At 32.1% G+C, this 56637-nt stretch overlaps 9 non-coding genes across 9 annotated transcripts; all 9 read left to right on the top strand.

The window, feature by feature from the left end:
• Nucleotides 1–13318: 13318 nt before the first annotated feature.
• On the top strand, nt 13319–13391 carry TRNAP-UGG (transfer RNA proline (anticodon UGG)). Its single transcript has one exon. It is a non-coding gene; the product is annotated as a tRNA-Pro (tRNA).
• Nucleotides 13392–14614: 1223 nt separating this feature from the next.
• On the top strand, nt 14615–14686 carry TRNAP-UGG (transfer RNA proline (anticodon UGG)). The gene has a single exon. It is a non-coding gene; the product is annotated as a tRNA-Pro (tRNA).
• Nucleotides 14687–22731: 8045 nt separating this feature from the next.
• TRNAP-UGG (transfer RNA proline (anticodon UGG)) lies at nt 22732–22803 on the top strand. The gene has a single exon. It is a non-coding gene; the product is annotated as a tRNA-Pro (tRNA).
• A 6749-nt stretch (nt 22804–29552) lies between these two features.
• Nucleotides 29553–29625, top strand: TRNAP-UGG (transfer RNA proline (anticodon UGG)). The gene has a single exon. It is a non-coding gene; the product is annotated as a tRNA-Pro (tRNA).
• Nucleotides 29626–38814: 9189 nt separating this feature from the next.
• Nucleotides 38815–38886, top strand: TRNAP-UGG (transfer RNA proline (anticodon UGG)). Its single transcript has one exon. It is a non-coding gene; the product is annotated as a tRNA-Pro (tRNA).
• Nucleotides 38887–41045: 2159 nt separating this feature from the next.
• TRNAP-UGG (transfer RNA proline (anticodon UGG)) lies at nt 41046–41117 on the top strand. Its single transcript has one exon. It is a non-coding gene; the product is annotated as a tRNA-Pro (tRNA).
• A 2622-nt stretch (nt 41118–43739) lies between these two features.
• Nucleotides 43740–43811, top strand: TRNAP-UGG (transfer RNA proline (anticodon UGG)). The gene has a single exon. It is a non-coding gene; the product is annotated as a tRNA-Pro (tRNA).
• A 2158-nt stretch (nt 43812–45969) lies between these two features.
• TRNAP-UGG (transfer RNA proline (anticodon UGG)) lies at nt 45970–46041 on the top strand. The gene has a single exon. It is a non-coding gene; the product is annotated as a tRNA-Pro (tRNA).
• A 2157-nt stretch (nt 46042–48198) lies between these two features.
• Nucleotides 48199–48270, top strand: TRNAP-UGG (transfer RNA proline (anticodon UGG)). The gene has a single exon. It is a non-coding gene; the product is annotated as a tRNA-Pro (tRNA).
• Nucleotides 48271–56637: the final 8367 nt, after the last annotated feature.

Raw genomic sequence — 56637 nt, forward strand, 5'->3', positions numbered from 1 at the left:
TATGAGAAAAGTCCAAACTCTGTAGGCACTCACAAATCTTGTCCCTGCACTTTTCCTATATGCATACTTAGAAAACTATCTACTGGACCATAAGGAAATATTTTATTTATTCTACAAATTCATTTTTACATAAATGTGTATGGTGTTTTTAAAAACAAAAAGCTATTTTCTTTAAATCAATTGAAAAACCAATAGAAAAATGTTCTGGTAGGTGGCTTGTTGGTCTAGGGTTATGATTCTCGCTTAGGATGCGAGAGGTCCCAGGTTCAAATCGTGGACGAGCCCAAATTTTCAGATTCTTTGACATGGACTTATTGAAGTGAATTTCAACTGAATGCTGTTTTTCAAAACTCTCAAAATATATTGGATATACTTATTTGCAGAATTGAATTTTGTTTTTTGTCAAACTGCTAATATTATTTGTATGTACTTATCTGCACATAGCATGTGACATGTCTTGGGTTTTATCCTTCAGAAAAACTCTGCTAGGCATCATAAAACTTTGCAGAGCAATTTCCAAGCAAGTATACTTAGAAAATATTGACTATTAGGAAATATTTTATTTATGCTAATATTTCCTCCTTGTATACATTAGTGACTACTTTAAAATAATACAATTTTCACATAAAAACAGTTAAGAAATCAAATTAAACATGCTTACTTGATGACTCTATGATTCTCACTTTGGGTGCGAGAGGTCCCTGGATCAAATCCTGGACGAGCCCAACTTTTCAGATTTTTTGACATGGTTCCATTATCTTATTGAAGTCAATTTCCTGAGTGAATTTCAACTGAATGTTGTTTTTTCAAAACTCTCAATATAGATTGGATTTACTTATTTGCAGAATTGAATTTTGTTTTTTGTCAGACTGCTAAAATTATTTGTAAGTACTTATCTGAATAAAGCATGTGACATGTCTTGGGTTTTATCCATCAGAAAAACTCTGCTGGGCATCATAAAACTTTGCACAGCAATTTCCAAGTAAGTATACTAAGAAAAATATTGACTATTAGGAAATATATTACTTATGCTAATATTTCTACCTTGTATACATTAGTGACTGCTTTAAAATAATACAATTTTCACATAAAAACAGTTAAGAAATCATATAAAACATGCTTACTTGAAGATTTTATGACTCTCACTTTGGGTGCGAGAGGTCCCGGGTTCAAATCCCGGACAAGCCCAAATTTTTAGATTCTTTGACATGGTTCCATTATCTTATTGAAGTCAATTTCCAGAGTGAATTTCAACTGAATGTTGTTTTTTCAAAACTCTCAAAATAGATTGGATTTACTTATTTGCAGAATTGAATTTTGTTTTTTGTCAAACTGCTAAAATTATTTGCAAGCACTTATCTGCACATAGCATGTGACATGTCTTGGGTTTCATCCATCAGAAAAACTCTGCTGGGCATCATAAAACTTTGCACAGCAGTTTCCAAGCAAGTATACTTGACTATTAGGAAATATTTTATTTATTCTAATATTTCCACCTTGTATACATTAGTGACTGCTTTAAAATAATACAATTTTCACATAAAAACAGTTAAGAAATCAAATAAAACATGCTTACTTGATGACTCTATGATTCTCACTTTGGGTGCGAGAGGTCACGGGTTCAAATCCCGGATGAGCCCAAATTTTTAGATTCTTTGACATGGTTCCATTATCTTATTGAAGTCAATTTCCAGAGTGAATTTCAACTGAATGTTGTTTTTTCAAAACTCTCAAAATAGATTGGATTTACTTATTTGCAGAATTGAATTTTGTTTTTTGTCAAACTGCTAAAATTATTTGTAAGTACTTATCTGCACATAGCATGTGACATGTCTTGGGTTTTATCCATCAGAAAAATTCTGCTGGGCATTATAAAACTTTGCACAGCAATTTCCAAGCAAGTATACTTAGAAAAATATTGACTATTAGGAAATATTTTATTTATGCTAATATTTCCTCCTTGTATACATTAGTGACTGCTTTAAAAGAATACCATTTTCATATAAAATAGTTAAGAAATCAAATAAAACAGACTTATTTCAGTTGGCACATTGGTCTAGGGGTATGATTCTCGCTTTGGGTGCGAGAGGTCCCGGGTTCAAATCACAGACGAGCCCTCTATTTCTTATTTACGGTGCATCTCATGGTTTATATATATCTGATTTTCTCAATTGGCTAAGTCAATAGGATCAACTGAGTTTTGTTTTTGCCATACTCCCAATAGAATTTGTACATACTTATGAATCTTGCCTTCATCATTTTTCAATTGCCTTTCTTCTATTTATGCATGATTTACACATAGCTTTTGACATGTCTTGGGTTTTATCGATCAGACAAGTCCAAACTCTGTAGCCATATTTTAATCTTGTCACTGCACTTTCCAAATAAGCACACAAAGAAAACTATCAATAGAATCCTACGGAAACATTTTAGTTGTTCTAAAAATAAGAGCATACTTGTTCAAGTTTCAACTGTATTGTGGTATATTAGGAAAACTGCAGGTTCCCTACTGTCTAGATAGCTTTGAATGTTTTAAAAGAATAGTATCACTTTGAAACACAAAAAGTTCAAAAATGAAATTGCAAGGTTTTCTTTTGCCTTTCTTCTGTGTCTGGAAGCATGATTTGTACATTGCATATGACAAGTCTTTAGCTTCGTCTATGAGAAAAGTCCAAACTCTGTAGGCACTCACAAATCTTGTCCCTGCACTTTTCCTATATGCATACTTAGAAAACTATCTACTGGACCATAAGGAAATATTTTATTTATTCTACAAATTCATTTTTACATAAATGTGTATGGTGTTTTTAAAAACAAAAAGCTATTTTCTTTAAATCAATTGAAAAACCAATAGAAAAATGTTCTGGTAGGTGGCTTGTTGGTCTAGGGTTATGATTCTCGCTTAGGATGTGAGAGGTCCCAGGTTCAAATTGTGGACGAGCCCAAATTTTCAGATTCTTTGACATGGACTTATTGAAGTGAATTTCAACTGAATGCTGTTTTTTCAAAACTCTCAAAATAGATTGGATATACTTATTTGCAGAATTGAATTTTGTTTTTTGTCAAACTGCTAATATTATTTGTAAGTACTTATCTGCACATAGCATGTGACATGTCTTGGGTTTTATCCATCAGAAAAACTCTGCTAGGCATCATAAAACTTTGCAGAGCAATTTCCAAGCAAGTATACTTAGAAAATATTGACTATTAGGAAATATTTTATTTATGCTAATATTTCCTCCTTGTATACATTAGTGACTACTTTAAAATAATACAATTTTCACATAAAAAACAGTTAAGAAATCAAATTAAACATGCTTACTTGATGACTCTATGATTCTCACTTTGGGTGCGAGAGGTCCCTGGATCAAATCCTGGACGAGCCCAACTTTTCAGATTTTTTTGACATGGTTCCATTATCTTATTGAAGTCAATTTCCTGAGTGAATTTCAACTGAATGTTGTTTTTTCAAAACTCTCAATATAGATTGGATTTACTTATTTGCAGAATTGAATTTTGTTTTTTGTCAGACTGCTAAAATTATTTGTAAGTACTTATCTGAATAAAGCATGTGACATGTCTTGGGTTTTATCCATCAGAAAAACTCTGCTGGGCATCATAAAACTTTGCACAGCAATTTCCAAGTAAGTATACTAAGAAAAATATTGACTATTAGGAAATATATTACTTATGCTAATATTTCTACCTTGTATACATTAGTGACTGCTTTAAAATAATACAATTTTTACATAAAAACAGTTAAGAAATCATATAAAACATGCTTACTTGAAGATTCTATGACTCTCACTTTGGGTGCGAGAGGTCCCGGGTTCAAATCCCGGACAAGCCCAAATTTTTAGATTCTTTGACATGGTTCCATTATCTTATTGAAGGCAATTTCCAGAGTGAATTTCAACTGAATGTTGTTTTTTCAAAACTCTCAAAATAGATTGGATTTTACTTATTTGCAGAATTGAATTTTGTTTTTTGTCAAACTGCTAAAATTATTTGCAAGCACTTATTTGCACATAGCATGTGACATGTCTTGGGTTTCATCCATCAGAAAAACTCTGCTGGGCATCATAAAACTTTGCACAGCAGTTTCCAAGCAAGTATACTTGACTATTAGGAAATATTTTATTTATTCTAATATTTGCACCTTGTATACATTAGTGACTGCTTTAAAATAATACAATTTTCACATAAAAACAGTTAAGAAATCAAATAAAACATGCTTACTTGATGACTCTATGATTCTCACTTTGGGTGCGAGAGGTCACGGGTTCAAATCCCGGATGAGCCCAAATTTTTAGATTCTTTGACATGGTTCCATTATCTTATTGAAGTCAATTTCCAGAGTGAATTTCAACTGAATGTTGTTTTTTCAAAACTCTCAAAATAGATTGGATTTACTTATTTGCAGAATTGAATTTTGTTTTTTGTCAAACTGCTAAAATTATTTGTAAGTACTTATCTGCACATAGCATGTGACATGTCTTGGGTTTTATCCATCAGAAAAATTCTGCTGGGCATTATAAAACTTTGCACAGCAATTTCCAAGCAAGTATACTTAGAAAAATATTGACTATTAGGAAATATTTTATTTATTCTAATATTTCCACCTTGTATACATTAGTGACTGCTTTAAAATAAAACAGTTAAGAAATCAAATAAAACATGCTTACTTGATGACTCTATGATTCTCACTTTGGGTGCGAGAGGTCACGGGTTCAAATCCCGGATGAGCCCCAAATTTTTAGATTCTTTGACATGGTTCCATTATCTTATTGAAGTCAATTTCCAGAGTGAATTTCAACTGACTATTAGGAAATATTTTATTTATGATAATATTTCCTCCTTGTATAAATTAGTGACTGCTTTAAAAGAATACCATTTTCATATAAAATAGTTAAGAAATCAAATAAAACAGACTTATTTCAGTTGGCACATTGGTCTAGGGGTATGATTCTCGCTTTGGGTGCGAGAGGTCCCGGGTTCAAATGACGGACGAGCCCTCTATTTCTTATGTACGGTGCATCTCATGGTTTATATATATCTGATTTTCTGAATTGGCTAAGTCAATAGCATCTACTGAGTTTTGTTTTTGCCATACTCCCAATAGAATTTGTACATACTTATGAATCTTGCCTTCATCATTTTTCAATTGCCTTTCTTCTATTTATGCATGATTTACACATAGCTTTTGACAAGTCTTGGGTTTTATCTATCAGACAAGTCCAAACTCTGTAGCCATTTTTAAATCTTGTCACTGCACTTTCCAAATAAGCACACAAAGAAAACTATCAATAGAATCCTACGGAAACATTTTAGTTGTTCTAAAAATAAGAGCATACTTGTTCAAATTTCAACTGTATTGTGGTATATTAGGAAAACTGCAGGTTCCCTACTGTCTAGATAGCTTTGAATGTTTTAAAAGAATAGTCTCATTTTGAAACACAAAAAGTTCAAAAATGAAATTGCAAGGTTTTCTTTTGCCTTTCTTCTGTGTCTGGAAGCATGATTTGTACATTGCATATGACAAGTCTTTAGCTTCGTCCATGAGAGAAGTCCAAACTCTGTAGGCACTCACAAATCTTGTCCCTGCACTTTTCCTATATGCATACTTAGAAAACTATCTACTGGACCATAAGGAAATATTTTATTTATTTTACAAATTCATTTTTACATAAATGTGTATGGTGTTTTTAAAAACAAAAAGCTATTTTCTTTAAATCAATTGAAAAATCAATAGAAAAAATGTTCTGGTAGGTGGCTTGTTGGTCTAGGGTTATGATTCTCGCTTAGGGTGCGAGAGGTCCCAGGTTCAAATCGTGATCGAACCCAAATTTTCTGATCCTTTGACATGCTTCCATTATCTTATTGAAGTCAATTTCCTGAGTAAAATCTTCAACTGAATATTATTTTTTAAAAACTCACAAAATAGATTGGATTTGCTTATTTGCACAATTGAATTTTGTTTTTTGTCAAACTGCTAAAATTATTTGTAATTACTTACCTGCACATAGCATGTGACATGTCTTGGGTTTTATCCATCAGAAAAACTCTGCTGGGCATCATAAAACTTTGCACAGCAATTTCCAAGCAAGTGTACTTAGAAAAATATTGACTATTAGGAAATATTTTATTTATGATAATATTTCCTCCTTGTATAAATTAGTGACTGCTTTAAAAGAATACCATTTTCATATAAAAACAGTTAAGAAATCAAATAAAACATGCTTACTTGATGATTCTATGACTCTCACTATGGGTGCGAGAGGTCCCGGGTTCAAATCCTGGATGAGCCCAACTTTTCAGATTTTTTGACATGGTTCCATTATCTTATTGAAGTCAATTTCCTGAGTGAATTTCAACTGAATGTTGTTTTTTTCAAAACTCTCAAAATAGATTGGATTTACTTATTTGCAGAATTGAATTTTGATTTTTGTCAAACTGCTAAAATTATTTGTAAGTACTTATCTGCACATAGCATGTGACATGTCTTGGGTTTTATCCATCAGAAAAACTCTGCTGGGCATCATAAAACTTTGTACAGCAATTTCCAAGCAAGTATACTTAGAAAAATATTGACTATTAGGAAATATTTTATTTATGCTAATATTTCCTCCTTGTATACATTAGTGACTGCTTTAAAAGAATACCATTTTCACATAAAATAGTTAAGAAATCAAATTAAACAGGCTTATTTCAGTTGGCTCGTTGGTCTAGGGGTATGATTCTCGCTTTGGGTGCGAGAGGTCCCTGGTTCATATCCCGGACGAGCCCTCTATTTCTTTTGTACGGTGCATCTCATGGTTTATATATATCTTCTTTTCTCAATTGGCTAAGTCAATAGTATCAACTGAGTTTTGTTTTTGCCATACTCCCAATAGAATTTGTACATACTTATGAATCTTGCCTTCATCATTTTTCAATTGCCTTTCTTCTATTTATGCATGATTTACACATAGCTTTTGACAAGTCTTGGGTTTTATCGATCAGACAAGTCCAAACTCTGTAGCCATTTTTTAATCTTGTCACTGCACTTTCCAAATAAGCACACAAAGAAAACTATCAATAGAATCCTACGGAAACATTTTAGTTGTTCTAAAAATAAGAGCACACTTGTTCAAATTTCAACTGTATTGTGGTATATTAGGAAAACTGCAGGTTCCCTACTGTTTAGATAGCTTTGAATGTTTTAAAAGAATAGTCTCATTTTGAAACACAAAAAGTTCAAAAATGAAATTGCAAGGTTTTCTTTTGCCTTTCTTCTGTGTCTGGAAGCATGATTTGTACATTGCATATGACAAGTCTTTAGCTTCGTCCATGAGAGAAGTCCAAACTCTGTAGGCACTCACAAATCTTGTCCCTGCACTTTTCCTATATGCATACTTAGAAAACTATCTACTGGACCATAAGGAAATATTTTATTTATTTTACAAATTCATTTTTACATAAATGTGTATGGTGTTTTTTAAAAACAAAAAGCTATTTTCTTTAAATCAATTGAAAAATCAATAGAAAAATGTTCAGGTAGGTGGCTTGTTGGTCTAGGGTTATGATTCTCGCTTAGGATGCGAGAGATCCCAGGTTCAAATCGTGGACGAGCCCAAATTTTCAGATTCTTTGACATGGACTTATTGAAGTCAATTTCCAGAGTGAATTTCAACTGAATGTTGTTTTTTCAAAACTCTCAAAATATATTGGATTTACTTATTTGCAGAATTGAATTTTGTTTTTTGTCAAACTTCTAATATTATTTGTAAGTACTTATCTGCACATAGCATGTGACATGTCTTGGGTTTTATCCATCAGAAAAACTCTGCTAGGCATCATAAAACTTTGCAGAGCAATTTCCAAGCAAGTATACTTAGAAAAATATTGACTATTAGGAAATATTTTATTTATGCTAATATTTCCTCCTTGTATACATTAGTGACTGCTTTAAAAGAATACCATTTTCATATAAAATAGTTAAGAAATCAAATAAAACAGGCTTATTTCAGTTGGCACATTGGTCTAGGGGTATGATTCTTGCTTTCGGTGCGAGAGGTCCCTGGTTCAAATCCCGGACGAGCCCTCTATTTCTTTTGTACGGTGCATCTCATGGTTTATATATATCTTCTTTTCTCAATTGGCTAAGTCAATAGTATCAACTGAGTTTTGTTTTTGCCATACTCCCAATAGAATTTGTACATACTTATGAATCTTGCCTTCATCATTTTTCAATTGCCTTTCTTCTATTTATGCATGATTTACACATAGCTTTTGACAAGTCTTGGGTTTTATCTATCAGACAAGTCCAAACTCTGTAGCCATTTTTAAATCTTGTCACTGCACTTTCCAAATAAGCACACAAAGAAAACTATCAATAGAATCCTACGGAAACATTTTAGTTGTTCTAAAAATAAGAGCATACTTATTCAAATTTCAACTGTATTGTGGTATATTAGGAAAACTGCAGGTTCCCTACTGTCTAGATAGCTTTGAATGTTTTAAAAGAATAGTCTCATTTTGAAACACAAAAAATTCAAAAATGAAATTGCAAGGTTTTCTTTTGCCTTTCTTCTGTGTCTGGAAGCATGATTTGTACATTGCATATGACAAGTCTTTAGCTTCGTCCATGAGAGAAGTCCAAACTCTGTAGGCACTCACAAATCTTGTCCCTGCACTTTTCCTATATGCATACTTAGAAAACTATCTACTGGACCATAAGGAAATATTTTATTTATTTTACAAATTCATTTTTACATAAATGTGTATGGTGTTTTTAAAAACAAAAAGCTATTTTCTTTAAATCAATTGAAAAATCAATAGAAAAATGTTCTGGTAGGTGGCTTGTTGGTCTAGGGTTATGATTCTCGCTTAGGGTGCGAGAGGTCCCAGGTTCAAATCTTGATCGAACCCAAATTTTCTGATTCTTTGACATGGTTCCATTATCTTATTGAAGTCAATTTCCTGAGAAAAATCTTCAACTGAATATTATTTTTTAAAAACTCACAAAATAGATTGGATTTGCTTATTTGCACAATTGAATTTTGTTTTTTGTCAAACTGCTAAAATTATTTGTAATTACTTACCTGCACATAGCATGTGACATGTCTTGGGTTTTATCCATCAGAAAAACTCTGCTGGGCATCATAAAACTTTGCACAGCAATTTCCGAACAAGTGTACTTAGAAAAATATTGACTATTAGGAAATATTTTATTTATGATAATATTTCCTCCTTGTATAAATTAGTGACTGCTTTAAAAGATTACCATTTTCATATAAAAACAGTTAAGAAATCAAATAAAACATGCTTACTTGATGATTCTATGACTCTCACTATGGGTGCGAGAGGTCCCGGGTTCAAATCCTGGATGAGCCCAACTTTTCAGATTTTTTGACATGGTTCCATTATCTTATTGAAGTCAATTTCCTGAGTGAATTTCAACTGAATGTTGTTTTTTCAAAACTCTCAAAATAGATTGGATTTACTTATTTGCAGAATTGAATTTTGATTTTTGTCAAACTGCTAAAATTATTTGTAAGTACTTATCTGCACATAGCATGTGACATGTCTTGGGTTTTATCCATCAGAAAAACTCTGCTGGGCATCATAAAACTTTGTACAGCAATTTCCAAGCAAGTATACTTAGAAAAATATTGACTATTAGGAAATATTTTATTTATGCTAATATTTCCTCCTTGTATACATTAGTGACTGCTTTAAAAGAATACCATTTTCACATAAAATAGTTAAGAAATCAAATTAAACAGGCTTATTTCAGTTGGCTCGTTGGTCTAGGGGTATGATTCTCTCTTTGGGTGCGAGAGGTCCCTGGTTCAAATCCCGGACGAGCCCTCTATTTCTTTTGTACGGTGCATCTCATGGTTTATATATATCTTCTTTTCTCAATTGGCTAAGTCAATAGTATCAACTGAGTTTTGTTTTTGCCATACTCCCAATAGAATTTGTACATACTTATGAATCTTGCCTTCATCATTTTTCAATTGCCTTTCTTCTATTTATGCATGATTTACACATAGCTTTTGACAAGTCTTGGGTTTTATCGATCAGACAAGTCCAAACTCTGTAGCCATTTTTTAATCTTGTCACTGCACTTTCCAAATAAGCACACAAAGAAAACTATCAATAGAATCCTACGGAAACATTTTAGTTGTTCTAAAAATAAGAGCATACTTGTTCAAATTTCAACTGTATTGTGGTATATTAGGAAAACTGCAGGTTCCCTACTGTCTAGATAGCTTTGAATGTTTTAAAAGAATAGTCTCATTTTGAAACACAAAAAGTTCAAAAATGAAATTGCAAGGTTTTCTTTTGCCTTTCTTCTGTGTCTGGAAGCATGATTTGTACATTGCATATGACAAGTCTTTAGCTTCGTCCATGAGAGAAGTCCAAACTCTGTAGGCACTCACAAATCTTGTCCCTGCACTTTTCCTATATGCATACTTAGAAAACTATCTACTGGACCATAAGGAAATATTTTATTTATTTTACAAATTCATTTTTACATAAATGTGTATGGTGTTTTTAAAAACAAAAAGCTATTTTCTTTAAATCAATTGAAAAATCAATAGAAAAATGTTCAGGTAGGTGGCTTGTTGGTCTAGGGTTATGATTCTCGCTTAGGGTGCGAGAGGTCCCAGGTTCAAATCGTGATCGAACCCAAATTTTCAGATTCTTTGACATGGTTCCATTATCTTATTGAAGTCAATTTCCTGAGTAAATTCTTCAACTGAATATTATTTGTTAAAAACTCACAAAATAGATTGGATTTGCTTATTTGCACAATTGAATTTTGTTTTTTGTCAAACTGCTAAAATTATTTGTTATTACTTACCTGCACATAGCATGTGACATGTCTTGGGTTTTATCCATCAGAATAACTCTGCTGGGCATCATAAAACTTTGCACAGCAATTTCCAAGCAAGTGTACTTAGAAAAATATTGACTATTAGGAAATATTTTATTTATGATAATATTTCCTCCTTGTATACATTAGTGACTGCTTTAAAAGAATACCATTTTCACATAAAAACAGTTAAGAAATCAAATAAAACATGCTTACTTGATGATTCTATGACTCTCACTTTGGTTGCGAGAGGTCCCTGGTTCAAATCCTGGACGAGCCCAACTTTTCAGATTTTTTGACATGGTTCCATTATCTTATTGAAGTCAATTTCCTGAGTGAATTTCAACTGAATGTTGTTTTTTAAAAACTCTCAAAATAGATTGGATTTACTTATTTGCACAATTGAATTTCGTTTTTTGTCAAACTGCTAAAATTATTTGTAAGTACTTATCTGCACATAGCATGTGACATGTCTTGGGTTTTATCCATCAGAAAAACTCTGCTGGGCATCATAAAACTTTGTACAGCAATTTCCAAGCAAGTATACTTAGAAAAATATTGACTATTAGGAAATATTTTATTTATGCTAATATTTCCTCCTTGTATACATTAGTGACTGCTTTAAAAGAATACCATTTTCACATAAAATAGTTAAGAAATCAAATAAAACAGGCTTATTTCAGTTGGCTCGTTGGTCTAGGGGTATGATTCTCGCTTTGGGTGCGAGAGGTCCCGGGTTCAAATCCTAAATGAGCCCTCTATTTCTTTTGTACGGTGCATCTCATGGTTTATACATATCTGATTTTCTGAATTGGCTAAGTCAATAGCATCAACTGAGTTTTGTTTTTGCCATATTCCCAATAGAATTTGTACATACTTATGAATCTTGCCTTCATCATTTTTCAATTGCCTTTCTTCTATTTATGCATGATTTACACATAGCTTTTGACAAGTCTTGGGTTTTATCGATCAGACAAGTCCAAACTCTGTAGCCATTTTTTAATCTTGTCACTGCACTTTCCAAATAAGCACACAAAGAAAACTATCAATAGAATCCTACGGAAACATTTTAGTTGTTCTAAAAATAAGAGCATACTTGTTCAAATTTCAACTGTATTGTGGTATATTAGGAAAACTGCAGGTTCCCTACTGTCTAGATAGCTTTGAATGTTTTAAAAGAATAGTCTCATTTTGAAACACAAAAAGTTCAAAAATGAAATTGCAAGGTTTTCTTTTGCCTTTCTTCTGTGTCTGGAAGCATGATTTGTACATTGCATATGACAAGTCTTTAGCTTCGTCCATGAGAGAAGTCCAAACTCTGTAGGCACTCACAAATCTTGTCCCTGCACTTTTCCTATATGCATACTTAGAAAACTATCTACTGGACCATAAGGAAATATTTTATTTATTTTACAAATTCATTTTTACATAAATGTGTATGGTGTTTTTAAAAACAAAAAGCTATTTTCTTTAAATCAATTGAAAAATCAATAGAAAAATGTTCAGGTAGGTGGCTTGTTGGTCTAGGGTTATGATTCTCGCTTAGGGTGCGAGAGGTCCCAGGTTCAAATCGTGATCGAACCCAAATTTTCAGATTCTTTGACATGGTTCCATTATCTTATTGAAGTCAATTTCCTGAGTAAATTCTTCAACTGAATATTATTTGTTAAAAACTCACAAAATAGATTGGATTTGCTTATTTGCACAATTGAATTTTGTTTTTTGTCAAACTGCTAAAATTATTTGTAATTACTTACCTGCACATAGCATGTGACATGTCTTGGGTTTTATCCATCAAAATAACTCTGCTGGGCATCATAAAACTTTGCAAAGCAATTTCCAAGCAAGTGTACTTAGAAAAATATTGACTATTAGGAAATATTTTATTTATGATAATATTTCCTCCTTGTATACATTAGTGACTGCTTTAAAAGAATACCATTTTCACATAAAAACAGTTAAGAAATCAAATAAAACATGCTTACTTGATGATTCTATGACTCTCACTTTGGGTGCGAGAGGTCCCTGGTTCAAATCCTGGACGAGCCCAACTTTTCAGATTTTTTGACATGGTTCCATTATCTTATTGAAGTCAATTTCCTGAGTGAATTTCAACTGAATGTTGTTTTTTAAAAACTCTCAAAATAGATTGGATTTACTTATTTGCACAATTGAATTTCGTTTTTTGTCAAACTGCTAAAATTATTTGTAAGTACTTATCTGCACATAGCATGTGACATGTCTTGGGTTTTATCCATCAGAGAAACTCTGCTGGGCATCATAAAACTTTGTACAGCAATTTCCAAGCAAGTATACTTAGAAAAATATTGACTATTAGGAAATATTTTATTTATGCTAATATTTCCTCCTTGTATACATTAGTGACTGCTTTAAAAGAATACCATTTTCACATAAAATAGTTAAGAAATCAAATAAAACAGGCTTATTTCAGTTGTCTCGTTGGTCTAGGGGTATGATTCTCGCTTTGGGTGCGAGAGGTCCCGGGTTCAAATCCTGGATGAGCACTCTATTTCTTTTGTACGGTGCATCTCATGGTTTATACATATCTGATTTTCTGAATTGGCTAAGTCAATAGCATCAACTGAGTTTTGTTTTTGCCATACTCCCAATAGAATTTGTACATACTTATGAATCTTGCCTTCATCATTTTTCAATTGCCTTTCTTCTATTTATGCATGATTTACACATAGCTTTTGACAAGTCTTGGATTTTATCGATCAGACAAGTCCAAACTCTGTAGCCATTTTTAAATCTTGTCACTGCACTTTCCAAATAAGCACACAAAGAAAACTATCAATAGAATCCTACGGAAACATTTTAGTTGTTCTAAAAATAAGAGCATACTTATTCAAATTTCAAATGTATTGTGGTATATTAGGAAAACTGCAGGTTCCCTACTGTCTAGATAGCTTTGAATGTTTTAAAAGAATAGTCTCATTTTGAAACACAAAAAGTTCAAAAATGAAATTGCAAGGTTTTCTTTTGCCTTTCTTCTGTGTCTGGAAGCATGATTTGTACATTGCATATGACAAGTCTTTAGCTTAGTCTATGAGAAAAGTCCAAACTCTGTAGGCACTCACAAATCTTGTCCCTGCACTTTTCCTATATGCATACTTAGAAAACTATCTACTGGACCATAAGGAAATATTTTATTTATTCTACAAATTCATTTTTACATAAATGTGTATGGTGTTTTTAAAAACAAAAAGCTATTTTCTTTAAATCAATTGAAAAACCAATAGAAAAATGTTCTGGTAGGTGGCTTGTTGGTCTAGGGTTATGATTCTCGCTGAGGATGCGAGAGGTCCCAGGTTCAAATCGTGGACGAGCCCAAATTTTCAGATTCTTTGACAAGGACTTATTGAAGTCACTTTCCAGAGTGAATTTCAACTGAATGTTGTTTTTTGAAAACTCTCAAAATAGATTGGATTTACTTATTTGCACAATTGAATTTCGTTTTTTGTCAAACTGCTAAAATTATTTGTAAGTACTTATGTGCACATAGCATGTGACATGTCTTGGGTTTTATCCATCAGAAAAACTCTGCTGGGCATCATAAAACTTTATACAGCAATTTCCAAGCAAGTATACTTAGAAAAATATTGACTATTAGGAAATATTTTACTTATGCTAATATTTCCTCCTTGTATACATTAGTGACTGCTTTAAAAGAATACCATTTTCACATAAAATAGTTAAGAAATCAAATAAAACAGGATTATTTCAGTTGGCTCGTTAGTCTAGGGGTATGATTCTCGCTTTGGGTGCAAGAGGTCCCGGGTTCAAATCCTGGATGAGCCCTCTATTTCTTTTGTACGGTGCATCTCATGGTTTATATATATCTGATTTTCTCAATTGGCTAAGTCAATAGCATCAACTGAGTTTTGTTTTTGCCATACTCCCAATAGAATTTGTACATACTTATGAATCTTGCCTTCATCATTTTTCAATTGCCTTTCTTCTATTTATGCATGATTTACACATAGCTTTTGACAAGTCTTGGGTTTTATCGATCAGACAAGTCCAAACTCTGTAGCCATTTTTAAATCTTGTCACTGCACTTTCCAAATAAGCACACAAAGAAAACTATCAATAGAATCCTACGGAAACATTTTAGTTGATCTAAAAATAAGAGCATATTTATTCAAATTTCAAATGTATTGTGGTATATTAGGAAAACTGCAGGTTCCCTACTGTCTAGATAGCTTTGAATGTTTTAAAAGAATAGTCTCATTTTGAAACACAAAAAGTTCAAAAATGAAATTGCAAGGTTTTCTTTTGCCTTTCTTCTGTGTCTGGAAGCATGATTTGTACATTGCATATGACAAGTATTTAGCTTCGTCTATGAGAAAAGTCCAAACTCTGTAGGCACTCACAAATCTTGTCCCTGCACTTTTCCTATATGCATACTTAGAAAACTATCTACTGGACCATAAGGAAATATTTTATTTATTCTACAAATTCATTTTTACATAAATGTGTATGGTGTTTTTAAAAACAAAAAGCTATTTTCTTTAAATCAATTGAAAAACCAATAGAAAAATGTTCTGGTAGGTGGCTTGTTGGTCTAGGGTTATGATTCTCACTTAGGATGCGAGAGGTCCCAGGTTCAAATCGTGGACGAGCCCAAATTTTCAGATTCTTTGACATGGACTTATTGAAGTGAATTTCAACTGAATGCTGTTTTTTCAAAACTCTCAAAATAGATTGGATATACTTATTTGCAGAATTGAATTTTGTTTTTTGTCAAACTGCTAATATTATTTGTAAGTACTTATCTGCACATAGCATGTGACATGTCTTGGGTTTTATCCATCAGAAAAACTCTGCTAGGCATCATAAAACTTTGCAGAGCAATTTCCAAGCAAGTATACTTAGAAAATATTGACTATTAGGAAATATTTTATTTATGATAATATTTCCTCCTTGTATACATTAGTGACTACTTTAAAATAATACAATTTTCACATAAAATCAGTTAAGAAATCAAATTAAACATGCTTACTTGATGACTCTATGATTCTCACTTTGGGTGCGAGAGGTCCCTGGATCAAATCCTGGACGAGCCCAACTTTTCAGATTTTTTGACATGGTTCCATTATCTTATTGAAGTCAATTTCCTGAGTGAATTTCAACTGAATGTTGTTTTTTCAAAACTCTCAATATAGATTGGATTTACTTATTTGCAGAATTGAATTTTGTTTTTTGTCAGACTGCTAAAATTATTTGTAAGTACTTATCTGAATAAAGCATGTGACATGTCTTGGGTTTTATCCATCAGAAAAACTCTGCTGGGCATCATAAAACTTTGCACAGCAATTTCCAAGTAAGTATACTAAGAAAAATATTGACTATTAGGAAATATATTACTTATGCTAATATTTCTACCTTGTATACATTAGTGACTGCTTTAAAACAATACAATTTTCACATAAAAACAGTTAAGAAATCATATAAAACATGCTTACTTGAAGATTCTATGACTCTCACTTTGGGTGCGAGAGGTCCCGGGTTCAAATCCCGGACAAGCCCAAATTTTTAGATTCTTTGACATGGTTCCATTATCTTATTGAAGTCAATTTCCAGAGTGAATTTCAACTGAATGTTGTTTTTTCAAAACTCTCAAAATAGATTGGATTTACTTATTTGCAGAATTGAATTTTGTTTTTTGTCAAACTGCTAAAATTATTTGCAAGCACTTATCTGCACATAGCATGTGACATGTCTTGGGTTTCATCCATCAGAAAAACTCTGCTGGGCATCATAAAACTTTGCACAGCAGTTTCCAAGCAAGTATACTTGACTATTAGGAAATATTTTATTTATTCTAATATTTCCACCTTGTATACATTAGTGACTGCTTTAAAATAATACAATTTTCACATAAAAACAGTTAAGAAATCAAATAAAACATGCTTACTTGATGACTCTATGATTCTCACTTTGGGTGCGAGAGGTCACGGGTTCAAATCCCGGATGAGCCCAAATTTTTAGATACTTTGACATGGTTCCATTATCTTATTGAAGTCAATTTCCAGAGTGAATTTCAACTGAATGTTGTTTTTTCAAAACTCTCAAAATAGATTGGATTTACTTATTTGCAGAATTGAATTTTGTTTTTTGTCAAACTGCTAAAATTATTTGTAAGTACTTATCTGCACATAGCATGTGACATGTCTTGGGTTTTATCCATCAGAAAAATTCTGCTGGGCATTATAAAACTTTGCACAGCAATTTCCAAGCAAGTATACTTAGAAAAATATTGACTATTAGGAAATATTTTATTTATGCTAATATTTCCTCCTTGTATACATTAGTGACTGCTTTAAAAGAATACCATTTTCATATAAAATAGTTAAGAAATCAAATAAAACAGACTTATTTCAGTTGGCACATTGGTCTAGGGGTATGATTCTCGCTTTGGGTGCAAGAGGTCCCGGGTTCTTTTGTTTGGTACATCTCATGGTTTATATATATCTGATTTTCTCAATTGGCTAAGTCAATAGCATCAATTGAGTTTTGTTTTTGCCATACTCCCAATAGAATTTGTACATACTTATGAATCTTGCCTTCATCATTTTCAATTGCCTTTCTTCTATTTATGCATGATTTACACATAGCTTTTGACAAGTCTTGGGTTTTATCGATCAGACAAGTCCAAACTCTGTAGCCATTTTTAAATCTTGTCACTGCACTTTCCAAATAAGCACACAAAGAAAACTATCAATAGAATCTTACGGAAACATTTTAGTTGTTCTAAAAATAAGAGCATACTTATTCAAATTTCAACTGTATTGTGGTATATTAGGAAAACTGCAGGTTCCCTACTGTCTAGATAGCTTTGAATGTTTTAAAAGAATAGTCTCATTTTGAAACACAAAAAGTTCAAAAATGAAAGTGCAAGGTTTTTTTTGCCTTTCTTCTGTGTCTGGAAGCATGATTTGTACATTGCATATGACAAGTCTTTAGCTTCGTCCATGAGAGAAGTCCAAACTCTGTAGGCACTCACAAATCTTGTCCCTGCACTTTTCCTATATGCATACTTAGAAAACTATCTACTGGACCATAAAGAAATATTTTATTTATTCTACAAATTCATTTTTACATAAATGTATATGGTGTTTTTAAAAACAAAAAGCTATTTTCTTTAAATCAATTGAAAAATCAATAGAAAAATGTTCAGGTAGGTGGCTTGTTGGTCTAGGGTTATGATTCTCGCTTAGGGTGTGAGAGGTCCCGGGTTCAAATCATGGACGAGGCCAAATTTTCAGATTCTTTGACATAGTTCCATTATCTTATTGAAGTCAATTTCCTGAGTAAAATCTTCAACTGAATATTATTTTTTAAAAACTCACAAAATAGATTGGTTTACTTATTTGCACAATTGACTTTTGTTTTTTGTCAAACTGCTAAAATTATTTGTAATTACTTACCTGCACATAGCATGTGACATGTCTTGGGTTTTATCCATCAGAAAAACTCTGCTGGGCATCATAAAACTTTGCACAGCAATTTCCAAGCAAGTATACTTAGAAAAATTTTGACTATTAGGAAATATTTTATTTATGATAATATTTCCTCCTTGTATACATTAGTGACTGCTTTAAAAGAATACCATTTTCATATAAAATAGTTAAGAAATCAAATAAAACCGGCTTATTTCAGTTGGCACATTTGTCTAGGGGTATGATTCTTGCTTTCGGTGCGAGAGGTCCCTGGTTCAAATCCCGGACGAGCCCTCTATTTCTTTTGTACGGTGCATCTCATGGTTTATATATATCTTCTTTTCTCAATTGGCTAAGTCAATAGTATCAACTGAGTTTTGTTTTTGCCATACTCCCAATAGAATTTGTACATACTTATGAATCTTGCCTTCATCATTTTTCAATTGCCTTTCTTCTATTTATGCATGATTTACACATAGCTTTTGACAAGTCTTGGGTTTTATCTATCAGACAAGTCCAAACTCTGTAGCCATTTTTAAATCTTGTCACTGCACTTTCCAAATAAGCACACAAAGAAAACTATCAATAGAATCCTACGGAAACATTTTAGTTGTTCTAAAAATAAGAGCATACTTATTCAAATTTCAACTGTATTGTGGTATATTAGGAAAACTGCAGGTTCCCTACTGTCTAGATAGCTTTGAATGTTTTAAAAGAATAGTATCATTTTGAAACACAAAAAGTTCAAAAATGAAATTGCAAGGTTTTCTTTTGCCTTTCTTCTGTGTCTGGAAGCATGATTTGTACATTGCATATGACAAGTCTTTAGCTTCGTCCATGAGAGAAGTCCAAACTCTGTAGGCACTCACAAATCTTGTCCCTGCACTTTTCCTATATGCATACTTAGAAAACTATCTACTGGACCATAAGGAAATATTTTATTTATTTTACAAATTCATTTTTACATAAATGTGTATGGTGTTTTTAAAAACAAAAAGCTATTTTCTTTAAATCAATTGAAAAATCAATAGAAAAATGTTCTGGTAGGTGGCTGGTTGGTCTAGGGTTATGATTCTTGCTTAGGGTGCGAGAGGTCCCAGGTTCAAATCTTGATCGAACCCAAATTTTCTGATTCTTTGACATGGTTCCATTATCTTATTGAAGTCAATTTCCTGAGAAAAATCTTCAACTGAATATTATTTTTTAAAAACTCACAAAATAGATTGGATTTGCTTATTTGCACAATTGAATTTTGTTTTTTGTCAAACTGCTAAAATTATTTGTAATTACTTACCTGCACATAGCATGTGACATGTCTTGGGTTTTAGCCATCAGAAAAACTCTGCTGGGCATCATAAAACTTTGCACAGCAATTTCCAAGCAAGTGTACTTAGAAAAATATTGACTATTAGGAAATATTTTATTTATGATAATATTTCCTCCTTGTTTAAATTAGTGACTGCTTTAAAAGAATACCATTTTCATATAAAAACAGTTAAGAAATCAAATAAAACATGCTTACTTGATGATTCTATGACTCTCACTATGGGTGCGAGAGGTCCCGGGTTCAAATCCTGGATGAGCCCAACTTTTCAGATTTTTTGACATGGTTCCATTATCTTATTGAAGTCAATTTCCTGAGTGAATTTCAACTGAATGTTGTTTTTTCAAAACTCTCAAAATAGATTGGATTTACTTATTTGCAGAATTGAATTTTGATTTTTGTCAAACTGCTAAAATTATTTGTAAGTACTTATCTGCACATAGCATGTGACATGTCTTGGGTTTTATCCATCAGAAAAACTCTGCTGGGCATCATAAAACTTTGTACAGCAATTTCCAAGCAAGTATACTTAGAAAAATATTGACTATTAGGAAATATTTTATTTATGCTAATATTTCCTCCTTGTATACATTAGTAACTGCATATGACAAGTCTTTAGCTTCGTCCATGAGAGAAGTCCAAACTCTGTAGGCACTCACAAATCTTGTCCCTGCACTTTTCCTATATGCATACTTAGAAAACTATCTACTGGACCATAAGGAAATATTTTATTTATTTTACAAATTCATTTTTACATAAATGTGTATGGTGTTTTTAAAAACAAAAAGCTATTTTCTTTAAATCAATTGAAAAATCAATAGAAAAATGTTCAGGTAGGTGGCTTGTTGGTCTAGGGTTATGATTCTCGCTTAGGGTGCGAGATGTCCCAGGTTCAAATTGTGATCGAACCCAAATTTTCAGATTCTTTGACATGGTTCCATTATCTTATTGAAGTCAATTTCCTGAGTAAATTCTTCAACTGAATATTATTTGTTAAAAACTCACAAAATAGATTGGATTTGCTTATTTGCACAATTGAATTTTGTTTTTTGTCAAACTGCTAAAATTATTTGTAATTACTTACCTGCACATAGCATGTGACATGTCTTGGGTTTTATCCATCAAAATAACTCTGCTGGGCATCATAAAACTTTGCAAAGCAATTTCCAAGCAAGTGTACTTAGAAAAATATTGACTATTAGGAAATATTTTATTTATGATAATATTTCCTCCTTGTATACATTAGTGACTGCTTTAAAAGAATACCATTTTCACATAAAAACAGTTAAGAAATCAAATAAAACATGCTTACTTGATGATTCTATGACTCTCACTTTGGGTGCGAGAGGTCCCTGGTTCAAATCCTGGACGAGCCCAACTTTTCAGATTTTTTGACATGGTTCCATTATCTTATTGAAGTCAATTTCCTGAGTGAATTTCAACTGAATGTTGTTTTTTAAAAACTCTCAAAATAGATTGGATTTACTTATTTGCACAATTGAATTTCGTTTTTTGTCAAACTGCTAAAATTATTTGTAAGTACTTATCTGCACATAGCATGTGACATGTCTTGGGTTTTATCCATCAGAGAAACTCTGCTGGGCATCATAAAACTTTGTACAGCAATTTCCAAGCAAGTATACTTAGAAAAATATTGACTATTAGGAAATATTTTATTTATGCTAATATTTCCTCCTTGTATACATTAGTGACTGCTTTAAAAGAATACCATTTTCACATAAAATAGTTAAGAAATCAAATAAAACAGGCTTATTTCAGTTGGCTCGTTGGTCTAGGGGTATGATTCTCGCTTTGGGTGCGAGAGGTCCCGGCTTCAAATCCTGGATGAGCACTCTATTTCTTTTGTACGGTGCATCTCATGGTTTATACATATCTGATTTTCTGAATTGGCTAAGTCAATAGCATCAACTGAGTTTTGTTTTTGCCATACTCCCAATAGAATTTGTACATACTTATGAATCTTGCCTTCATCATTTTTCAATTGCCTTTCTTCTATTTATGCATGATTTACACATAGCTTTTGACAAGTCTTGGGTTTTATCGATCAGACAAGTCCAAACTCTGTAGCCATTTTTAAATCTTGTCACTGCACTTTCCAAATAAGCACACAAAGAAAACTATCAATAGAATCCTACGGAAACATTTTAGTTGTTCTAAAAATAAGAGCATACTTATTCAAATTTCAAATGTATTGTGGTATATTAGGAAAACTGCAGGTTCCCTACTGTCTAGATAGCTTTGAATGTTTTAAAAGAATAGTCTCATTTTGAAACACAAAAAGTTCAAAAATGAAATTGCAAGGTTTTCTTTTGCCTTTCTTCTGTGTCTGGAAGCATGATTTGTACATTGCATATGACAAGTCTTTAGCTTAGTCTATGAGAAAAGTCCAAACTCTGTAGGCACTCACAAATCTTGTCCCTGCACTTTTCCTATATGCATACTTAGAAAACTATCTACTGGACCATAAGGAAATATTTTATTTATTCTACAAATTCATTTTTACATAAATGTGTATGGTGTTTTTAAAAACAAAAAGCTATTTTCTTTAAATCAATTGAAAAACCAATAGAAAAATGTTCTGGTAGGTGGCTTGTTGGTCTAGGGTTATGATTCTCGCTGAGGATGCGAGAGGTCCCAGGTTCAAATCGTGGACGAGCCCAAATTTTCAGATTCTTTGACAAGGACTTATTGAAGTCACTTTCCCGAGTGAATTTCAACTGAATGTTGTTTTTTGAAAACTCTCAAAATAGATTGGATTTACTTATTTGCACAATTGAATTTCGTTTTTTGTCAAACTGCTAAACTTATTTGTAAGTACTTATCTGCACATAGCATGTGACATGTCTTGGGTTTTATCCATCAGAAAAACTCTGCTGGGCATCATAAAACTTTATACAGCAATTTCCAAGCAAGTATACTTAGAAAAATATTGACTATTAGGAAATATTTTACTTATGCTAATATTTCCTCCTTGTATACATTAGTGACTGCTTTAAAAGAATACCATTTTCACATAAAATAGTTAAGAAATCAAATAAAACAGGCTTATTTCAGTTGGCTCGTTAGTCTAGGGGTATGATTCTCGCTTTGGGTGCGAGAGGTCCCGGGTTCAAATCCTGGATGAGCCCTCTATTTCTTTTGTACGGTGCATCTCATGGTTTATATATATCTGATTTTCTCAATTGGCTAAGTCAATAGCATCAACTGAGTTTTGTTTTTGCCATACTCCCAATAGAATTTGTACATACTTATGAATCTTGCCTTCATCATTTTTCAATTGCCTTTCTTCTATTTATGCATGATTTACACATAGCTTTTGACAAGTCTTGGGTTTTATCGATCAGACAAGTCCAAACTCTGTAGCCATTTTTAAATCTTGTCACTGCACTTTCCAAATAAGCACACAAAGAAAACTATCAATAGAATCCTACGGAAACATTTTAGTTGATCTAAAAATAAGAGCATATTTATTCAAATTTCAAATGTATTGTGGTATATTAGGAAAACTGCAGGTTCCCTACTGTCTAGATAGCTTTGAATGTTTTAAAAGAATAGTCTCATTTTGAAACACAAAAAGTTCAAAAATGAAATTGCAAGGTTTTCTTTTGCCTTTCTTCTGTGTCTGGAAGCATGATTTGTACATTGCATATGACAAGTATTTAGCTTCGTCTATGAGAAAAGTCCAAACTCTGTAGGCACTCACAAATCTTGTCCCTGCACTTTTCCTATATGCATACTTAGAAAACTATCTACTGGACCATAAGGAAATATTTTATTTATTCTACAAATTCATTTTTACATAAATGTGTATGGTGTTTTTAAAAACAAAAAGCTATTTTCTTTAAATCAATTGAAAAACCAATAGAAAAATGTTCTGGTAGGTGGCTTGTTGGTCTAGGGTTATGATTCTCACTTAGGATGCGAGAGGTCCCAGGTTCAAATCGTGGACGAGCCCAAATTTTCAGATTCTTTGACATGGACTTATTGAAGTGAATTTCAACTGAATGCTGTTTTTTCAAAACTCTCAAAATAGATTGGATATACTTATTTGTAGAATTGAATTTTGTTTTTTGTCAAACTGCTAATATTATTTGTAAGTACTTATCTGCACATAGCATGTGACATGTCTTGGGTTTTATCCATCAGAAAAACTCTGCTAGGCATCATAAAACTTTGCAGAGCAATTTCCAAGCAAGTATACTTAGAAAATATTGACTATTAGGAAATATTTTATTTATGATAATATTTCCTCCTTGTATACATTAGTGACTACTTTAAAATAATACAATTTTCACATAAAATCAGTTAAGAAATCAAATTAAACATGCTTACTTGATGACTCTATGATTCTCACTTTGGGTGCGAGAGGTCCCTGGATCAAATCCTGGACGAGCCCAACTTTTCAGATTTTTTGACATGGTTCCATTATCTTATTGAAGTCAATTTCCTGAGTGAATTTCAACTGAATGTTGTTTTTTCAAAACTCTCAATATAGATTGGATTTACTTATTTGCAGAATTGAATTTTGTTTTTTGTCAGACTGCTAAAATTATTTGTAAGTACTTATCTGAATAAAGCATGTGACATGTCTTGGGTTTTATCCATCAGAAAAACTCTGCTGGGCATCATAAAACTTTGCACAGCAATTTCCAAGTAAGTATACTAAGAAAAATATTGACTATTAGGAAATATATTACTTATGCTAATATTTCTACCTTGTATACATTAGTGACTGCTTTAAAACAATACAATTTTCACATAAAAACAGTTAAGAAATCATATAAAACATGCTTACTTGAAGATTCTATGACTCTCACTTTGGGTGCGAGAGGTCCCGGGTTCAAATCCCGGACAAGCCCAAATTTTTAGATTCTTTGACATGGTTCCATTATCTTATTGAAGTCAATTTCCAGAGTGAATTTCAACTGAATGTTGTTTTTTCAAAACTCTCAAAATAGATTGGATTTACTTATTTGCAGAATTGAATTTTGTTTTTTGTCAAACTGCTAAAATTATTTGCAAGCACTTATCTGCACATAGCATGTGACATGTCTTGGGTTTCATCCATCAGAAAAACTCTGCTGGGCATCATAAAACTTTGCACAGCAGTTTCCAAGCAAGTATACTTGACTATTAGGAAATATTTTATTTATTCTAATATTTCCACCTTGTATACATTAGTGACTGCTTTAAAATAATACAATTTTCACATAAAAACAGTTAAGAAATCAAATAAAACATGCTTACTTGATGACTCTATGATTCTCACTTTGGGTGCGAGAGGTCACGGGTTCAAATCCCGGATGAGCCCAAATTTTTAGATACTTTGACATGGTTCCATTATCTTATTGAAGTCAATTTCCAGAGTGAATTTCAACTGAATGTTGTTTTTTCAAAACTCTCAAAATAGATTGGATTCACTTATTTGCAGAATTGAATTTTGTTTTTTGTCAAACTGCTAAAATTATTTGTAAGTACTTATCTGCACATAGCATGTGACATGTCTTGGGTTTTATCCATCAGAAAAATTCTGCTGGGCATTATAAAACTTTGCACAGCAATTTCCAAGCAAGTATACTTAGAAAAATATTGACTATTAGGAAATATTTTATTTATGCTAATATTTCCTCCTTGTATACATTAGTGACTGCTTTAAAAGAATACCATTTTCATATAAAATAGTTAAGAAATCAAATAAAACAGACTTATTTCAGTTGGCACATTGGTCTAGGGGTATGATTCTCGCTTTGGGTGCAAGAGGTCCCGGGTTCTTTTGTTTGGTACATCTCATGGTTTATATATATCTGATTTTCTCAATTGGCTAAGTCAATAGCATCAATTGAGTTTTGTTTTTGCCATACTCCCAATAGAATTTGTACATACTTATGAATCTTGCCTTCATCATTTTCAATTGCCTTTCTTCTATTTATGCATGATTTACACATAGCTTTTGACAAGTCTTGGGTTTTATCGATCAGACAAGTCCAAACTCTGTAGCCATTTTTAAATCTTGTCACTGCACTTTCCAAATAAGCACACAAAGAAAACTATCAAAAGAATCTTACGGAAACATTTTAGTTGTTCTAAAAATAAGAGCATACTTATTCAAATTTCAACTGTATTGTGGTATATTAGGAAAACTGCAGGTTCCCTACTGTCTAGATAGCTTTGAATGTTTTAAAAGAATAGTCTCATTTTGAAACACAAAAAGTTCAAAAATGAAAGTGCAAGGTTTTTTTTGCCTTTCTTCTGTGTCTGGAAGCATGATTTGTACATTGCATATGACAAGTCTTTAGCTTCGTCCATGAGAGAAGTCCAAACTCTGTAGGCACTCACAAATCTTGTCCCTGCACTTTTCCTATATGCATACTTAGAAAACTATCTACTGGACCATAAAGAAATATTTTATTTATTCTACAAATTTATTTTTACATAAATGTATATGGTGTTTTTAAAAACAAAAAGCTATTTTCTTTAAATCAATTGAAAAATCAATAGAAAAATGTTCAGGTAGGTGGCTTGTTGGTCTAGGGTTATGATTCTCGCTTAGGGTGTGAGAGGTCCCGGGTTCAAATCATGGACGAGGCCAAATTTTCAGATTCTTTGACATAGTTCCATTATCTTATTGAAGTCAATTTCCTGAGTAAAATCTTCAACTGAATATTATTTTTTAAAAACTCACAAAATAGATTGGTTTACTTATTTGCACAATTGAATTTTGTTTTTTGTCAAACTGCTAAAATTATTTGTAATTACTTACCTGCACATAGCATGTGACATGTCTTGGGTTTTATCCATCAGAAAAACTCTGCTGGGCATCATAAAACTTTGCACAGCAATTTCCAAGCAAGTATACTTAGAAAAATTTTGACTATTAGGAAATATTTTATTTATGATAATATTTCCTCCTTGTATACATTAGTGACTGCTTTAAAAGAATACCATTTTCATATAAAATAGTTAAGAAATCAAATAAAACCGGCTTATTTCAGTTGGCACATTTGTCTAGGGGTATGATTCTTGCTTTCGGTGCGAGAGGTCCCTGGTTCAAATCCCGGACGAGCCCTCTATTTCTTTTGTACGGTGCATCTCATGGTTTATATATATCTTCTTTTCTCAATTGGCTAAGTCAATAGTATCAACTGAGTTTTGTTTTTGCCATACTCCCAATAGAATTTGTACATACTTATGAATCTTGCCTTCATCATTTTTCAATTGCCTTTCTTCTATTTATGCATGATTTACACATAGCTTTTGACAAGTCTTGGGTTTTATCTATCAGACAAGTCCAAACTCTGTAGCCATTTTTAAATCTTGTCACTGCACTTTCCAAATAAGCACACAAAGAAAACTATCAATAGAATCCTACGGAAACATTTTAGTTGTTCTAAAAATAAGAGCATACTTATTCAAATTTCAACTGTATTGTGGTATATTAGGAAAACTGCAGGTTCCCTACTGTCTAGATAGCTTTGAATGTTTTAAAAGAATAGTATCATTTTGAAACACAAAAAGTTCAAAAATGAAATTGCAAGGTTTTCTTTTGCCTTTCTTCTGTGTCTGGAAGCATGATTTGTACATTGCATATGACAAGTCTTTAGCTTCGTCCATGAGAGAAGTCCAAACTCTGTAGGCACTCACAAATCTTGTCCCTGCACTTTTCCTATATGCATACTTAGAAAACTATCTACTGGACCATAAGGAAATATTTTATTTATTTTACAAATTCATTTTTACATAAATGTGTATGGTGTTTTTAAAAACAAAAAGCTATTTTCTTTAAATCAATTGAAAAATCAATAGAAAAATGTTCTGGTAGGTGGCTTGTTGGTCTAGGGTTATGATTCTTGCTTAGGGTGCGAGAGGTCCCAGGTTCAAATCTTGATCGAACCCAAATTTTCTGATTCTTTGACATGGTTCCATTATCTTATTGAAGTCAATTTCCTGAGAAAAATCTTCAACTGAATATTATTTTTTAAAAACTCACAAAATAGATTGGATTTGCTTATTTGCACAATTGAATTTTGTTTTTTGTCAAACTGCTAAAATTATTTGTAATTACTTACCTGCACATAGCATGTGACATGTCTTGGGTTTTATCCATCAGAAAAACTCTGCTGGGCATCATAAAACTTTGCACAGCAATTTCCAAGCAAGTGTACTTAGAAAAATATTGACTATTAGGAAATATTTTATTTATGATAATATTTCCTCCTTGTTTAAATTAGTGACTGCTTTAAAAGAATACCATTTTCATATAAAAACAGTTAAGAAATCAAATAAAACATGCTTACTTGATGATTCTATGACTCTCACTCTGGGTGCGAGAGGTCCCGGGTTCAAATCCTGGATGAGCCCAACTTTTCAGATTTTTTGACATGGTTCCATTATCTTATTGAAGTCAATTTCCTGAGTGAATTTCAACTGAATGTTGTTTTTTCAAAACTCTCAAAATAGATTGGATTTACTTATTTGCAGAATTGAATTTTGATTTTTGTCAAACTGCTAAAATTATTTGTAAGTACTTATCTGCACATAGCATGTGACATGTCTTGGGTTTTATCCATCAGAAAAACTCTGCTGGGCATCATAAAACTTTGTACAGCAATTTCCAAGCAAGTATACTTAGAAAAATATTGACTATTAGGAAATATTTTATTTATGCTAATATTTCCTCCTTGTATACATTAGTAACTGCATATGACAAGTCTTTAGCTTCGTCCATGAGAGAAGTCCAAACTCTGTAGGCACTCACAAATCTTGTCCCTGCACTTTTCCTATATGCATACTTAGAAAACTATCTACTGGACCATAAGGAAATATTTTATTTATTTTACAAATTCATTTTTACATAAATGTGTATGGTGTTTTTAAAAACAAAAAGCTATTTTCTTTAAATCAATTGAAAAATCAATAGAAAAATGTTCAGGTAGGTGGCTTGTTGGTCTAGGGTTATGATTCTCGCTTAGGGTGCGAGAGGTCCCAGGTTCAAATCGTGATCGAACCCAAATTTTCAGATTCTTTGACATGGTTCCATTATCTTATTGAAGTCAATTTCCTGAGTAAATTCTTCAACTGAATATTATTTGTTAAAAACTCACAAAATAGATTGGATTTGCTTATTTGCACAATTGAATTTTGTTTTTTGTCAAACTGCTAAAATTATTTGTAATTACTTACCTGCACATAGCATGTGACATGTCTTGGGTTTTATCCATCAAAATAACTCTGCTGGGCATCATAAAACTTTGCAAAGCAATTTCCAAGCAAGTGTACTTAGAAAAATATTGACTATTAGGAAATATTTTATTTATGATAATATTTCCTCCTTGTATACATTAGTGACTGCTTTAAAAGAATACCATTTTCACATAAAAACAGTTAAGAAATCAAATAAAACATGCTTACTTGATGATTCTATGACTCTCACTTTGGGTGCGAGAGGTCCCTGGTTCAAATCCTGGACGAGCCCAACTTTTCAGATTTTTTGACATGGTTCCATTATCTTATTGAAGTCAATTTCCTGAGTGAATTTCAACTGAATGTTGTTTTTTAAAAACTCTCAAAATAGATTGGATTTACTTATTTGCACAATTGAATTTCGTTTTTTGTCAAACTGCTAAAATTATTTGTAAGTACTTATCTGCACATAGCATGTGACATGTCTTGGGTTTTATCCATCAGAGAAACTCTGCTGGGCATCATAAAACTTTGTACAGCAATTTCCAAGCAAGTATACTTAGAAAAATATTGACTATTAGGAAATATTTTATTTATGCTAATATTTCCTCCTTGTATACATTAGTGACTGCTTTAAAAGAATACCATTTTCACATAAAATAGTTAAGAAATCAAATAAAACAGGCTTATTCCAGTTGGCTCGTTGGTCTAGGGGTATGATTCTCGCTTTGGGTGCGAGAGGTCCCGGGTTCAAATCCTGGATGAGCACTCTATTTCTTTTGTACGGTGCATCTCATGGTTTATACATATCTGATTTTCTGAATTGGCTAAGTCAATAGCATCAACTGAGTTTTGTTTTTGCCATACTCCCAATAGAATTTGTACATACTTATGAATCTTGCCTTCATCATTTTTCAATTGCCTTTCTTCTATTTATGCATGATTTACACATAGCTTTTGACAAGTCTTGGGTTTTATCGATCAGACAAGTCCAAACTCTGTAGCCATTTTTAAATCTTGTCACTGCACTTTCCAAATAAGCACACAAAGAAAACTATCAATAGAATCCTACGGAAACATTTTAGTTGTTCTAAAAATAAGAGCATACTTATTCAAATTTCAAATGTATTGTGGTATATTAGGAAAACTGCAGGTTCCCTACTGTCTAGATAGCTTTGAATGTTTTAAAAGAATAGTCTCATTTTGAAACACAAAAAGTTCAAAAATGAAATTGCAAGGTTTTCTTTTGCCTTTCTTCTGTGTCTGGAAGCATGATTTGTACATTGCATATGACAAGTCTTTAGCTTAGTCTATGAGAAAAGTCCAAACTCTGTAGGCACTCACAAATCTTGTCCCTGCACTTTTCCTATATGCATACTTAGAAAACTATCTACTGGACCATAAGGAAATATTTTATTTATTCTAAAAATTCATTTTTACATAAATGTGTATGGTGTTTTTAAAAACAAAAAGCTATTTTCTTTAAATCAATTGAAAAACCAATAGAAAAATGTTCTGGTAGGTGGCTTGTTGGTCTAGGGTTATGATTCTCGCTGAGGATGCGAGAGGTCCCAGGTTCAAATCGTGGACGAGCCCAAATTTTCAGATTCTTTGACATGGACTTATTGAAGTGAATTTCAACTGAATGCTGTTTTTTCAAAACTCTCAAAATAGATTGGATATACTTATTTGCAGAATTGAATTTTGTTTTTTGTCAAACTGCTAATATTATTTGTAAGTACTTATCTGCACATAGCATGTGACATGTCTTGGGTTTTATCCATCAGAAAAACTCTGCTAGGCATCATAAAACTTTGCAGAGCAATTTCCAAGCAAGTATACTTAGAAAATATTGACTATTAGGAAATATTTTATTTATGATAATATTTCCTCCTTGTATACATTAGTGACTACTTTAAAATAATACAATTTTCACATAAAATCAGTTAAGAAATCAAATTAAACATGCTTACTTGATGACTCTATGATTCTCACTTTGGGTGCGAGAGGTCCCTGGATCAAATCCTGGACGAGCCCAACTTTTCAGATTTTTTGACATGGTTCCATTATCTTATTGAAGTCAATTTCCTGAGTGAATTTCAACTGAATGTTGTTTTTTCAAAACTCTCAATATAGATTGGATTTACTTATTTGCAGAATTGAATTTTGTTTTTTGTCAGACTGCTAAAATTATTTGTAAGTACTTATCTGAATAAAGCATGTGACATGTCTTGGGTTTTATCCATCAGAAAAACTCTGCTGGGCATCATAAAACTTTGCACAGCAATTTCCAAGTAAGTATACTAAGAAAAATATTGACTATTAGGAAATATATTACTTATGCTAATATTTCTACCTTGTATACATTAGTGACTGCTTTAAAACAATACAATTTTCACATAAAAACAGTTAAGAAATCATATAAAACATGCTTACTTGAAGATTCTATGACTCTCACTTTGGGTGCGAGAGGTCCCGGGTTCAAATCCCGGACAAGCCCAAATTTTTAGATTCTTTGACATGGTTCCATTATCTTATTGAAGTCAATTTCCAGAGTGAATTTCAACTGAATGTTGTTTTTTCAAAACTCTCAAAATAGATTGGATTTACTTATTTGCAGAATTGAATTTTGTTTTTTGTCAAACTGCTAAAATTATTTGCAAGCACTTATCTGCACATAGCATGTGACATGTCTTGGGTTTCATCCATCAGAAAAACTCTGCTGGGCATCATAAAACTTTGCACAGCAGTTTCCAAGCAAGTATACTTGACTATTAGGAAATATTTTATTTATTCTAATATTTCCACCTTGTATACATTAGTGACTGCTTTAAAATAATACAATTTTCACATAAAAACAGTTAAGAAATCAAATAAAACATGCTTACTTGATGACTCTATGATTCTCACTTTGGGTGCGAGAGGTCACGGGTTCAAATCCCGGATGAGTCCAAATTTTTAGATACTTTGACATGGTTCCATTATCTTATTGAAGTCAATTTCCAGAGTGAATTTCAACTGAATGTTGTTTTTTCAAAACTCTCAAAATAGATTGGATTTACTTATTTGCAGAATTGAATTTTGTTTTTTGTCAAACTGCTAAAATTATTTGTAAGTACTTATCTGCACATAGCATGTGACATGTCTTGGGTTTTATCCATCAGAAAAATTCTGCTGGGCATTATAAAACTTTGCACAGCAATTTCCAAGCAAGTATACTTAGAAAAATATTGACTATTAGGAAATATTTTATTTATGCTAATATTTCCTCCTTGTATACATTAGTGACTGCTTTAAAAGAATACCATTTTCATATAAAATAGTTAAGAAATCAAATAAAACAGACTTATTTCAGTTGGCACATTGGTCTAGGGGTATGATTCTCGCTTTGGGTGCGAGAGGTCCCGGGTTCTTTTGTTTGGTACATCTCATGGTTTATATATATCTGATTTTCTCAATTGGCTAAGTCAATAGCATCAATTGAGTTTTGTTTTTGCCATACTCCCAATAGAATTTGTACATACTTATGAATCTTGCCTTCATCATTTTCAATTGCCTTTCTTCTATTTATGCATGATTTACACATAGCTTTTGACAAGTCTTGGGTTTTATCGATCAGACAAGTCCAAACTCTGTAGCCATTTTTAAATCTTGTCACTGCACTTTCCAAATAAGCACACAAAGAAAACTATCAATAGAATCTTACGGAAACATTTTAGTTGTTCTAAAAATAAGAGCATACTTATTCAAATTTCAACTGTATTGTGGTATATTAGGAAAACTGCAGGTTCCCTACTGTCTAGATAGCTTTGAATGTTTTAAAAGAATAGTCTCATTTTGAAACACAAAAAGTTCAAAAATGAAAGTGCAAGGTTTTTTTTGCCTTTCTTCTGTGTCTGGAAGCATGATTTGTACATTGCATATGACAAGTCTTTAGCTTCGTCCATGAGAGAAGTCCAAACTCTGTAGGCACTCACAAATCTTGTCCCTGCACTTTTCCTATATGCATACTTAGAAAACTATCTACTGGACCATAAAGAAATATTTTATTTATTCTACAAATTCATTTTTACATAAATGTATATGGTGTTTTTAAAAACAAAAAGCTATTTTCTTTAAATCAATTGAAAAATCAATAGAAAAATGTTCAGGTAGGTGGCTTGTTGGTCTAGGGTTATGATTCTCGCTTAGGGTGTGAGAGGTCCCGGGTTCAAATCATGGACGAGGCCAAATTTTCAGATTCTTTGACATAGTTCCATTATCTTATTGAAGTCAATTTCCTGAGTAAAATCTTCAACTGAATATTATTTTTTAAAAACTCACAAAATAGATTGGTTTACTTATTTGCACAATTGAATTTTGTTTTTTGTCAAACTGCTAAAATTATTTGTAATTACTTACCTGCACATAGCATGTGACATGTCTTGGGTTTTATCCATCAGAAAAACTCTGCTGGGCATCATAAAACTTTGCACAGCAATTTCCAAGCAAGTATACTTAGAAAAATTTTGACTATTAGGAAATATTTTATTTATGATAATATTTCCTCCTTGTATACATTAGTGACTGCTTTAAAAGAATACCATTTTCACATAAAAACAGTTAAGAAATCAAATAAAACATGCTTACTTGATGATTCTATGACTCTCACTTTGGGTGCGAGAGGTCCCGGGTTCAAATCCTCGACGAGCCCAACTTTTCAGATTTTTTGACATGGTTCCATTATCTTATTGAAGTCAATTTCCTGAGTGAATTTCAACTGAATGTTGTTTTTCAAAACTCTCAAAATAGATTGGATTTACTTATTTGCACAATTGAATTTTGTTTTTTGTCAAACTGCTAAAATTATTTGTAAGTACTTATCTGCACATAGCATGTGATATGTCTTGGGTTTTATCCATCAGAAAAACTCTGCTGGGCATCATAAAACTTTGCACAGCAATTTCCAAGCAAGTATACTTAGAAAAATATTGACAATTAGGAAATATTTTATTTATTCTAATATTTCCACCTTGTATACATTAGTGACTGCTTTAAAATAATACAATTTTCACATAAAAACAGTTAAGAAATCAAATTAAACATGCTTACTTGATGACTCTATGATTCTCACTTTGGGTGCAAGAGGTCATGGGTTCAAATCCCGGACGAGCCCAAATTTTTAGATACTTTGACATGGTTCCATTATCTTATTGAATTCAATTTCCAGAGTGAATTTCAACTGAATTTTGTTTTTTCAAAACTCTCAAAATAGATTGGATTTACTTATTTGCAGAATTGAATTTTGTTTTTTGTCAAACTGCTAAAATTATTTGTAAGTACTTATCTGCACATAGCATGTGACATGTCTTGGGTTTTATCCATCAGAAAAACTCTGCTGGGCATCATAAAACTTTGTACAGCAATTTCCAAGCAAATATACTTAGAAAAATATTGACTATTAGGAAATATTTTATTTATGCTAATATTTCCTCATTGTATACATTAGTGACTGCTTTAAAAGAATACCAATTTCACATAAAATAGTTAAGAAATCAAATAAAACAGGCTTATTTCAGTTGGTTCGTTGGTCTAGGGGTATGATTCTCGCTTTGGGTGCGAGAGGTCCTGGGTTCTTTTGTTTGGTACATCTCATGGTTTATATATATCTGATTTTCTCAATTGGCTATGTCAATAGCATCAATTGAGTTTTGTTTTTGCCATACTCCCAATAGAATTTGTACATACTTATGAATCTTGCCTTCATCATTTTCAATTGCCTTTCTTCTATTTATGCATGATTTACACATAGCTTTTGACAAGTCTTGGGTTTTATCGATCAGACAAGTCCAAACTCTGTAGCCATTTTTAAATCTTGTCACTGCACTTTCCAAATAAGCACACAAAGAAAACTATCAATAGAATCTTACGGAAACATTTTAGTTGTTCTAAAAATAAGAGCATACTTATTCAAATTTCAACTGTATTGTGGTATATTAGGAAAACTGCAGGTTCCCTACTGTCTAGATAGCTTTGAATGTTTTAAAAGAATAGTCTCATTTTGAAACACAAAAAGTTCAAAAATGAAAGTGCAAGGTTTTCTTTTGCCTTTCTTCTGTGTCTGGAAGCATGATTTGTACATTGCATATGACAAGTCTTTAGCTTCGTCCATGAGAGAAGTCCAAACTCTGTAGGCACTCACAAATCTTGTCCCTGCACTTTTCCTATATGCATACTTAGAAAACTATCTACTGGACCATAAAGAAATATTTTATTTATTCTACAAATTCATTTTTACATAAATGTATATGGTGTTTTTAAAAACAAAAAGCTATTTTCTTTAAATCAATTGAAAAATCAATAGAAAAATGGTCAGGTAGGTGGCTTGTTGGTCTAGGGTTATGATTCTCGCTTAGGGTTGCGAGAGGTCCCAAGTTCAAATCGTGGACGAGCCCAAATTTTCAGATTCTTTGACATGGTTCCATTATCTTATTGAAGTCAATTTCCTGAGTGAATTTCAACTGAATTTAGTTTTTTCAAAACTCTCAAAATAGATTGGATTTACTTATTTGCAGAATTGAATTTTGTTTTATGTCAAACTGCTAATATTATTTGTAAGTACTTATCTGCACATAGCATGTGACATGTCTTGGGTTTTATCCATCAGAAAAACTCTGCTGGGCATCATAAAACTTTGCACAGCAATTTCCAAGCAGGTATACTTAGAAAAATATTGACTATTAGGAAATATTTTATTTATGATAATATTTCCTCCTTTTATACATTAGTGATTGCTTTAAAATAATACAATTTTCACATAAAAACAGTTAAGAAATCAAATAAAATGTGCTTACTTGATGATTCTATGACTCTCACTTTGGGTGCGAGAGGTCTCTGGTTCAAATCCTGGACGAGCCCAACTTTTCAGATTCTTTGACATGGTTCCATTATCTTATTGAAGTCAATTTCCTGAGTGAATTTCAACTGAATGTTGTTTTTTCAAAACTCTCAAAATAGATTGGATTTACTTATTTGCACAATTGAATTTTGTTTTTTGTCAAACTGCTAAAATTATTTGTAAGTACTTATCTGCACATAGCATGTGATATGTCTTGGGTTTTATCCATCAGAAAACTCTGCTGGGCATCATAAAACTTTGCACAGCAATTTCCAAGCAAGTATACTTAGAAAAATATTGACAATTAGGAAATATTTTATTTATTCTAATATTTCCACCTTGTATACATTAGTGACTGCTTTAAAATAATACAATTTTCACATAAAAACAGTTAAGAAATCAAATTAAACATGCTTACTTGATGACTCTATGATTCTCACTTTGGGTGCAAGAGGTCACGGGTTCAAATCCCGGACGAGCCCAAATTATTAGATACTTTGACATGGTTCCATTATCTTATTGAATTCAATTTCCAGAGTGAATTTCAACTGAATTTTGTTTTTTCAAAACTCTCAAAATAGATTGGATTTACTTATTTGCAGAATTGAATTTTGTTTTTTGTCAAACTGCTAAAATTATTTGTAAGTACTTATCTGCACATAGCTTGTGACATGTCTTGGGTTTTATCCATCAGAAAAACTCTGCTGGGCATCATAAAACTTTGTACAGCAATTTCCAAGCAAGTATACTTAGAAAAATATTGACTATTAGGAAATATTTTATTTATGCTAATATTTCCTCATTGTATACATTAGTGACTGCTTTAAAAGAATACCATTTTCACATAAAATAGTTAAGAAATCAAATAAAACAGGCTTTTTTCAGTTGGTTCGTTGGTCTAGGGGTATGATTCTCGCTTTGGGTGCGAGAGGTCCCGGGTTCTTTTGTTTGGTACATCTCATGGTTTATATATATCTGATTTTCTCAATTGGCTAAGTCAATAGCATCAATTGAGTTTTGTTTTTGCCATACTCCCAATAGAATTTGTACATACTTATGAATCTTGCCTTCATCATTTTCAATTGCCTTTCTTCTATTTATGCATGATTTACACATAGCTTTTGACAAGTCTTGGGTTTTATCGATCAGACAAGTCCAAACTCTGTAGCCATTTTTAAATCTTGTCACTGCACTTTCCAAATAAGCACACAAAGAAAACTATCAATAGAATCTTACGGAAACATTTTAGTTGTTCTAAAAATAAGAGCATACTTATTCAAATTTCAACTGTATTGTGGTATATTAGGAAAACTGCAGGTTCCCTACTGTCTAGATAGCTTTGAATGTTTTAAAAGAATAGTCTCATTTTGAAACACAAAAAGTTCAAAAATGAAAGTGCAAGGTTTTTTTTGCCTTTCTTCTGTGTCTGGAAGCATGATTTGTACATTGCATATGACAAGTCTTTAGCTTCGTCCATGAGAGAAGTCCAAACTCTGTAGGCACTCACAAATCTTGTCCCTGCACTTTTCCTATATGCATACTTAGAAAACTATCTACTGGACCATAAGGAAATATTTTATTTATTCTACAAATTCATTTTTACATAAATGTATATGGTGTTTTTAAAAACAAAAAGCTATTTTCTTTAAATCAATTGAAAAATCAATAGAAAAATGTTCAGGTAGGTGGCTTGTTGGTCTAGGGTTATGATTCTCGCTTAGGGTGTGAGAGGTCCCGGGTTCAAATCATGGACGAGGCCAAATTTTCAGAATCTTTGACATAGTTCCATTATCTTATTGAAGTCAATTTCCTGAGTAAAATCTTCAACTGAATATTATTTTTTAAAAACTCACAAAATAGATTGGATTTACTTATTTGCACAATTGAATTTTGTTTTTTGTCAAACTGCTAAAATTATTTGTAATTACTTACCTGCACATAGCATGTGACATGTCTTGGGTTTTATCCATCAGAAAAACTCTGCTGGGCATCATAAAACTTTGCACAGCAATTTCCAAGCAAGTATACTTAGAAAAATTTTGACTATTAGGAAATATTTTATTTATGATAATATTTCCTCCTTGTATACATTAGTGACTGCTTTAAAAGAATACCATTTTCACATAAAAACAGTTAAGAAATCAAATAAAACATGCTTACTTATGACTCTCACTTTGGGTGCGAGAGGTCCCGGGTTCAAATCCTCGACGAGCCCAACTTTTCAGATTTTTTTACATGGTTCCATTATCTTATTGAAGTCAATTTCCTGAGTGAATTTCAACTGAATGTTGTTTTTCAAAACTCTCAAAATAGATTGGATTTACTTATTTGCACAATTGAATTTTGTTTTTTGTCAAACTGCTAAAATTATTTGTAAGTACTTATCTGCACATAGCATGTGACATGTCTTGGGTTTTATCCATCAGAAAAACTCTGCAGGCATCATAAAACTTTGCACAGCAATTTCCAAGCAAGTATACTTCGAAAAATATTTACTATTAGGAAATATTTCATTTATTCTAATATTTCCACCTTGTATACATTAGTGACTACTTTAAAATAATACAATTTTCACATAAAAACAGTTAAGAAATCAAATTAAACATGCTTACTTGATGACTCTATGATTCTCACTTTGGGTGCAAGAGGTCACGGGTTCAAATCCCGGACAAGCCCAAATTTTTAGATACTTTGACATGGTTCCATTATCTTATTGAAGTCAATTTCCAGAGTGAATTTCAACTGAATTTTGTTTTTTCAAAACTCTCAAAATAGATTGGATTTACTTATTTGCAGAATTGAATTTTGATTTTTGTCAAACTGCTAAAATTATTTGTAAGTACTTATCTGCACATAGCATGTGACATGTCTTGGGTTTTATCCATCAGAAAAACTCTGCTGGGCATCATAAAACTTTGTACAGCAATTTCCAAGCAAGTATACTTAGAAAAATATTGACTATTAGGAAACATTTTATTTATGCTAATATTTCCTCCTTGTATACATTAGTGACTGCTTTAAAAGAATACCATTTTCACATAAAAACAGTTAAGAAATCAAATAAACCACACTTATTTCAGTTGGCTCGTTGGTCTAGGGGTATGATTCTCGCTTTGGGTGCGAGAGGTCCCGGGTTCAAATCCCGGACGAGCCCTCTATTTCTTTTGTACAGTACATCTCATGGTTTATATATATCTGATTTTCTCAATTGGCTAAGTCAATAGCATCAACTGAGTTTTGTTTTTGCCATACTCCCAATAGAATTTGTACATACTTATGAATCTTGCCTTCATCATTTTTCAATTGCCTTTCTTCTATTTATGCATGATTTACACATAGCTTTTGACAAGTCTTGGGTTTTATCGATCAGACAAGTCCAAACTCTGTAGCCATTTTTAAATCTTGTCACTGCTCTTTCCAAATAAGCACACAAAGAAAACTATCAATAGAATCTTACGGAAACATTTTAGTTGTTCTAAAAATAAGAGCATACTTATTCAAATTTCAACTGTATTGTGGTATATTAGGAAAACTGCAGGTTCCCTACTGTCTAGATAGCTTTGAATGTTTTAAAAGAATAGTCTCATTTTGAAACACAAAAAGTTCAAAAATGAAAGTGCAAGGTTTTCTTTTGCCTTTCTTCTGTGTCTGGAAGCATGATTTGAACATTGCATATGACAAGTCTTTAGCTTCGTCCATGAGAGAAGTCCAAACTCTGTAGGCACTCACAAATCTTGTCCCTGCACTTTTCCTATATGCATACTTAGAAAACTATCTACTGGACCATAAGGAAATATTTTATTTATTCTACAAATTCATTTTTACATAAATGTATATGGTGTTTTTAAAAACAAAAAGCTATTTTCTTTAAATCAATTGAAAAATCAATAGAAAAATGGTCAGGTAGGTGGCTTGTTGGTCTAGGGTTATGATTCTCGCTTAGGGTTGCGAGAGGTCCCAGGTTCAAATCGTGGACGAGCCCAAATTTTCAGATTCTTTGACATGGTTCCATTATCTTATTGAAGTCAATTTCCTGAGTGAATTTCAACTGAATTTTGTTTTTTCAAAACTCTCAAAATAGATTGGATTTACTTATTTGCACAATTGAATTTTGTTTTATGTCAAACTGCTAATATTATTTGTAAGTACTTATCTGCACATAGCATGTGACATGTCTTGGGTTTTATCCATCAGAAAAACTCTGCTGGGCATCATAAAACTTTGCACAGCAATTTCCAAGCAGGTATACTTAGAAAAATATTGACTATTAGGAAATATTTTATTTATGATAATATTTCCTCCTTTAATACATTAGTGACTGCTTTAAAAGAATACAATTTTCACATAAAAACAGTTAAGAAATCAAATAAAATGTGCTTACTTGATGATTCTATGACTCTCACTTTGGGTGCGAGAGGTCCCGCGTTCAAATCCTGGACGAGCCCAACTTTTCAGATTCTTTGACATGGTTCCATTATCTTATTGAAGTCAATTTCCTGAGTGAATTTCAACTGAATGTTGTTTTTTCAAAACTCTCAAAATAGATTGGATTTACTTATTTGCACAATTGAATTTTGTTTTTTGTCAAACTGCTAAAATTATTTGTAAGTACTTATGTGCACATAGCATGTGACATGTCTTGGGTTTTATCCATCAGAAAAACTCTGCAGGCATCATAAAACTTTGCACAGCAATTTCCAAGCAAGTATACTTCGAAAAATATTTACTATTAGGAAATATTTCATTTATTCTAATATTTCCACCTTGTATACATTAGTGACTACTTTAAAATAATACAATTTTCACATAAAAACAGTTAAGAAATCAAATTAAACCTGCTTACTTGATGACTCTATGATTCTCACTTTGGGTGCAAGAGGTCACGGGTTCAAATCCCGGACAAGCCCAAATTTTTAGATACTTTGACATGGTTCCATTATCTTATTGAAGTCAATTTCCAGAGTGAATTTCAACTGAATTTTGTTTTTTCAAAACTCTCAAAATAGATTGGATTTACTTATTTGCAGAATTGAATTTTGATTTTTGTCAAACTGCTAAAATTATTTGTAAGTACTTATCTGCACATAGCATGTGACATGTCTTGGGTTTTATCCATCAGAAAAACTCTGCTGGGCATCATAAAACTTTGTACAGCAATTTCCAAGCAAGTATACTTAGAAAAATATTGACTATTAGGAAATATTTTATTTATGCTAATATTTCCTCCTTGTATACATTAGTGACTGCTTTAAAAGAATACCATTTTCACATAGAAACAGTTAAGAAATCAAATAAACCACACTTATTTCAGTTGGCTCGTTGGTCTAGGGGTATGATTCTCGCTTTGGGTGCGAGAGGTCCCGGGTTCAAATCCCGGACGAGCCCTCTATTTCTTTTGTACAGTACATCTCATGGTTTATATATATCTTATTTTCTCAATTGGCTAAGTCAATAGCATCAACTGAGTTTTGTTTTTGCCATACTCCCAATAGAATTTGTACATACTTATGAATCTTGCCTTCATCATTTTTCAATTGCCTCTCTTCTATTTATGCATGATTTACACATAGCTTTTGACAAGTCTTGGGTTTTATCGATCAGACAAGTCCAAACTCTGTAGCCATTTTTAAATCTTGTCACTGCACTTTCCAAATAAGCACACAAAGAAAACTATCAATAGAATCTTACGGAAACATTTTAGTTGTTCTAAAAATAAGAGCATACTTATTCAAATTTCAACTGTATTGTGGTATATTAGGAAAACTGCAGGTTCCCTACTGTCTAGATAGCTTTGAATGTTTTAAAAGAATAGTCTCATTTTGAAACACAAAAAGTTCAAAAATGAAAGTGCAAGGTTTTCTTTTGCCTTTCTTCTGTGTCTGGAAGCATGATTTGAACATTGCATATGACAAGTCTTTAGCTTCGTCCATGAGAGAAGTCCAAACTCTGTAGGCACTCACAAATCTTGTCCCTGCACTTTTCCTATATGCATACTTAGAAAACTATCTACTGGACCATAAGGAAATATTTTATTTATTCTACAAATTCATTTTTACATAAATGTATATGGTGTTTTTAAAAACAAAAAGCTATTTTCTTTAAATCAATTGAAAAATCAATAGAAAAATGGTCAGGTAGGTGGCTTGTTGGTCTAGGGTTATGATTCTCGCTTATGGTTGCGAGAGGTCCCAGGTTCAAATCGTGGACGAGCCCAAATTTTCAGATTCTTTGACATGGTTCCATTATCTTATTGAAGTCAATTTCCTGAGTGAATTTCAACTGAATTTTGTTTTTTCAAAACTCTCAAAATAGATTGGATTTACTTATTTGCACAATTGAATTTTGTTTTATGTCAAACTGCTAATATTATTTGTAAGTACTTATCTGCACATAGCATGTGACATGTCTTGGGTTTTATCCATCAGAAAAACTCTGCTGGGCATCATAAAACTTTGCACAGCAATTTCCAAGCAGGTATACTTAGAAAAATATTGACTATTAGGAAATATTTTATTTATGATAATATTTCCTCCTTTAATACATTAGTGACTGCTTTAAAAGAATACAATTTTCACATAAAAACAGTTAAGAAATCAAATAAAATGTGCTTACTTGATGATTCTATGACTCTCACTTTGGGTGCGAGAGGTCCCGCGTTCAAATCCTGGACGAGCCCAACTTTTCAGATTCTTTGACATGGTTCCATTATCTTATTGAAGTCAATTTCCTGAGTGAATTTCAACTGAATGTTGTTTTTTCAAAACTCTCAAAATAGATTGGATTTACTTATTTGCACAATTGAATTTTGTTTTTTGTCAAACTGCTAAAATTATTTGTAAGTACTTATGTGCACATAGCATGTGACATGTCTTGGGTTTTATCCATCAGAAAAACTCTGCAGGCATCATAAAACTTTGCACAGCAATTTCCAAGCAAGTATACTTCGAAAAATATTTACTATTAGGAAATATTTCATTTATTCTAATATTTCCACCTTGTATACATTAGTGACTACTTTAAAATAATACAATTTTCACATAAAAACAGTTAAGAAATCAAATTAAACCTGCTTACTTGATGACTCTATGATTCTCACTTTGGGTGCAAGAGGTCACGGGTTCAAATCCCGGACAAGCCCAAATTTTTAGATACTTTGACATGGTTCCATTATCTTATTGAATTCAATTTCCAGAGTGAATTTCAACTGAATTTTGTTTTTTCAAAACTCTCAAAATAGATTGGATTTACTTATTTGCAGAATTGAATTTTGATTTTTGTCAAACTGCTAAAATTATTTGTAAGTACTTATCTGCACATAGCATGTGACATGTCTTGGGTTTTATCCATCAGAAAAACTCTGCTGGGCATCATAAAACTTTGTACAGCAATTTCCAAGCAAGTATACTTCGAAAATTATTTACTATTAGGAAATATTTCATTTATTCTAATATTTCCACCTTGTATACATTAGTGACTACTTTAAAATAATACAATTTTCACATAAAAACAGTTAAGAAATCAAATTAAACATGCTTACTTGATGACTCTATGATTCTCACTTCGGGTGCAAGAGGTCACGGGTTCAAATCCCGGACGAGCCCAAATTTTTAGATACTTAGACATGGTTCCATTATCTTATTGAATTCAATTTCCAGAGTGAATTTCAACTGAATGTTGTTGTTTCAAAACTCTCAAAATAGATTGGATTTACTTATTTGCACAATTGAATTTTGTTTTTTGTCAAACTGCTAAAATTATTTGTAAGTACTTATCTGCACATAGCATGTGACATGTCTTGGGTTTTATCCATCAGAAAAACTCTGCTGGGCATCATAAAACTTTGCACAGCAATTTCCAAGCAAGTATACTTAGAAAAATATTGACTATTAGGAAATATTTTATTTATGCTAATATTTCCTCCTTGTATACATTAGTGACTGCTTTAAAAGAATACCATTTTCACATAGAAACAGTTAAGAAATCAAATAAACCACACTTATTTCAGTTGGCTCGTTGGTCTAGGGGTATGATTCTCGCTTTGGGTGCGAGAGGTCCCGGGTTCAAATCCCGGACGAGCCCTCTATTTCTTTTGTACAGTACATCTCATGGTTTATATATATCTTATTTTCTCAATTGGCTAAGTCAATAGCATCAACTGAGTTTTGTTTTTGCCATACTCCCAATAGAATTTGTACATACTTATGAATCTTGCCTTCATCATTTTTCAATTGCCTCTCTTCTATTTATGCATGATTTACACATAGCTTTTGACAAGTCTTGGGTTTTATCGATCAGACAAGTCCAAACTCTGTAGCCATTTTTAAATCTTGTCACTGCACTTTCCAAATAAGCACACAAAGAAAACTATCAATAGAATCTTACGGAAACATTTTAGTTGTTCTAAAAATAAGAGCATACTTATTCAAATTTCAACTGTATTGTGGTATATTAGGAAAACTGCAGGTTCCCTACTGTCTAGATAGCTTTGAATGTTTTAAAAGAATAGTCTCATTTTGAAACACAAAAAGTTCAAAAATGAAAGTGCAAGGTTTTCTTTTGCCTTTCTTCTGTGTCTGGAAGCATGATTTGTACATTGCATATGACAAGTCTTTAGCTTCGTCCATGAGAGAAGTCCAAACTCTGTAGGCACTCACAAATCTTGTCCCTGCACTTTTCCTATATGCATACTTAGAAAACTATCTACTGGACCATAAGGAAATATTTTATTTATTCTACAAATTCATTTTTACATAAATGTATATGGTGTTTTTAAAAACAAAAAGCTATTTTCTTTAAATCAATTGAAAAATCAATAGAAAAATGGTCAGGTAGGTGGCTTGTTGGTCTAGGGTTATGATTCTCGCTTAGGGTTGCGAGAGGTCCCAGGTTCAAATCGTGGACGAGCCCAAATTTTCAGATTCTTTGACATGGTTCCATTATCTTATTGAAGTCAATTTCCTGAGTGAATTTCAACTGAATTTTGTTTTTTCAAAACTCTCAAAATAGATTGGATTTACTTATTTGCAGAATTGAATTTTGTTTTATGTCAAACTGCTAATATTATTTGTAAGTACTTATCTGCACATAGCATGTGACATGTCTTGGGTTTTATCCATCAGAAAAACTCTGCTGGGCATCATAAAACTTTGCACAGCAATTTCCAAGCAGGTATACTTAGAAAAATATTGACTATTAGGAAATATTTTATTTATGATAATATTTCCTCCTTTTATACATTAGTGACTGCTTTAAAAGAATACAATTTTCACATAAAAACAGTTAAGAAATCAAATAAAATGTGCTTACTTGATGATTCTATGACTCTCACTTTGGGTGCGAGAGGTCCCGGGTTCAAATCCTGGACGAGCCCAACTTTTCAGATTCTTTGACATGGTTCCATTATCTTATTGAAGTCAATTTCCTGAGTGAATTTCAACTGAATGTTGTTTTTTCAAAACTCTCAAAATAGATTGGATTTACTTATTTGCACAATTGAATTTTGTTTTTTGTCAAACTGCTAAAATTATTTGTAAGTACTTATCTGCACATAGCATGTGACATGTCTTGGGTTTTATCCATCAGAAAAACTCTGCAGGCATCATAAAACTTTGCACAGCAATTTCCAAGCAAGTATACTTCGAAAAATATTTACTATTAGGAAATATTTCATTTATTCTAATATTTCCACCTTGTATACATTAGTGACTACTTTAAAATAATACAATTTTCACATAAAAACAGTTAAGAAATCAAATTAAACATGCTTACTTGATGACTCTATGATTCTCACTTTGGGTGCAAGAGGTCACGGGTTCAAATCCCGGACAAGCCCAAATTTTTAGATACTTTGACATGGTTCCATTATCTTATTGAAGTCAATTTCCAGAGTGAATTTCAACTGAATTTTGTTTTTTCAAAACTCTCAAAATAGATTGGATTTACTTATTTGCAGAATTGAATTTTGATTTTTGTCAAACTGCTAAAATTATTTGTAAGTACTTATCTGCACATAGCATGTGACATGTCTTGGGTTTTATCCATCAGAAAAACTCTGCTGGGCATCATAAAACTTTGTACAGCAATTTCCAAGCAAGTATACTTAGAAAAATATTGACTATTAGGAAATATTTTATTTATGCTAATATTTCCTCCTTGTATACATTAGTGACTGCTTTAAAAGAATACCATTTTCACATAAAATAGTTAAGAAATCAAATAAACCACACTTATTTCAGTTGGCTCGTTGGTCTAGGGGTATGATTCTTGCTTTGGGTGCGAGAGGTCCCGGGTTCAAATCCCGGACGAGCCCTCTATTTCTTTTTTACAGTACATCTCATGGTTTATATATATCTGATTTTCTCAATTGGCTAAGTCAATAGCATCAACTGAGTTTTGTTTTTGCCATACTCCCAATAGAATTTGTACATACTTATGAATCTTGCCTTCATCATTTTTCAATTGCCTTTCTTCTATTTATGCATGATTTACACATAGCTTTTGACAAGTCTTGGGTTTTATCGATCAGAAAAGTCCAAACTCTGTAGCCATTTTTAAATCTTGTCACTGCACTTTCCAAATAAGCACACAAAGAAAACTATCAATAGAATCTTACGGAAACATTTTAGTTGTTCTAAAAATAAGAGCATACTTATTCAAATTTCAACTGTATTGTGGTATATTAGGAAAACTGCAGGCTCCCTACTGTCTAGATAGCTTTGAATGTTTTAAAAGAATAGTCTCATTTTGAAACACAAAAAGTTCAAAAATGAAAGTGCAAGGTTTTCTTTTGCCTTTCTTCTGTGTCTGGAGCATGATTTGTACATTGCATATGACAAGTCTTTAGCTTCGTCCATGAGAGAAGTCCAAACTCTGTAGGCACTCACAAATCTTGTCCCTGCACTTTTCCTATATGCATACTTAGAAAACTATCTACTGGACCATAAGGAAATATTTTATTTATTCTACAAATTCATTTTTACATAAATGTATATGGTGTTTTTAAAAACAAAAAGCTATTTTCTTTAAATCAATTGAAAAATCAATAGAAAAATGGTCAGGTAGGTGGCTTGTTGGTCTAGGGTTATGATTCTCGCTTAGGGTTGCGAGAGGTCCCAGGTTCAAATCGTGGACGAGCCCAAATTTTCAGATTCTTTGACATGGTTCCATTATCTTATTGAAGTCAATTTCCTGAGTGAATTTCAACTGAATTTTGTTTTTTCAAAACTCTCAAAATAGATTGGATTTACTTATTTGCAGAATTGAATTTTGTTTTATGTCAAACTGCTAATATTATTTGTAAGTACTTATCTGCACATAGCATGTGACATGTCTTGGGTTTTATCCATCAGAAAAACTCTGCTGGGCATCATAAAACTTTGCACAGCAATTTCCAAGCAGGTATACTTAGAAAAATATTGACTATTAGGAAATATTTTATTTATGATAATATTTCCTCCTTTTATACATTAGTGACTGCTTTAAAAGAATACAATTTTCACATAAAAACAGTTAAGAAATCAAATAAAATGTGCTTACTTGATGATTCTATGACTCTCACTTTGGGTGCGAGAGGTCCCGGGTTCAAATCCTGGACGAGCCCAACTTTTCAGATTCTTTGACATGGTTCCATTATCTTATTGAAGTCAATTTCCTGAGTGAATTTCAACTGAATGTTGTTTTTTCAAAACTCTCAAAATAGATTGGATTTACTTATTTGCACAATTGAATTTTGTTTTTTGTCAAACTGCTAAAATTATTTGTAAGTACTTATCTGCACATAGCATGTGACATGTCTTGGGTTTTATCCATCAGAAAAACTCTGCAGGCATCATAAAACTTTGCACAGCAATTTCCAAGCAAGTATACTTCGAAAAATATTTACTATTAGGAAATATTTCATTTATTCTAATATTTCCACCTTGTATACATTAGTGACTACTTTAAAATAATACAATTTTCACATAAAAACAGTTAAGAAATCAAATTAAACATGCTTACTTGATGACTCTATGATTCTCACTTTGGGTGCAAGAGGTCACGGGTTCAAATCCCGGACAAGCCCAAATTTTTAGATACTTTGACATGGTTCCATTATCTTATTGAAGTCAATTTCCAGAGTGAATTTCAACTGAATTTTGTTTTTTCAAAACTCTCAAAATAGATTGGATTTACTTATTTGCAGAATTGAATTTTGATTTTTGTCAAACTGCTAAAATTATTTGTAAGTACTTATCTGCACATAGCATGTGACATGTCTTGGGTTTTATCCATCAGAAAAACTCTGCTGGGCATCATAAAACTTTGTACAGCAATTTCCAAGCAAGTATACTTAGAAAAATATTGACTATTAGGAAATATTTTATTTATGCTAATATTTCCTCCTTGTATACATTAGTGACTGCTTTAAAAGAATACCATTTTCACATAAAATAGTTAAGAAATCAAATAAACCACACTTATTTCAGTTGGCTCGTTGGTCTAGGGGTATGATTCTTGCTTTGGGTGCGAGAGGTCCCGGGTTCAAATCCCGGACGAGCCCTCTATTTCTTTTTTACAGTACATCTCATGGTTTATATATATCTTATTTTCTCAATTGGCTAAGTCAATAGCATCAACTGAGTTTTGTTTTTGCCATACTCCCAATAGAATTTGTACATACTTATGAATCTTGCCTTCATCATTTTTCAATTGCCTTTCTTCTATTTATGCATGATTTACACATAGCTTTTGACAAGTCTTGGGTTTTATCGATCAGAAAAGTCCAAACTCTGTAGCCATTTTTAAATCTTGTCACTGCACTTTCCAAATAAGCACACAAAGAAAACTATCAATAGAATCTTACGGAAACATTTTAGTTGTTCTAAAAATAAGAGCATACTTATTCAAATTTCAACTGTATTGTGGTATATTAGGAAAACTGCAGGTTCCCTACTGTCTAGATAGCTTTGAATGTTTTAAAAGAATAGTCTCATTTTGAAACACAAAAAGTTCAAAAATGAAAGTGCAAGGTTTTCTTTTGCCTTTCTTCTGTGTCTGGAGCATGATTTGTACATTGCATATGACAAGTCTTTAGCTTCGTCCATGAGAGAAGTCCAAACTCTGTAGGCACTCACAAATCTTGTCCCTGCACTTTTCCTATATGCATACTTAGAAAACTATCTACTGGACCATAAGGAAATATTTTATTTATTCTACAAATTCATTTTTACATAAATGTATATGGTGTTTTTAAAAACAAAAAGCTATTTTCTTTAAATCAATTGAAAAATCAATAGAAAAATGATCAGGTAGGTGGCTTGTTGGTCTAGGGTTATGATTCTCGCTTAGGGTTGCGAGAGGTCCCAGGTTCAAATCGTGGACGAGCCCAAATTTTCAGATTGTTTGACATGGTTCCATTATCTTATTGAAGTCAATTTCCTGAGTGAATTTCAACTGAATTTTGTTTTTTCAAAACTCTCAAAATAGATTGGATTTACTTATTTGCAGAATTGAATTTTGTTTTATGTCAAACTGCTAATATTATTTGTAAGTACTTATCTGCACATAGCATGTGACATGTCTTGGGTTTTATCCATCAGAAAAACTCTGCTGGGCATCATAAAACTTTGCACAGCAATTTCCAAGCAGGTATACTTAGAAAAATATTGACTATTAGGAAATATTTTATTTATGATAATATTTCCTCCTTTTATACATTAGTGACTGCTTTAAAAGAATACAATTTTCACATAAAAACAGTTAAGAAATCAAATAAAATGTGCTTACTTGATGATTCTATGACTCTCACTTTGGGTGCGAGAGGTCCCGGGTTCAAATCCTGGACGAGCCCAACTTTTCAGATTCTTTGACATGGTTCCATTATCTTATTGAAGTCAATTTCCTGAGTGAATTTCAACTGAATGTTGTTTTTTCAAAACTCTCAAAATAGATTGGATTTACTTATTTGCACAATTGAATTTTGTTTTTTGTCAAACTGCTAAAATTATTTGTAAGTACTTATCTGCACATAGCATGTGACATGTCTTGGGTTTTATCCATCAGAAAAACTCTGCAGGCATCATAAAACTTTGCACAGCAAATTCCAAGCAAGTATACTTCGAAAAATATTTACTATTAGGAAATATTTCATTTATTCTAATATTTCCACCTTGTATACATTAGTGACTACTCTAAAATAATACAATTTTCACATAAAAACAGTTAAGAAATCAAATTAAACATGCTTACTTGATGACTCTATGATTCTCACTTTGGGTGCAAGAGGTCACGGGTTCAAATCCCGGACGAGCCCACATTTTTAGATACTTTGACATGGTTCCATTATCTTATTGAAGTCAATTTCCAGAGTGAATTTCAACTGAATTTTGTTTTTTCAAAACTCTCAAAATAGATTGGATTTACTTATTTGCAGAATTGAATTTTGATTTTTGTCAAACTGCTAAAATTATTTGTAAGTACTTATCTGCACATAGCATGTGACATGTCTTGGGTTTTATCCATCAGAAAAACTCTGCTGGGCATCATAAAACTTTGTACAGCAATTTCCAAGCAAGTATACTTAGAAAAATATTGACTATTAGGAAATATTTTATTTATGCTAATATTTCCTCCTTGTATACATTAGTGACTGCTTTAAAAGAATACCATTTTCACATAAAATAGTTAAGAAATCAAATTAAACAGGCTTATTTCAGTTGGCTCGTTGGTCTAGGGGTATGATTCTCGCTTTGGTTGCGAGAGGTCAATGGTTCAAATCCTGGATGAGCCCTCTATTTCTTTTGTACGGTGCATCTCATGGTTTATATAGATCTTCTTTTCTCAATTGGCTAAGTCAATAGCATCAACTGAGTTTTGTTTTTGCCATACTCCCAATAGAATTTGTAAATACTTATGAATCTTGCCTTCATCATTTTTCAATTGCCTTTCTTCTATTTATGCATGATTTACACATAGCTTTTGACAAGTCTTGGGTTTTTGTCGATCAGACAAGTCCAAACTCTGTAGCCATTTTTAAATCTTGTCACTGCACTTTCCAAATAAGCACACAAAGAAAACTATCAATAGAATCTTACGGAAACATTTTAGTTATTCTAAAAATAGGAGCATACTTATTGAAATTTCAACTGTATTGTGGAATATTAGGAAAACTGCAGGTTCCCTACTGTCTAGATAGCTTTGAATGTTTTAAAAGAATAGTCTCATTTTGAAACACAAAAAGTTCAAAAATGAAATTGCAAGGTTTTCTTTGGCCTTTCTTCTGTGTCTGGAAGCATGATTTGTACATTGCATATGACAAGTCTTTAGCTTCGTCCATGAGAGAAGTCCAAACTCTGTAGGCACTCACAAATCTTGTCCCTGCACTTTTCCTATATGCATACTTAGAAAACTATCTACTGGACCATAAGGAAATATTTTATTTATTCTACAAATTCATTTTTACATAAATGTATATGGTGTTTTTAAAAACAAAAAGCTATTTTCTTTAAATCAATTGAAAAATCAATAGAAAAATGGTCAGGTAGGTGGCTTGTTGGTCTAGGGTTATGATTCTCGCTTAGGGTTGCGAGAGGTCCCAGGTTCAAATCGTGGACGAGCCCAAATTTTCAGATTCTTTGACATGGTTCCATTATCTTATTGAAGTCAATTTCCTGAGTGAATTTCAACTGAATTTTGTTTTTTCAAAACTCTCAAAATAGATTGGATTTACTTATTTGCAGAATTGAATTTTGTTTTATGTCAAACTGCTAATATTATTTGTAAGTACTTATCTGCACATAGCATGTGACATGTCTTGGGTTTTATCCATCAGAAAAACTCTGCTGGGCATCATAAAACTTTGCACAGCAATTTCCAAGCAGGTATACTTAGAAAAATATTGACTATTAGGAAATATTTTATTTATGATAATATTTCCTCCTTTTATACATTAGTGACTGCTTTAAAAGAATACAATTTTCACATAAAAACAGTTAAGAAATCAAATAAAATGTGCTTACTTGATGATTCTATGACTCTCACTTTGGGTGCGAGAGGTCCCGGGTTCAAATCCTGGACGAGCCCAACTTTTCAGATTCTTTGACATGGTTCCATTATCTTATTGAAGTCAATTTCCTGAGTGAATTTCAACTGAATGTTGTTTTTTCAAAACTCTCAAAATAGATTGGATTTACTTATTTGCACAATTGAATTTTGTTTTTTGTCAAACTGCTAAAATTATTTGTAAGTACTTATCTGCACATAGCATGTGACATGTCTTGGGTTTTATCCATCAGAAATCTCTGCTGGCATCATAAAACTTTGCACAGCAATTTCCAAGCAAGTATACTTAGAAAAATATTGACTATTAGGAAATATTTTATTTATGCTAATATTTCCACCTTGTATACATTAGTGACTGCTTTAAAAGAATACCATTTTCACTTAAAAACAGTTAAGAAATCAAATAAAACATGCTTACTTGATGACTCTATGATTCTCACTTTGAGTGCGAGAGGTCATGGGTTCAAATCCTGGATGAGCCCAACTTTTCAGATTCTTTGACATGGTTCCATTATCTTTTTGAAGTCAATTTCCTGAGTGAATTTCAACTGAATGTTGTTTTTTCAAAACTCTCAATATAGATTGGATTTACTTATTTGCAGAATTGAATTTAGTTTTTTGTCGGACTGCTAAAATTATTTGTAAGTACTTATCTGAATAAAGCATGTGACATGTCTTGGGTTTTATCCATCAGAAAAACTCTGCTGGGCATCATAAAACTTTGCACAGCAATTTCCAAGTAAGTATTCTTAGAAAAATATTGACTATTAGGAAATATATTACTTATGCTAATATTTCTACCTTGTATACATTAGTGACTGCTTCAAAATAATACAATTTTCACATAAAAACAGTTAAGAAATCATATAAAACATGCTTACTTGAAGATTCTATGACTCTCACTTTGGGTGCGAGAGGTCCCGGGTTCAAATCCCGGACAAGCCCAAATTTTTAGATTCTTTGACATGGTTCCATTATCTTATTGAAGTCAATTTCCAGAGTGAATTTCAACTGAATGTTGTTTTTTCAAAACTCTCAAAATAGATTGGATATACTTATTTGCAGAATTGAATTTTGTTTTTTGTCAAACTGCTAATATTATTTGTAAGTACTTATCTGCACATAGCATGTGACATGTCTTGGGTTTTATCCATCAGAAAAACTCTGCTAGGCATCATAAAACTTTGCAGAGCAATTTCCAAGCAAGTATACTTAGAAAATATTGACTATTAGGAAATATTTTATTTATGCTAATATTTCCTCCTTGTATACATTAGTGACTACTTTAAAATAATACAATTTTCACATAAAATCAGTTAAGAAATCAAATTAAACATGCTTACTTGATGACTCTATGATTCTCACTTTGGGTGCGAGAGGTCCCTGGATCAAATCCTGGACGAGCCCAACTTTTCAGATTTTTTGACATGGTTCCATTATCTTATTGAAGTCAATTTCCTGAGTGAATTTCAACTGAATGTTGTTTTTTCAAAACTCTCAATATAGATTGGATTTACTTATTTGCAGAATTGAATTTTGTTTTTTGTCAGACTGCTAAAATTATTTGTAAGTACTTATCTGAATAAAGCATGTGACATGTCTTGGGTTTTATCCATCAGAAAAACTCTGCTGGGCATCATAAAACTTTGCACAGCAATTTCCAAGTAAGTATACTAAGAAAAATATTGACTATTAGGAAATATATTACTTATGCTAATATTTCTACCTTGTATACATTAGTGACTGCTTTAAAACAATACAATTTTCACATAAAAACAGTTAAGAAATCATATAAAACATGCTTACTTGAAGATTCTATGACTCTCACTTTGGGTGCGAGAGGTCCCGGGTTCAAATCCCGGACAAGCCCAAATTTTTAGATTCTTTGACATGGTTCCATTATCTTATTGAAGTCAATTTCCAGAGTGAATTTCAACTGAATGTTGTTTTTTCAAAACTCTCAAAATAGATTGGATTTACTTATTTGCAGAATTGAATTTTGTTTTTTGTCAAACTGCTAAAATTATTTGCAAGCACTTATCTGCACATAGCATGTGACATGTCTTGGGTTTCATCCATCAGAAAAACTCTGCTGGGCATCATAAAACTTTGCACAGCAGTTTCCAAGCAAGTATACTTGACTATTAGGAAATATTTTATTTATTCTAATATTTCCACCTTGTATACATTAGTGACTGCTTTAAAATAATACAATTTTCACATAAAAACAGTTAAGAAATCAAATAAAACATGCTTACTTGATGACTCTATGATTCTCACTTTGGGTGCGAGAGGTCACGGGTTCAAATCCCGGATGAGCCCAAATTTTTAGATACTTTGACATGGTTCCATTATCTTATTGAAGTCAATTTCCAGAGTGAATTTCAACTGAATGTTGTTTTTTCAAAACTCTCAAAATGGATTGGATTTACTTATTTGCAGAATTGAATTTTGTTTTTTGTCAAACTGCTAAAATTATTTGTAAGTACTTATCTGCACATAGCATGTGACATGTCTTGGGTTTTATCCATCAGAAAAATTCTGCTGGGCATTATAAAACTTTGCACAGCAATTTCCAAGCAAGTATACTTAGAAAAATATTGACTATTAGGAAATATTTTATTTATGCTAATATTTCCTCCTTGTATACATTAGTGACTGCTTTAAAAGAATACCATTTTCATATAAAATAGTTAAGAAATCAAATAAAACAGACTTATTTCAGTTGGCACATTGGTCTAGGGGTATGATTCTCGCTTTGGGTGCGAGAGGTCCCGGGTTCTTTTGTTTGGTACATCTCATGGTTTATATATATCTGATTTTCTCAATTGGCTAAGTCAATAGCATCAATTGAGTTTTGTTTTTGCCATACTCCCAATAGAATTTGTACATACTTATGAATCTTGCCTTCATCATTTTCAATTGCCTTTCTTCTATTTATGCATGATTTACACATAGCTTTTGACAAGTCTTGGGTTTTATCGATCAGACAAGTCCAAACTCTGTAGCCATTTTTAAATCTTGTCACTGCACTTTCCAAATAAGCACACAAAGAAAACTATCAATAGAATCTTACGGAAACATTTTAGTTGTTCTAAAAATAAGAGCATACTTATTCAAATTTCAACTGTATTGTGGTATATTAGGAAAACTGCAGGTTCCCTACTGTCTAGATAGCTTTGAATGTTTTAAAAGAATAGTCTCATTTTGAAACACAAAAAGTTCAAAAATGAAAGTGCAAGGTTTTTTTTGCCTTTCTTCTGTGTCTGGAAGCATGATTTGTACATTGCATATGACAAGTCTTTAGCTTCGTCCATGAGAGAAGTCCAAACTCTGTAGGCACTCACAAATCTTGTCCCTGCACTTTTCCTATATGCATACTTAGAAAACTATCTACTGGACCATAAAGAAATATTTTATTTATTCTACAAATTCATTTTTACATAAATGTATATGGTGTTTTTAAAAACAAAAAGCTATTTTCTTTAAATCAATTGAAAAATCAATAGAAAAATGTTCAGGTAGGTGGCTTGTTGGTCTAGGGTTATGATTCTCGCTTAGGGTGTGAGAGGTCCCGGGTTCAAATCATGGACGAGGCCAAATTTTCAGATTCTTTGACATAGTTCCATTATCTTATTGAAGTCAATTTCCTGAGTAAAATCTTCAACTGAATATTATTTTTTAAAAACTCACAAAATAGATTGGATTTACTTATTTGCACAATTGAATTTTGTTTTTTGTCAAACTGCTAAAATTATTTGTAATTACTTACCTGCACATAGCATGTGACATGTCTTGGGTTTTATCCATCAGAAAAACTCTGCTGGGCATCATAAAACTTTGCACAGCAATTTCCAAGCAAGTATACTTAGAAAAATTTTGACTATTAGGAAATATTTTATTTATGATAATATTTCCTCCTTGTATACATTAGTGACTGCTTTAAAAGAATACCATTTTCACATAAAAACAGTTAAGAAATCAAATAAAACATGCTTACTTGATGATTCTATGACTCTCACTTTGGGTGCGAGAGGTCCCGGGTTCAAATCCTCGACGAGCCCAACTTTTCAGATTTTTTGACATGGTTCCATTATCTTATTGAAGTCAATTTCCTGAGTGAATTTCAACTGAATGTTGTTTTTCAAAACTCTCAAAATAGATTGGATTTACTTATTTGCACAATTGAATTTTGTTTTTTGTCAAACTGCTAAAATTATTTGTAAGTACTTATCTGCACATAGCATTTGATATGTCTTGGGTTTTATCCATCAGAAAAACTCTGCTGGGCATCATAAAACTTTGCACAGCAATTTCCAAGCAAGTGTACTTAGAAAAATATTGACAATTAGGAAATATTTTATTTATTCTAATATTTCCACCTTGTATACATTAGTGACTGCTTTAAAATAATACAATTTTCACATAAAAACAGTTAAGAAATCAAATTAAACATGCTTACTTGATGACTCTATGATTCTCACTTTGGGTGCAAGAGGTCACGGGTTCAAATCCCGGACGAGCCCAAATTATTAAATACTTTGACATGGTTCCATTATCTTATTGAATTCAATTTCCAGAGTGAATTTCAACTGAATTTTGTTTTTTCAAAACTCTCAAAATAGATTGGATTTACTTATTTGCAGAATTGAATTTTGTTTTTTGTCAAACTGCTAAAATTATTTGTAAGTACTTATCTGCACATAGCATGTGACATGTCTTGGGTTTTATCCATCAGAAAAACTATGCTGGGCATCATAAAACTTTGTACAGCAATTTCCAAGCAAGTATACTTAGAAAAATATTGACTATTAGGAAATATTTTATTTATGCTAATATTTCCTCATTGTATACATTAGTGACTGCT

Source organism: Taudactylus pleione, unplaced genomic scaffold, assembly GCF_031769625.1.
Source record: "Taudactylus pleione unplaced genomic scaffold, aTauple2 ptg000317l, whole genome shotgun sequence".
NCBI classification, from domain to species: Eukaryota; Metazoa; Chordata; class Amphibia; order Anura; family Myobatrachidae; genus Taudactylus; species Taudactylus pleione.